We start from the raw sequence: 72,089 nt of genomic DNA on the forward strand, positions 1-72,089 counted from the left end.
TCAACTGTCAGTCAATAGTCAAGACATTTATTCTGACAAGTTAAGGGGAGGGGATAGCAGAGAAGGGGGAGGTATACTTCGGATGTGTCATTCCTCTAGGTTGTTTCCTTCATCTTGGTGACATCAAAGCTAGAACATATTTTAACATAAAACACTGTACTGAACAATATTTTAAACTTTGTACTATGCTACTAAACAGGCAATCAAGTATTATGTTAATAAGGTAGCATATAACACAGTGAACCACTGAACTGCTGGGTGCAGTGGAATAAAGTCATTAAGATAAAGTCTATATAAATTCTGTAAGTCTCATCCATCTTCATCTGTGGTCTTAGATCCCCTCCTCAGAAAGTTTGTGGGGTTTCCCCACAAATTGCGGAGAAGTTCAGTCAAGTTGCATTCTGTGAACTGTAAACTGTAAGCAGGTTCCCTACGTATCTTCAGATAGGGACACTTCTCTGAGAACTATGATATTATCAGTATAACTGAAACTTGGTGGGATAATTCACATGACTAGGCAGTTAACTTAGAGAGTTATACTTAATTTAGGAGGGCAGGAGTAATAAAAGGGTGGATGAATCTGCATGTATATTAAACCTAACCATAAACCTACAATAAGGGAAGGTATTTATGATGATACTGGTAATAATGTAGAGACCCTGTGGGTTGAAATAAGGTTGAAAATCCTGAAAAAATATTACTATGAACATGCTTACAAGCCCCCCAACATTAGTGACCCGGAGGAAACTCAACTACTAATGCAAATAGGAAAGGCTGCTATTAATAACAGTGTTGTAATTATAGGAGATTTTAACTACCCTGACATAAACTGGGTCCAATGAAACTGGTAATTCAGCTAAAGGAAATAGATTTTTAAATGTTCTCAGGGATAACTTCTTGTCACAATTAATAGAGCCAACTAGGATTAAAGCTATATTGGATTTAGACTATCAAACAAAACAGATTAAGGGGCCGATTTAACATGCTGCAAATGCAGCTGTTTCCGCATGAGCCTTCAGGCTCGCTAGAAACATAAGTTAAGAAGTAGCAGTCGTAAGACCGCTGCTCCTTAACTCATCAAACAGCAGTCATCCTAATCAGATAGGATCGGGATGATTAACACCCCCTGCTAGCGGTCGCAATTGGCCACAAATGTGCAGGGGGTGGCATTGCACAAGCATTTCACTAGAAATGCTTGTGCAATGTTAAAGGGACACTGTACCCAAATTTTTTCTTTTATAATTCAGAAAGAGCATGCAATTTTAAGCAACTTTCTAATTTACTCCTATTATCAAATTTTTTTCGTTCTCTTGCTATCATTATTTGAAAAAGAAGGCATCTAAGCTTTTTTTTGGTTTCAGTTCTCTGGACAGCACTTTTTTATTGGTGGATAAATTCATCCACCAATCAGCAAGGACAACCCAGGTTGTTCACCAAAAATGGGCCGTCATCTAAACTTACATTCTTGCATTTCAAATAAAGATACCAAGAGAATGAAGAAAATTTGATAATAGGAGTAAATTAGAAAGTTGCTTAAAATTTCATGCTCAATCTGAATCACAAAAGAAAATTTTTGTGTGCAGTATCCCTTTAAATACCAACTGCCTATGCTGTTGGCATTTAGCGATGTCGGGTGGACATGATCTGTTACAGCAGTCTGCCCCATACAATCTGCCCCATAATATCAAACATAAAAGTCAAAGAACATTTGGGTAACAGTGATCATAACATTTTCACATTTGAAATCACTTTACATAAGCAGTGTCTTAAAGGTTTAACTTGCGGCTAGATTTAGAGTTTGGCATTAGCCGTCAAAACCAGCGTTAGAGGCTCCTAACGCTGGTTTTGGGCTACAGCTGGTATTTAGAGTTGTGTAGGTAAGGGTCTAACGCTCACTTTCCAGCTGCGACTTTTCCATACCGTAGATCCACCTACGCCAATTGCGTATCCTATCTTTTCAATGGGATCTTTCTAACGCCGGTATTTAGAGTCTTGGCTGAAGTGAGCGGTAGAGCCTCTACCGACAAAACTCCATGAGCAGAAAAAAGTCAGGAGTTAAGAGCTTTATGGGCTAACGCCGGTTTATTAAGCTCTTAACTACTGTGCTCTAAAGTACACTAACACCCATAAACTACCTATGTACCCCTAAACCGAGGCCCCCCCACATCGCCGCCACTCTAATAAAAAAAATTAACCCCAAATCTGCCTTATCCCTATGTACCCCTAATCTGCTGCCCCTAACACCGCCGACCCCTATATTATATTTATTAACCCCTTATCTGCCGCCACCAACGTCGCTGCTACCTTACCTACAATGATTAACCCCTAATCTGCCGACCGGACCTCACCACTCCTAATCCGCCTCACTCCTGCCTATTAACCCCTAATCTGCCCTCCCTAACATCGCCGACACCTAACTTCAAGTAATAACCCCTAATCTGCCGACCGGACCTCACCGCTACTATAATAAATGTATTAACCCCTAAAGCTAAGTCTAACCCTAACACTAACACCCCCCTAAGTTAAATATAATTTTTATCTAACAAAATAAATCTTATTAAATAAATTATTCCTATTTAAAGCTAAATAATTACCTGTAAAATAAACCCTAATATAGCTACAATATAAATTATAATTATATTGTAGCTATTTTAGGATTTATATTTATTTTACAGGCAACTTTGTATTTATTTTAACCAGGTACAATAGCTATTAAATAGTTAAGAACTATTTAATAGCTACCTAGTTAAACTAATTACAAAATTACCTGTAAAATAAATCCTAACCTAAGTTACAATTAAACCTAACACTACACTATCAATAAATTAATTAAATAAAATACCTACAATTAAATCTAACACTACACTATCAATAAATTAATTACATGAAATACCTACAAATAAATACAATTAAATAAACTAACTAAAGTACAAAAAATATAAAAATTAATTACAAACATAATAAAAATATTACAATTTTAAGCTAATTACACCTACTCTAAGCCCCCTAATAAAATAACAAAGCCCCCCAAAATAAAAAAAATGCCCTACCCTATTCTAAAATTAAAATAGAAATTAAAATAGAAAAGCTCTTTTACCTTACCAGCCCTTAAAAGGGCCTTTTGCAGGGCATGCCCCAAAGAATTCAACCCCCCCAACATTACAACCCACCACCCACATACCCCTAATCTAACCCAAACCCCCCTTAAATAAACCTAACACTAAGCCCCTGAAGATCTTCCTACTTTATCTTCACCACACCGGGTATCTATCACCGATCCGTCCAGGCTCCGAAATCTTCATCCAAGCCCAAGCGGGGGCTGGAGATCCATCATCCGGCTGAAGTCTTCTATCAAGCGGCAAGAAGAAGTCCAGAAGAGGCTCCAAAGTCTTCATCCTATCCGGGCAGAAGAGGAGATCCGGACCGGCAACCATCTTCATCCAAGCGGCATCTTCTATCTTCATCCGATGACGAGCGGCTCCATCTTGAAGACCTCCGGCGCGGATCCATCCTCTTCTTCCGACGTCCAAAGGTTCCTTTAAATGACGATACCTACAATTAAATCTAACACTACACTATCAATAAATTAATTGCATGAAATACCTACAAATAAATACAATTAAATAAACTAACTAAAGTACAAAAAATAAAAAAAGCTAAGTTACAAAAAATAAAAAAATTAATTACAAACATAATAAAAATATTACAACAATTTTAAGCTAATTACACCTACTCTAAGCCCCCTAATAAAATAACAAAGCCCCCCAAAATAAAAAAATGCCCTACCCTATTCTAAAATTAAAATAGAAAAGCTCTTTTACTTTACCAGCCCTTAAAAGGGCCTTTTGCAGGGCATGCCCCAAAGAATTCAGCTCTTTTGCCTGTAAAAATAAACACAATACCCCCCCAACATTACAACCCACCACCCACATACCCCTAATCTAACCCAAACCCCCCTTAAATAAACCTTACACTAAGCCCCTGAAGATCTTCCTACTTTATCTTCATCACACCGGGTATCTATCACCGATCCGTCCAGGCTCCGAAATCTTCATCCAAGCCCAAGCAGGGGCTGTAGATCCATCATCCGGCTGAAGTCTTCTATCAAGCGGCAAGAAGAAGTCCAGAAGAGGCTCCAAAGTCTTCATCCTATCCGGGCAGAAGAGGAGATCCGGACCGGCAACCATCTTCATCCAAGCGGCATCTTCTATCTTCATCCGATGACGAGCGGCTCCATCTTGAAGACCTCCGGCGTGGATCCATCCTCTTCTTCCGACGTCCTAAGTCCGAATGAAGGTTCCTTTAAATGACGTCCTCCAAGATGGTGTCCCTCGAATTCCGATTGGCTGATAGGATTCTATCAGCCAATCGGAAATAAGGTAGGGAAAATCTGATTGGCTGGTTGTTCTGATCAGCCAATAGAATGCAAGCTCAATCTGATTGGCTGATTGGATCAGCCAATCGGATTGAACTTGAATCTGATTTAATAGCTATTGTACCTGGTTAAAATAATTACAAAGTTGCCTGTAAAATAAATATTATTCCTAAAATAGCTGCAATATAATTATAATTTATATTGTAGCTATATTAGGGTTTATTTTACAGGTAAGTATTTAGCTTTAAATAGGAATAATTTATTTAATAAGAGTTAATTTATTTTGTTAGATTTAAATTATATTTAACTTAGGGGGTTGTTAGTGTTAGGGTTAGACTTAGCTTTAGGGGTTAAAACATTTATTAGAGTAGCGGTGAGGTCCGGTCGGCAGATTAGGGGTTAATACTTGAAGTTAGGTGTCAGCGATGTTAGGGAGGGCAGATTAGGGGTTAATACTATTTATTATAGGGTTAGTGAGGCGGATTAGGGGTTAATACATTTATTATAGTAGCGGTGAGGTCCGGTCAGCAGATTAGGGGTTAATTATTGTAGGTAGCTGACGGCGATGTTGTGGGGGCAGATTAGGGGTTAATAAATATAATATAGCGGTCGGCGGTGTTAGGGGCAGCAGATTAGGGGTACATAGGTATAATGTAGGTTGCAGCGGTGTACGGAGCGGCAGATTAGGGGTTAAAAAAATATTCAGGGGTCAGCGATAGCAGGGGAGGCAGATTAGGGGTTAATAAGTGTAAGGTTAGGGGTGTTTAGACTCGGGGTACATGTTAGAGTGTTAGCTGCAGACTTAGAAAGTGTTTCCCCATAGGCAACAATGGGGCTGCGTTAGGAGCTGAACGCTGCTTTTTTGCAGGTGTTAGGTTTTTTTTCAGCTCAAACTGCCCCATTGTTTCCTATGGGGGAATCGTGCACGAGCACGAGCTGGCTGCGTCCGTAAGCACCGCTGGTATTGAGAGTTGCAGTGGCGGTAAATATGCTCTACGCTCCCTTTTTGGAGCCTAACGCAGCCCTTCTGTGAACTCTAAATACCAGCGGTATTTAAAAGGTGCGGGAGAAAAAAAGCCAGCGTTTGCTACGCGGGTCGTTACCGACAAAACTCTAAATCTAGCCGTTGGACTTTTAATTGTAAGAAAGAAAAATGTAATTATTTAAGGAAATCATTAAATAACATAAATTAAAACAAAGTATTCTGTAATAAAAATACAGAGGATAAATGGATAACATTTAAACATGTTTAAAATAAATATGCATATCAACACATACAATATGGTTATAAAAGTAAAATAAATCCAAGCCAATGTGGCTAAATAAAAATATGTTAAGAGAAATTAGGAAAAATGTAGGACATTTAAATTATTCAAAGAAAATTGTACTGACTCAACATACCAAATTTATAAGGAATGGAACAAAGCTTGTAAAAAAGCAATCAAATTAGCCAAAACAGAAAATGAAAGATTAATTGCAAATTAAGTCAAACCTCTAAAAGTTTTTTGAAGTACATAAATTGCAAAAAATCTAAGAAGGACAATATAGGTAAATTAAAACGCATGGAGGGTTGCATGATTAACAGTGACAGGGAGAGTTACTAAACCAATTATTTTCTTCAGTATACACAAGAATGAAACAAACTAGAATATTCAAGCCCATACCATTATCTGGGTTATGTCTAGAGGATATCAGGAAAAAAAATGGATAATATTAAGGTAAATAAAACTCCAGGCCCAGATTGTATATACCCAAGGGTTTTACGCAAATTTAGCGCTGTTATAAACAAACCCCTATTCTTAATTTTTCAAGACTCATTATCCTCAGGCATAGTACCCTAGGACTGGCGTAAAGCTGATGTGGTGCCACTATTCAAAAAGGGAAGCAGGGCTGATCCAGGAAGCTATAGACCAGTTAATCTGACATCAATAGTGGGGAAGATACTTAAAGGGATTAAAAGGGATTTCATTGATGAGTATATTAATATATACAAGATTTTGAGATCAAATCAGCATGGTTTTATGAGAAATAAATAATGTGAAACTATCATAATTAGATTCTACACGAAAGTAAAAATATAGATAAAGGGGAATCAGTTCATGTGAAATACTTTGATTTTGCAAAGGCGTTTGATACAGTGCCACATCAATGATTAATGTACAAAATTAAGGGACTGGGAATAGTTGAAAATGTTAGCTCATGGATAAAAGACAGGGAGCAATGAGTAGTAGTAAATGGATCATACTCAGATTGGACAAAGGTAATTAGTGAAGTCCCCCAGGGATCACTAGTGGGCCCTGTTCTTTTTAATATTTTTATTAATGACTTGGAGCAAGGCTTAAATAGCAACATCTCTATTTTTGCAGATGATACAGTTGTGTAAGGTCATTAGGTCAGAGCAGGAGGAACTTGCGTTACAAGTGAACCTGCAAAAATTAGACGTATGGGCAGTTAAATGGAAAATGAGATTTATTTATTTATTTTTTTTATATTTTATTGGAAAGAAAATTTCTTAACAATATAACATATTGAACAGTGTTGCGACATGATACAGATAGAGAAGTTTAAAAAAAATGACAATAATGATAAAGTCCATGTGGCTCCAATTGGAGAGAATTACATTTTGCTTGTCCTTTATGTAGCTGAGGTTCATGCTAGGAAGGTAAGATAGTTTGTTGAAGGACAAGTTGCATAGTAAATCATATGTTGCCAGATTGTGGTGGGCAAATACAGGGAGTTCTGATTTAATCTGGTTACACACATGTTGTAGAGAGTTTGTGCTTACATTTATTTAGTATGCATAGGGAAATAAAAATAAAAATTGGACCAGTGATCTACTATATACAAGGAAGACCTGTTTGATATGAATGAGGAGGTAATATCGGTAAGGGAATACAAGGAGAGGGCAGAGATGTGAAGGTGTAAGTATTATAATTGTAGGAGATTCGCTGTTCATTTAGGACTCTTTGGTAGAGTTCCATCTCATTAGCATAATCTCATGTGTGCCAATTGTGCCAGTGTTGAAGAAATTGTATCTCTCCAGAGCAAGCAGAATATCAACTTGACGTTTCCATAGAGTAAGTGTGGATATTGTCACGCCGCGCCACTCTAGCCGTTATTAGGGATGCGGTGCCTCCTTCCCTGCTCGTTGTCAGGGGCAGTGTCAGTTCCTGTTGCGTGCGGCGCTGATGTCATCGCCGCACGCTCCTCTCTCTGATGCCGGTTGGAATCCCCTGTGGTGCAAATCCTGCGCCTATGTAAGTTGCTCCCTAGTAATCTATCACTGCCCAAGTATAGGTGTTACTTTGCGTGCTCCTGGATGTGATAGATTACTGTATTCTGGATTGCTATATTTTGTTAACGAACTCTGCCTGTCTGACTACTCTGCTTGCTTAACCCCTGGATTGCATCACTGTTAATGAACTCTGCCTGACTACTTTGCTAGCATAACCCCTCAAGTACTGGATTGCCATACTGGTTGCTGAACATTGACTGTCCGACCCACTCTAGCTGTTTATCCCTTGAACCTTTGGACTGCCTTACTGTTGCCAACCCTGCCTGCCTGACCGATTCAAGTGGTTTACCTTTGGACTCCTTACTGTTGCCAAGTCCGGCCTGCCTGAAAAATTCTAGTAGTTTTACCCTTGAACTGCCTTACCACTGGTTTCTCTGCCTGTTGTTGCCAAAGGCTATCCTGTTGTCTTCAGTCCTTCAAGTGGACTACTCTTGAACTACATAACTGCTGATTCCCTGCCTGTTGCCACCAAAGATTATACTGCCTATAGTGAGTACCGCTTATCTCATCTTGCAAACTTTCTCTGCTCTGGGATATTCCCTATCATTCTGGCTTGATGCCGGGATATGAAGACTACTGGCCAAGTTCGGTTTGAAGTGGAATATCCCACAAGCATTACATTATACTTGGGCCATGGAGCCAGATGAGGTAGCAAGATCAGTTTATCTTCAAGGACAAATGTTTTGAACCCATACCGTACAGTTGCAGAGTGTGGATTCCAAACTAGAGGCTATGGCCCCAATTTATCAAGGTCTGTCAGACCTGATCCGACAGTGCGGATCAGGTCCGACAGACTTCGCTGAATACGGCTCACAAGAGCTGCTGGTGCAATGCCGCCCCCTGCAGACTTGTGGCCAAGGTTATGGAGTAGCGGTCTTTGTGAACTCTGCTTCATAACTGCTGTTTCTGGTGAGCCTGCATTCGGAGCTTGATAAATATGCCCCAATAACTGCTCAACTCTCTTCACTAGTTGCAGTAAGGAATACCACTCCTGTTGTACCACCAGTCTCTGCTCCTAGTACTGCGGCTTCTCCCCCTGCTTCTGGAAATATATCCAGATACCATTGCCTGACAAATATGAAGGTACTACTGATTGTTAGATTGTTTCTTAACCAGTGCAGGCTGCATTTCCGCAATGATCCTTACACCTTTCAGTATCACCAGTCAAGGATCACCTTTATTATTTCCTTACTGAGAGCCCTAGCCTGGGTCTCTCCCTTTCTGGAATAGAACACTCCACTCCTGAACGATGCTGACACTTTTATTTCTGCATTATCTTCTGTGTTCGGGACTTCTGACCGTACTTCTGCTGCAGACTTTTCCCTCCTGGATCTTCGCCAGGGCAATAGACCTGTGGCAAAATTTGCCATCGAATTTCACACCTTGGTACTTGAGACCACTTGGGATGGCAGTGATCTCAAGGAAGTCTTTAGGAGGGGTCTGCATGAATGCATCAAAGATTAATTTACTTATCGTGATGTTCCTTCTTCCTTGGATGACTTTATAACACTTTGTATCAGTCTAGACTCTTACTTCCAGGAGAGACAAGCAGAGAGAGACAGAACTCGGAGAATCCTTCCCTCCAGTCCTTTTATTCGTCTGGTCTCTGCAGTATTCTTTACCCCTTCAACATCTCCAGCTTCCCCAGTAGAGGAACCCATGGCTCTTACCTCTTTCAAACCCACAGAGTCTGAAAGACAGAAAAGAAGGAAATTGAGACTTTGCTTTTATTGTGGCTCTAAATCCCATCAACTACAGAATTGTGACATTTGCCCGGGGAAAGCTAATGCTTAGAGGATGACTCTGGGGTACCTGATCACTACTAAATCCCCTCACTCCTCTCGGATTCTGTTACCTGTAAGCCTTATCTTCCTTTAGAACTCTGTCCACACTCAAGCCTTCATTGATTCCGGGGCAGCTGTAATCTTTCTGGGTCACTGTTTTATAATTCAAGCAGGGTAGATTCTTCTGCAGAAAAGACATTGTCTCAAAACAACTACTCTGGATGGCACCCCCCTTGGTTCATGGTTGATCTATTTTGAGTCTGCACCCCTGACCTTGACTGTGGGAGTCCTTCATACCAAACAGCTGCAGTTGGAGGATATTCATTCCCCAGCATAGCCTGTCATCCTGGGTCTTCCTGGCTTCGTATACACAATCACAGTTCGACTGGTCTGAAAGACAACTGGTGTCCTGGGGTACCTCCTGTTTCCACTCCTGCCTTGCTAAAGTCACTCCTCAGCTCCACATTCCCATATACACTCTTCAGAATCTTTCAAGCCTTCCTTCATTATATGCAGACTTCTCAGATGTGTTTGAAAAGAAAGCAGCCGATGTGCTACCACCCCACCGTCCTTATGACTGCAAAATTTACCTCTTTTCCGGAGATCCACTTCCTAAGGGGAGGACCTTTCCGCTCTCCAAAGTTGAAACCAAGTCCATGGAGCAGTACATCCAAGAGAACCTAGCTAAAGGTCTCATTCGCCCTTCCTCCTCTTCTGCTGGGGCAGGCTTCTTTTTCGTCAGTAAGAAGTATGGTGAGCTCAGACCCTGTATCGACTACAGGGCCTTAAACAACATAACTAGCAAAAATCGCTATACCATTCCTTTGATCACTGAACTGTATGATTCACTCCAGAATGCTCGCTTCTTTCACCAAGCTGGACTTACGTTGGGCAAACAATCTGATTTGTATCTTCCCAGGCCACGAATGGAAGACCGCCTTTAACACAAGATCAGGGCATTATGAATACCTTGTAATGCCCTTTGGGCTGTATAACACCCCTGCAGTCTTCCAGGCATTTGTCTTCCGTGACCTCCTCAATTGCACTGTCATCGTCTACCTGTATGACATCCTTATTTTCTCTTCAACTCTGGAGGAGCATCATAAACATGCGAGACAGGTACTTCTATGTCTCAGAGATAATTCTCTGGTAGCCAAACTGGAAAATGTGAGTTTGATCAGGTTCAGATCCAGTTCCTTGGTTAAGTCATCTCGAAGGAGGGTTTTGCAATGGATCCTGCTAAACTCAGCGCAGTTTTAGAATGGCCTCAACCTACTTCATTAAAGGAATTACAGAGATTCTTGGGGTTCTCCAATAATTACCGCAAGTTTAAAAATAACTTTTCTCAAACAGTCGCTCCACTCACTGAATTGACAAAACGGAACAAAGACTGTAAACATTGGCCTCCTGAAGCCATAAATGGCTTCTCTCATCTAAAAAAGGCCTTCTGTTCTGCTCCTGTGCCCCGTCATCCTGATCCTAACCTACAGTTCACTTTAGAGGTTAATGCCTCCGAGATAGGGGCTGGAGCAGTTCTTACACATCCTTTAACCCCAAATTGCACCCTGTAGCCTTGTTCTTTAAATGGGTTTACTCCTGCAGAGAGGAATTATGACATGGGTAATCGTGAACTCTTAGCCATTAAGATAGCCTTGACTGAATAGCGTCATTGGTTAGAGAGCACCACCAATCCCATTCAGATTCTCACTGACCACAAGAATCTGACTTACCTAGAGACTGCTCACCAACTCAATCCTCGACAGGCCAGGTGGGCCTTGTTCTTTTCCCATTTTAACTTTGTGGTCTCTTATCTTCCTGGGACCAAAAAAAAGAAGGATGATGCCCTTTCCTGTCAGTTTCCTCACTCTAATGATTCTTCTGAAGCTCTAATGAACACATCATACATCCCTCATGTGTGGTAGCTCAACTGAATACCACCCTTCTTCAAAGACTGCAACATGCTCAGTCTATATAACCTCCTGAAGCCTTTGTGGCTTCCGATATCCTTTTTGTACCTCTAAACCTACGCAGTCCTGTGCTATCCTGGGCTCATGATAGAACACTCTCAGGACATCCTGTTTTGACAAGGACTTTTAAGCTTCTTTCCCAACACGTTTGGTGGCCTACTATGAAGTCTGATGCTCAGGATTATGTGAAAGCCTGCATGACTTGTGCTGCCAACAAAACTCCCTGATCCTTACCTCCTGGCTTGCTCCAACCATTGTCCATTCCCAAACAACCATGGACACATATAACAATGGACTTCATTGTGGACCTCCCTCCTTCTGACCATCATACAGTTATCTGGGTTGTGGTGGATCGGTTTTCCAGACTGGCTCATTTTGTACCCTTAAAGAAACTGCCATCTGCCCATTAATTATTGTCTCTTTTTCTGTTACATGTGGTACGACTTCATAGCATTCCTGTGAATATTGTTTCCAACAGAGGTCCACAATTCATCTCTATCTTTTGGACAGCTTCTTGTAAGTTGATTGGAACCACTGTTTCCTTGTCTTCTGGCTACCATCCTCAGACCAATGAACTTACTAAGAGAGTAAACCAGGATCTTGAGGCCTACCTTAGAGCCTTTTTCAATTCCCTCCATACAAACTGGTCTGATTTGTTAACCCTAGCTGAGCTGGCAAGAAACACTCATTGGCACTCTTCTCTATGATGTTCTCCATTTCAAGACACAGCAGGGTATCAACCTCATGTCTTCCCTCTTTCTGCTCAGTCCACTGAGGTTCCTGCTGCAGACCGACACGTTACTGAACTCACCATTAATTGGCAATGTATTCACTCTCAGCTATGTTCAGCTGTCTCTAGATACAAGAAGTTTGCTGATCATCATAGAGCTTCTGTACGTGCCATCTCGGTAGGTGAACGTGTTTGGGTCTCTACTCAACATATTCATCTACATCAACCCAGTCATAAATTATTGCCTAGGTTTATTGGTCCTTACAAAGTCCTGAAAAGACTGTCTCCTGTTGCCTTCAAGGTGGCCTTTCCCAAAACCCTTCACATACATCCAGTCTTCCACATCTCACTACTCAAGCCTTACATCAAGAATAGATATACCCGGCTCAGAGATCCTCCTCCTCCGCTCTTGGTAAATGGTGACCCTGAATATGAGGTTGCTAAAATCCTGGACTCCAGATACAGGCGCAGACAACTGCAGTATCTTGTATATTGAAAGGGTTACTCTGTGGCGGATCGTTCCTGGGTTCCTGTCAGTGATGTGCATGCTGCATCTTTGGTCTCCAGATTCCATGCTGCTTATCCATTGAAGCCGACTCTGGTTCCCAGAGGGAACCCTTGAGAGGGTGCTCTAGCCATTGCTAGGGAAGCAGTGCCTCCTTCCCTGCTCATTGTCAGGGGCTGTGTCTAGGGACACGGTGCCTCCTCTCTCTAATGCCAGTCAGAATCCCCTGTGTCAAAAATCCTGTGCCTATGTAAGTTGCTCTCTAGTAATCTATCACTGCCCAAGTATAGGTGTTATTTTGTGTGCTACTGGGTGTGATAGATAACTGTATTCTGGATTGCTAAAGTTTGTTAATGAACTCTAAAGTACTGGATTTCATCACTGTTTATAAACTCTGCCTGTCTGACTACTCTGCTTGCTTAACCCCTAAAGTACTGGATTGCCTCACTGTTAATGAACTCTGCCTCTCTGACTACTCTGCTTGCTTAACCCCTAAAGTACTGGATTGCCATACTGTTGCTGAACATTGCCTGTCTGACCACTCTACCTGTTTATCCCTTGAACCTTTGGACTGCCTTACTGTTGCCAAACCCTGCCTGCCTGACCATTCAAGTGGTTTACCTTTGGACTGCCTTACTGTTGCCAAACTCTGCCGGCCTGAACATTCTAGTGGTTTACCATTGAACTGCCATACCACTGGTTTCTCTGTCTGTGGTCACCAAATGCTATCCTGTTGTCTTCAGTCCTTCAAGTGGTCTACCCTTGAACTACCTAACCGCTGATTCCCTACCTTTTGCTGCAAAAGATTATCCTGCCTATAGTGAGTACCACTTACCTCATCTTGCAAACTTTCTCTGCTCTGGGATATTCACTATCATTCCGACTTGACGCTGGGATGAGAAGACTACTGGCCAAGTTTGGTTTGATAGTGGAATATCCCATGAGCATTACAGGTATTTCCTAAGATTTCCATCTCTGTGGAATCAGAATATTTGCACTTCTGATCATAATGTACAGTAGTGATTTGTTGGCCTCATCTTTAAGATTTGAGATGTTATGAAAAAGAATAATGCTCAGGTTCCCTCAGATTTAAGAGGAGAGTGTTTTATTCATGTGTTCTATTATGTCTGTCCAGTATGTCCTTAATCTGTCACAGGACCACCAAATATGTAGAAAATCGACTTGTTTGTTACATCCCCCCCAGCTGTTTCCCTGTTTCCGCTTGTATGTTTGTAAATGTTTTGTAGTCTCTGGGAGGTTAGATGCCACCTTGATAGGAACTTATAGTTCATCTCTTGAATTTTGAATGAAACCGAGACTTTTTTATGATGGAGGAAAATCTTTGTCCACTCTTTAAGAGTTATTTCAAGCCCTAAGTCTGAGTTCCATTTGTGGGTATAGGATGGAAGGGAACTCTCCCCTGTGTCAGGTACTAGCTTATAGGTAGAGGAGAATGTTGTAATGTGCATAGGGTTTCAAATGCTGTCAAAGGTCAATTTATTTTCATGTTTTGTTTATTTGTAGATAGATAATGTGATAACTGCATGTATGTGAGCCATGAGGTGGGCATCCCATCTTCTTTTTCTAATAATTCTTCTCTTTGGTATGAGTTTTCCCTCCGAAAGAATATTTTTCCAGCTATGGGTGGGTAGTTGAGTGAGGTATTGTATAGGTTTGGTGAAATGTGGGAGGACCTAGTGGATATATGTGAGCTGGTCGCCATTAGTTTGTCCCACTGGAGAAAAAACTCTGTGAGAAGGAGGACATTTTGGTCTTTGGGAGAAGTGTAGTCACCCCAACCAGCCAGCATTATGAATTTGGAGTAATTTTCTATCCAATTGTACCCATTGCTTATTATCTGAGTTTTTGCTCAAGTCTACTAATCTTTGTATTATGGTTGCTACTTTGTAACGTGTCAATTCGGGGAAACCTAGCCCTTCTCTATCTCTAGAAAGGTATAAGTTTTTTTTTGGAACTCTCGGTTTTATTTTGCCCCAGATGAACTGTTCTATGTGATTTTGTAAAGAAATCTCTGGGTAGAGGAATGGGAAGAGTTTGGAGAAAATATAATATGCATGGAAAGACATTCAGCTTGACCACATGGACCAATCCATGAGAGCGGCTTGTTCTTCCAGCAGGATAAGTCCTTTATAATGTTACTTTGCATTAGTTTATAATAGGCTGGGAACAGGTCTTGCAGATCTTTAGTTAAAGATATACCTAAGTATTTTAGTTGAGTGTATTGAAGTCGTAAGGGGCAGGAGTGTCTATAGTGGGTGTCATGGTATTTATATTTAGAATTTCAGATTTAGATATATTTAGATGGAAGTTAGATAGTTTGCCATATTTTGTTATGGTGTCAAGTAGAGGGGGAAGTGAAGTTTTGGGTGGTTGCGGAGATCCCTTTGATGAGAGGATTTGATCTAACTTTATGGGCCAGGATTTCTATAGACAAGGTGAAGAGGATAGGTGATAGAGGGCATCCTTGCTGAATGCCATTGTTTATTTCAAAGGGTTCTGATAAAATAGAATTGACTTAAATTTTTGCTGTAGGTTCTGAGTATAGTGAGAAGACGTTATTTATAAAAGAATGTCCTATATTCATTTTAGACAGAGTGGCCCTGAGAAAATCCCAGTCCAACCTGTCAAATGCTTTTCAGCATCGGTTGAAATAAGTGAATATTGTGTGTGTATATCATGAGTTGTAAGATTTTTAGGGTATTATTCTTAGCTTCCCTGCCAGGGATGAATCCCACCTGGTCTGGTGATACTAAATGTGTTAGTAGGAGATTTAGTTTGTCTGCTAATATTTTTGCAAACATTTTTATGTCCGCATTGTGCAGTGAAATGTGGTGAAAGTTTTGTGGGGCACTTTGGGTTTTTGTGGGGCATTTGCCGGGTTTTGGTATTATGGTGATGAAGGCTTTCAACATTGTTTTGGGGAAGAAGAGAAGAACACAGAGGAGCCCAATGCAGAGCAATCCAATGCAAACAACTAAAAAATAGGCATACATAATCTTAAAAATATTTCAGGAATAGTTAAAAGTGAAATCGCGGAAATATTTAGATCTTATTACTCCTCTCTTTTTAACCTTACAGAAAACCCTAAGTCTTACCCCACAGACGATGTTAAAAAAGCACTACAACTTATCCTGACAATCTAGACATACCCAGACTGACAAATAAACAATCACAAAAACTAGAATCCCCTGTTAATGTAGAGGAAACCATAAAAGGTATGTCGTGTCTGTGCAGTTATTTAATTGGAAATATTCTATCAATGATTTTTCTCTCTCAGGGGTGACGATTGGGTGTCATCTAATTTCCATTGGAATGGATTAATAGGTTTGCCTAGCCAATTAATGAGGCATGAGACTGGGACGTGATCTGACCAAGTGATGGATCGTATTTGTATTTTCTTGATTAGTGCCAAGAACACCGCATCTGTCATTATGTAATCAATATGAGAATATGTGTTGTGTGAGTGTGAATAGAATGTATAGTCAGATGAGGTGGGATGAAGAGTATGCCAGGCATCATGCAGGGCTAAGGAGTGCAGTTGGTTATTGATACTTTTAATGTCTCTTTTAGGGACAAAATAAGTACCTTCATTAGTGTCTAATACTGGGTTAAGTGGTATATTGAAGTCTCCTCCAACTAGTAGTATTCACTTCTGGCAGTCTAATTTTTTGTTTGACAATTTGAGCATGAAGATTTTTTGCGTTTTATTTATTTTACTATAGTTACCGGTCGTCTGTATAATAGTCCTATTAGTATGAGGAGTCTTCCGTCAGTGTCACATTCTATTTGTATCATCTAAAAAAGGATGTCATGTCTGAGAAGTATGCATACTCCATTCTTTTTGGTTGGTCCTGATGCGAAGTAGACTGTTGGATATTTACTATGTAGCCATTTAGGCTCTTTGCCTTTTTTTAAATGTGTCTCTTGTAGGAGTAAAATTGCTCCTTTTTGTTTGTGTAGTTCTGATAGTATAATGTTTCTTTTTTGAGGTATGTTAAAACCTTTAACATTTATTGTTGTGAGGTTAATGGGATGTGTATTATTTTGAAACCCACATGATTCGCTTATTCTCCCCTCTCTCTGTACGTGTTGCAGTCATATACCGACCCCCTGGTTCCTCAACTCCATTTCTAGATCACTTGGCTGCCTGGCTACTTCAGAAAAAACACGTTTAGATAGAACTAGGCATTCAATCTCCAAGCAGTTAGCTTCAGAGAATTGAGGTTTGGATGGAGGAAAGAACCCTGAATTAGAAGGTCCTTCCTCTGAGGTAACCTCAAAGGAGGTAGAGATGACATTCTTACCAGATCCGCAAACCAGATCCTGCGAGGCCATGCAGGAGTATTAAGATCACTGATGCTCTCTCCTGTTTGATATGAGCAATAACTCGTGGAAGGAGAGCAAATGGAGGAAAAAGATATGCCAGAGAAAACCTCCAATGAACCACTAGGGCATCTATCAGAACAGCCTAAGGATCTCTTGACCTTGAACCGTACTTTGGAACCTTGGCATTTTGGCGGGATGCCATCAGATCTAACTCTGGAACCCCCCACTTGAGGGTTAACTGAAAAAAAAAAACACTTCCAGATGGAGAGCCCACTCCCTGGGATGAAAGGTCTGTCTGCTTAGAAAATCTGCCTCCCAGTTTTCCACTCCTGGAATGTGGATGGCAGATAGAAGACAATTGTGGGCTACTGCCCACTGTAGAATGCGAGTCACCTCCCTCATGGCTAAGGAACACAGAGTCCCTTCCTGGTGGTTGATGTAAGCCACTGAGGAGATGTTGTCCGACTGGAATCTGATAAACCGGACTAACGATAGTTGACGCCACACCAATAGGGCATTGAAGATAGCTCTCAACTCCAAGATATTTATGGGAAGAGAGGACTCTTCCTAAGACCACAGGCCCTGAGCCTTCAGAGGACCCCAAACAGCTCCCCAGCCTGACATACTGGCGTCCATAGTCACAATCTCCCAGGAAGGTCTCAGAAAGCAAGTGCCCTTAGACAGATGTTCCTGTGACATTCACCATGATAGAGAGTCTCTTGTTAGAGGGTCCAGATTTATTCTCTGAGATAAATCTGAAAGGTCTCCATTCCATTGACGGAGCATACAAAGTTGTAGTGGTCACAGATGGAACTGAGCAAAAGGAAAAATGTCCATGGATGCCACCATCAGACCACTCACCTCCATGCATTAAGCCACGCAAGAATTTTGGATTTTCTGACCTCCGTCAGGAACATTTTCATGGAGAGGGAATCTATTATTGTCCCTAGGAAAAAAACACATTTTGGTAGATTGAATTAGAGAACTCTTTTCCAAAATCATCTCTGTATGGGATTTTGCATATTGAAAAGATGATGCCTGAACCAAGATACCATCTAGATAAGGCACCACTGCAATTCCCTGTGATAGCTGATCACTGACAAAAGTGCTCCCAGGACCTTTGTGAATATTCTGGGAGCTGTGGCAAGACCAAATGGAAGGGCAGTAAGCTGGAAATGCTTATCCAGAAAGAAATTGGTGATGATCCTGGTGAATGGGAACATGTAAGTATGCGTCCTTCAGGTCTATGGTCGTCATGAGCTGACCTATGGTCGTCATAGTTTCCATTTTGAAGGACGGAACCATGAGAAACTTGTTGAGACTCTTTAAATCTAGGATTGGACGAAAAGTTCCCTACTTTTTGGGAACTACAAATAGATGTGAATATAATCCTAGACCTTGTTCCTATAGAGGGGCATCCTTCTTTTCCTGGTTTGAGGATAATCTTGACAGGAGAAATCTGCCCCTTGGAGGGATACTATGTCCACAGCCCATGGATCTGGGACATTGTAAATCCAGGCTTGTTTGAAAAAGGAAAGCCTGCCCCCCACCTAATCCAAAATTGGATCTGGCCGACTCTTAATGCTGACTTTCAGTCAGTGGAAGGCTTTTTGTTTTATTTTCCCTTGTTCCAGGGCTGGTTGGATTTCCAAAAGTACCTAGATTGTTCTGGTTTAGAAGAGGATGATTTTTGTCCCTTAAAGTTCTGAAATAATTTCTGCTAGACCAGGTCCAAACAGAGTTTTACCTTTTTTAGGTAAAGCTAAAAGCTTGGCCTTTGACAAAACAACTGCTGACCAAGATTTCAAACACAGAGCTTTGCACATTGCAGCTAGATATCTTAGCTCCTTGTCTAATTATTTGCATGTTGGCATCAGAGATAAAGGTATTTGCCAATTTAAGAGCTTTGATCTTATTCTGGATGTCCTCTACCGTAGTCTACTCAGAAATAAGTCAGACAAGACATCGCATCAATAAGATGCTGCACCTGCAACCGTGGCAATACTCGCAACAGGTTGCCACTGTAATCCTTGATGGATGTACATCTTATTCAGGTAAGCCTCTAGCTTCTTATCCATTGGATCCTTAAAAGAGCAACTATCCTCAATAGGAATGGTAGTTCTCTTAGCAAGAATAGAAAATTTAGTAGGGTTAACAGAAACCAAAGGTTCAGAGTCGTCTAACATAGCTAGGACCTCCTTCAGTAGTAACCAGAGGTGTTCAAGTTTAAATCTAAAATTCACTTCTTCAGAGTCTGAGATTTCACCTTCAAAAGCTACTGAAGAATCTTCCTCATCAGACAATTGAGAAATATTGGCTAATGCTGACTTAGAGAGGTCAGAAAACTGAGTAGCAGGCAAATGTTTAGATTTCCTCTTACGTTTCCCCAAATAAGGGAAAGCAGATAAGGCACTGTATGAGATAAAACTGAGGCTTGGGAAGTTTGAGAAGAAAGCCGTGTCATGTCACGCACAGCAAAATCAAGAGAGACACTTAACTCAGAAGGAAGAATCTTTTCTTTAAATTTTAATGTTTTTGCTAAACACGAGGAACAAAATTGCATTGGTAGAGCAATCTGATTCTCTAAGCATAGCAAACATTAATCCAGAGAGATAGGATCCTGTTTAGAGTCCATAATGCAAGGACAGGTCCTACTAGCAATAAACAGAACTGTATCTAAATTGAAATATAAAAATAAAATAAAAAATACTTTACTTTCTTTGCTGAAAAAGATTAAATAATGAAGTGAAAAATAATTATGTAAATTAACTTCAGGCAAACATTCTTAAGTTCCTACCGGACCAGTGTTAAAATCCCACTAGCAAGCAGAATTCTGTGAACTGTCAGGAGAACGATCCAGAGCCACTGAAGATAGTCCGATCATCAAATAACAAAGCTGACACCTCTCTTCAAATTTCAGACCGGCTTTCTGAGCTCACAAAAGTCCACTCTGTAAAACCGGAAGTGCGGAGGACACGTGAGCGGCTGGGAATAGAAACTGCACCACACATACTGGTTTGAAAAAAACAAATAAACTGCTGCATAAGCTTTTAAAAGCCATTTGTTCCGATCAGCCAATAGAATGCAAGCTCAATCTGATTGGCTGATTGGATCAACCAATCGGATTGAACTTGAATCCTACCTAAATTCCGATTGGCTGATAGAATCCTATCAGCCAATCGGAATTTGAGGGACGCCATCTTGGATGACGTCCCTTAAAGGAACCTTCATTCTGTGTTAGGACGTCGGAAGAAGAGGATGGATCCGTGCCGGAGGTCTTGAAGATGGAGCCGCTCGTCGACGGATGGAAGAAGATAGAAGATGCCGCTTGGATGAAGATGTTTACCGGTCCGGATCTCCTCTTCTGCCCGGATAGGATGAAGACTTCAGCCCCGATGATGGACCTCTTCAGCCGCCGCTTGGATCAAGACTTCAGCCGGAGGGCTTAGAGTAGGTGTAATTAGCTTAAAATTGTTGTAATATTTTTATAATGTTTGTAAATATTTTTTTATTTTTTGTAACTTAGTTCTTTTTTTATTTTTTGTACTTTAGTTAGTTTATTTAATTGTATTTATTTGTAGGTATTGTATTTAATTAATTTATTGATAGTGTAGTGTTAGATAGGATACGCAATTGACGTAAGGGGATCTGCGGTATGGAAAAGTCGCGGCTGCAAAGTGAGCGTTAGACCCTTTCCTGGCTGGCTCTAAATACCAGCGGTAGCCCAAAACCAGCGTTAGGAGCCTCTAACGCTGGTTTTGACGGCTAACGCCAAACTCTAAATCTATCCGTATGTGTTTTACCATTTCCTGAAAATCCACTTTGGGGGGGACAAAGGGGTGGGCGATTTATGAGAATACCTATATATTGACAAACCAAAGATGTTACAGACGTGAAAATTGGTATTTAGATTCTACTATAAAAATAAAGAAATACGTGTTTTAGCATTTCCTTAAAATCCACTTGAAGGGGTTCAAAAGGGGGGCTGATTTATGAGGGTACCTATATCTCAAAAACCAAAGAAGTTACAGACGTGAAAATTGGTGTTTATATTCTCCTATAAAAATAAAGGAAATGTGTTTTACCATTTTCCAAACATTCCCTTAAGGGGGGTCAAAATGGAGGGTAATTTATGAGAATATCAATATCTCAAAAACCAAAGATGTTACAGACGTGAAAAATTATATTTAGATTCTCCTTTAAAAATAAACACGTTTTACTATTTCGTGAAAATCCACTTAAGGGTGGTCAAAAGGGGGAGAGGGGGAATTTATTAGGATACCTATACCTCAAAAATTCTTTTTAACATTTCCCAAAAATACAGTTAAGGGGGGTCAAAATGGTGGTGGTGATTTATGAGGATACCTATATCTAAAAAAAAAAAAAGATATTACAAAAAAGAAAATTGATATTTAGATTCTCCTTTGAAAATAGATTTTTACCATTTCCCGGAAATCCACTTTAGGGGGGTCAAAAGGGGGGGGTGATTTATGAGGATACCTATATCCCAAAAACCAAAGATGTTACAGAAGTGAAAATTGGTATTTACATTTTCCTTTAAAAATAAAGAAACTCTGACTTCCGGTTGGCGGCTCATCAAAATGGCCACTGCTTCACACTGTTCTGTGAAGGACAACTGCTCTTAAAATAATTGTGGCCGAATCTTAAGTCATCCAGACCTCCCTTGGCATCCAAACTTACAGGATCAGGAAGCTCCAACTCCTGGCTACCAAGAAGGCAAAAAAAGAAACTTCAGCCTATCGGCTTTTTGGCGTGCTCACTCCGACAGCAAACAAGATGGAGTGCACAATTTCTTCCCTCATTGATGTTTTTCAGCCTTTGTTTGACTCCCTGACAACTGCTATGGAGGGGCTACTCTATGAGGCGTGAGCACTTCATGCGACTGACCATCCAAAAATCTCTGCTGCCACTTTGATGGTGCCTCCGCAGATCTCATCAGTCAAGATGTATAGAGATGGGGCCTCCTTGACATCGGCCATTTTGGAGCCCGGCATGGCAACTTCAGCAAAAAATCGATGCTCTACCACTGCCCTAATACAGGCAAGTACCTGAGTCACACTGACAGCTTGGATAAGTAGCGTAAACAAAATGAAACATCCTGCTCACGCTTCTGTGGAAACTGATCATGCATTTGAAGCCTTATCACGCGAATTGAGTATGGAATCTGATGACTCCGTAAGCTTCGTCACATACTCTCCTCGGCTCCATGTCTATACAGCCACCATTTTACTGTGTCTCAGTACTACAGCTGGACACCACTTCAGACATGAAGCCAGATACGAACTACCAGATTGAGTGGACCCACTGAAAACAGGAGTGGGATGATAATGTGTGGCAGGAGTGTCACATAACTCAGATTAGTGCACCTCTATTTGGACAATATGGCACTCTCAAATCTGGTTTTGTGTAAATTAGTTATATAGTTTATACAGTTGCTTTTATTTGTTAACCTCAATATCTATTGATCCTATTGCAATCTGACATTATAAATTTCCTGTGTAACTGCCATAGATACTTTGTCTGAAATCGTTGCTCTATTGCCCATATGCAGTCAACAACTATGCAAACATAAATCGGAAGGGCAATCTTAGATCTTTACTGCAATGTCTCAGCCTACAATGGAACATTCTACATATAATGCCATATTATTTAAACCAGCTGTAGTCACTTTGATTGCTAGACCTATTAGCTGACCAGATCTGAATTTTACAGGGCACTTTTGCAAACTGGTTAGTACGTAGAAATGTCTTAATATGTTAGACTTAATAATTTGTCTATGTTATAATCAGGTCAAAAATTCAGCTCTGTGGAAAGTTTGCTATCTTTTTATATCATACAATATAGTGCAGACATGAGAAAACTGATACAGAATATTATAATAAAGCAGTTGTTGAGATAGCACTACTAACCGTTATGGGGTTTATATTTTGATCCCTTACCAGATTAGAAGGGTCTTATTGCTCTACCCTAAAGTACAAAGGAATGCTTTATATAAAATGCCATTATTCTGCTTAAATCAAGCCTCTGTGCAATAATTTATTGTGCAGCAAAATAGATCAATTGGCTTTGTCGCCATTGTGATTGTATTCACTTCTGATCTTACTTGAATTGGCCTTGCCTTGTCATTAGTCATGCTCAGAAATACTCCTTTGTACCCAGTATTATCATATACAATTCCCATGTTATTGCCTACTCAATGCTTTGAATTTATTGTATTTTGTTCATATCAATGCTCTATCACATCACAACCAGACTGATCCAGTACTCAGGAATGTTTAGTTTCATATGTACCATATTTACCAATAAAGGGCAAGCACACACTTTTATTATTATTGTAAGATAATATCCCATCAGGCGTAGTCATTTCTATTGTCCACTATACGTTACTTTTAGATTCCTTACAACCCCACGCTAAACTGAATTTTGCGAGGCATACCCCCATTGTACCTTTCTTCCTTGCCTATGTGCCTGGCTATTAGCCCTTTTTGGTGGAATCATTGTAATCAATAACCACGCTAATCCCATCACTCTAACCACAGAGCAAACTAAAAACATTTTTCTCTAATATCCGGATTTATACGGTGTTAGTCCAATCCGGCCACACTGTACACAATTGAACACGCAAAAGCAGCGCAATACTTATTGGGCCATCAGACATTTACCTATCCCTGTTTAACAGAATCAAATTTGGTTGTATAGGTGTTTAGTACTTATTTTGTTTTGATTTGTTTTGTATGGTTTATATGTTTAACCTAGTTAAAAGTTCGGGGGACAGACCATGAGAAAGCTTCGGTATATCTGTGCAGTAAACAGATATTCTATATGCAATGAATGTACCATTGTGTAATCTTGTTTCACATCCTATTTAATTATCTATTGTATAAATGTGCCACAGGATAATATGCTCATGGTAAGGTGTCTTTGTAATGAATGCCCTCTATTTTCATATTTGTTGCAAAAAGTGCTCTTTGATAATGTCTACTTGAAATATCTTTACTGATCTCTTGAATAGCACTGATCGATCTTTCTGTATTCACCTGCATGTTGTAAACCTGAACTTTTCTTAATAAAAAGAAGTTTAAAAAAAAGAAAAATAAAGAAACTCTTTATAACATTTCCCAAAAATACAGTTAAAGGGACATTAAACCCCAAAAAATGTCAGGAAATGGTAAATTTTCCCAAAAATCCCCTTAAGGGGGGTCAAAATGGGGGGTAATTTATGAGGATACCTATATTTTAAAAACCAAAGATATTACAGGCGTGAAAACTGGTATTTAGATTCTCCTTTAAAAATAAAGAAACACGTGTTTTATTATTTCCTGAAAAGGGAGGGGGATTTATGAGGATACCTGTATCTCAAAAACCAAAGATGTTACAAACGTGAAAATTGGTATTTACATTCTCCTTTAAAAATAAAGAAACTCTTTTTAACATTTCCCAAAAATATAGACTTAAGGGGGGTCAAAGGGGGGGGGCTGATTTATGAGGATACCTATATCTCAAAAAATAAAGATGTTACAGACATAAAAACTGGTATTTAAATTACAAAAAACACACACCTAGACTACAAGTTTTGCGCTATAGAGGGTGAGAAATTAACGCAACAAAAGTTGCATTATTTCACCCCCCATAGCGCTGCCATTGCAAGTTTTGAAAAAGCTGCCTTGTGCGTGCGATATGGTTGCGTTGAGCTCCATATTGCACAAAATACAAGGGCTGCTTTGATGTGCTCGTGCACGCTTTCCCCATAGACATCAATGGGTAAAGAGTGTTAGAAAAAAACCTAACACCTGTGATTGCGGAATGAAAAGCTCTGTAACGCAACCCCATTGATGTCTATTGGGGGAAAAAAGTTAAATTTAAACCTAACACCCTAACATAAACCCCAAGTCTAAACACCCCTAATCTGCTGCCCCCGACATCGCCGACACCTAAATAAACGTATTCACCCTTAATCTGCCGCCCCTGACATCGCCACCACCAAAATAAATCTATTAACCCCTAATCTGCCGCTCCCAATATCGCTGCCACTATAATAAAGTAATTAATCCCTATTCCCCCGCACCCCAACATCGCCCACACTATAATAAAGATATTAACCCCTATTCAGCCGCTCCTCGACATTGCTACCACTAAATAAAGTTATTAACCCCTAAACCTCTGGCCTCCCACATCACTACCACTAAATAAACCTATTAACCCCCAAACCACCAGCCCCCCACATTGCAACAACCTAAATTAAACTATATTAACCCCTAAACCTAACCCTAACTGTAACCCTAACCCTAAACCTAACACCCCCTAACTTTAACATAAATAAAATAGACCTAAATTAAAGTTACAATTATTAACTAAATAATACCTATTTAAAACTAAAAACAAGTTTACCTGTGAAATAAAAATAAAACCTAAGTTAGCTACAATATAACTAGACTAGATTACGAGTTTTGCGTTATGAGTGAAAAAAGCCTCATAACGCTGCTTTTTCACTACCGCTGCTATTACGAGTCTTGTAGGTATAGCTGTACCGCACACTTTTTTGGCCATCACGCAACGTAACTACCGCACCTTTTAAAAAGTCCTTTTTCAATAGGACTTCCATAGCGCCGGTATTACGAGTTTGCCTGTCCGGCCAAAAAGTGAGCGGTACAGCCTATAACTACAAGATCCGTGCCGTAAACTGAAAGTCAGTAGTTTTGGGTTTTGCGCTACAAAGCTGTAGCATAAAACTCATAACTAAAGTGTTACAAAGTACACTAACACCCATAAACTACCTATTAACTCCTAAACCGAGGCCCTCCGCATCGCAAACACTATAATAAACCGCCACACTCCCGCATCGCAAACACTAATTAAATATTACTAACCCCTAATCTGCCGCCCCAACATCACCGCTGCCACTATACTAAAGTTATTAACCCCTAAACCTAACCTAACCCTAAGTCTAACCCTAACACCCCTAACTTTAATATAATTAAAATAAATCTAAATAAAAATTCCTATAATTAACTAAATAATTCCAATATAAAACTAAATACTTACCTATAAAATAAACCCTAAGCTTGCTACAATATAACTAATAGTTACATTGTAGCTAGCTTAGCTTTTATTTTTATTTCATAGCTTTGTATTTATTTTTTTTCATAGCTTTGTATTTTATTTTTATTCAAGTTTGTATTTATTTTAACTAGGTAGACTAATTAGTAAATAGTAATTAACTATTTACTAGCTACCTAGTTAAAATAAATTTAAAAATTAACTGTAAAATAAAACTTAACCTGCCTCACACTAACACCTAACATTACACTAAAATAAATGAGATTAATTAAATACAATTAACTAAATTACAAAACAAAATAAACACTAAATAACACAAAATAAAAAAGAAATTATCAAATATGTAAACTAATTACACCTAATCTAATAGCCCTATCAAAATAAAAAAGCCCCAACAAAATAAAAAAAAAAACTTAGCCTAAACTAAACTGCCAATAGCCCTTAAAAGGGCCTTTTGCGGGGCATTGCCCCAAAGAAATCAGCTCTTTTACCTGTAAAAAAATACAAACAACTCCCAACAGTAAAACCCACCACCCACACAAACAAACCCCCAAATAAAATCATATCTAAAAACCTAAGCTCCCCATTGCCGTGAAAAGGGCATTTGGATGGGCATTGCCCTTAAAAGGGCATTTGTATCTTTTTCTGTGCCCAAACCCTAATCTAAAAATAAAACCCACCCAATAAACCCTAAATAAAACTTAACACTAACCCCCGAAGATCCACTTACAGTTTTTGAAGACCGGACATCCATCCTCATCAAGCCGGGAGAAGTCTTCATCCAAGCAGGCAGAAGTCCTCAATGAGGCCGGGAGAAGTCTTCATTCTTGTGGCAGAAGTCTTCATCCAGACGGCATCTTCTATCTTCGTCCTTCAGATGCGGAGCGGCTCCATCTTAAAGACTCCGGCGCGGAGTATCCTCTTCTTTCGATTCCTCTTGAAGAATGAAGGTTCCTTTAAATGATGTCATCCAAGATGGCGTCCCTCTAATTCTGATTGGCTGATAGAATCCCCTTCATCCCAGTGGCTCCATCTTCATCCAGGCGGCTCCATCTTCATCCAGACGGCTCCATCTTCATCCATCGAGGGACCGGCATCTTCTTCATCCCTGCAGAGGTATGCGGGGAGGAGGAGGTCCAAGGCGGACGTCCAGGCGGAGGTCAATCGATCCAACGTGGAGGTCATCTTCATGCAATCATCTTCCGCACACTGAGGATTCAAATGCAAGGGCTTCAGCAACTGTGAGTACCTAAAGAGAGGTTAGTGTTAGGCTTTTTAAGGTTTTTTGGGGTGTTTTTTTTAAGAATAGGGCTATTGAGCAATTCTAAAAGAACTGAATGCCCTTTTAAGGGCAACGCCCATACAAATGCCCTTTTCAGGGGGTGTTTTTATTTTGGGGGTCTTTTTATTTTTATAGGGCTATTAGATTAGGTGTAATTGTTTTGATTTTGGATAATTTAGTTTGTTATTTTTTGTAATTTAGTGTTTGTTAGTCTTTGTACTTTAGTATTTTAAAAATGTTTGTAATTTAGTATTTTTTATTTTTTGTAATTTAATTTTTTTAGTAGTGTTATGTTTTTTAATGAGTAATTTAATATATTTATTTTGTAGTTATTTTAATCTAATAGTTATGTTAGGTTAATTTATAGTTTAAACTTAGTTTTTTTTAATTTCCCAGGTAAGTTTTTATTTATTTTAGGATAGGGATCTTGTAATTTTAATTTAAAGTTAGGGGGTTGTTAGGTTTAGGTGTTAAAAGTTTAATTTCACTTTTGGCGATGTGGGGGGCTGACGGTTTAGGGGATAATAGGTTTATTTAGTGGTAGTGATGTGGGAGGCCAGAGGTTTAGGGGTTAATAACTTTATTTAGTGGTGGCAATGTAGGGGAGCGGCAGAATAGGGGTTAATATCTTTATTATAGTGTGGGCGATATTGGGAGAGGCAGATTAGGAGTTAATAGATTTATTTTGGTGGCGGCGATGTCAGGGGCAGCAGATTAAGGGTTAATAAATTTATTTAGGTGTCGGCGATGTCAGGGGCAGTAGATTAGGGGTGTTTAGATGTGGGGTTTGTGTTAGGTTTAAACGTAACTTTTTTTCCCAATAGACATCAATGGGGTTGCGTTACAGAGCTTTTCGGGGATGCGGCAGAATAGGGGTTAATATCTTTATTATATTGTGGGCAATGTTGGGGTGCAGGGGAATAGGGGTTAATAACTTTAGTATAGTGATGACGATGTCGGTGAGCGGCGGAATAGGGCTTAATACATTTTATTAGTTGGGCCGGCGATGTCGGGAGCAGCAGATTAGGGGTTAATAAGTTTATTATAGTGTTTGCAATGCGGGAGGGCCTCAGTTTAGGGGTTAATAGGTAGTTTATGGGTGTTAGTGTACTTTGTAACACTTAAGTGATGAGTTTTGTGTAACAGTTTTGTGGTACAAAACTCATAACTACTGCTCTCAGATGGCGGTATGAATCGCGTTGGTATAGGCTGTAGCGCAAGCTTTTTAGCCTCACCACAAAACTTGTAATGGCAGCGCTATGGGAATCCCATGCAAAAACGTCATTTTTTCGAGTGCGGGATTGACGTTGCGTTACAGGCTAAAAGGCTTGTGGTACAGCTATAACTCGTAATGGCTGCGTTGCTGTTTTAACACTGACTATTTTGTTAGCATTAAAACCGTAGCGCAAAACTCGTAATCTAGGTGACAGAGAATTAATGAAAACTCAAGAAGTTCATGTCCGCAAGTGTGCAACCCGAACGGGCACACACGTGAGGGCACACGTCATTGCGAGTGGTCGCGTTTTTTGCTATTTTTTTTACAAATAATAATACCCATGCGAGCGAAGCCTTGGGCAACAGCTAGTATATATATATATATCTTCTGGTTTATTATACCAGGCTTCTTTTAGCACTTCCCAGAGTTCTTCTTTAGATTTATGTTGTCTTTTATTTATTTCTCTGTCCAGGTGATCCCATACTGCTTCTATAATATTCAGGCCTGGATTCTGTGGAGCCCAGTCCATAACTGTCAGTAGTTGATCAGCTGTTTTTCTCTACAAATATGATTTCACTGCATTAGCAGTGTGTGCTTGGTATCATTATCATGTTGAAAAATAAAACCATTCCCAATCAGGCACTTTCTAGAAGGAATGTCATGATGAATTAAAACCTGTCTGTTTTTTTCAGCATTCTTGATCCCATCAATTCGGACAATATTGCCAACACCACTGGCAGAAATGCAGCCCCAAACCAGGACAGACCCTCTACCATGTTTCACTGAAGGCCACAAGCACTCATTCTTCCATCTCTCGCTAAAACTTCTTCTCACATATTGTTGACGATTGGACTAAAAAATTTCACACTTGGAATCATCACTCCATAATACTCTTTTCCAATGAACTTCATTCCAATCTTTGACATAAATTACAAGTTGTGCACTATACCCGGTGCTTAAAATTTAGCGGTACCGCACTTTACATAGCGCTGTCATTACAAGTTACAAAAAAAACTTTCTTGTGTTGTGCGATATGGTGCATTAAGCTTCATATCGCACAAAAGCAAAGTCCTGACTTGACGTGCTCGTGCACATATTCCCCCATAGACATCAATGGGGAAAAAGTGTTAGAAAAAAACACCTGCTATTGCAGAATGGCAATCTCTATAAAGCAATCCCCATTGATGTCTATGGAGACAAGAAGGTTTTGTTTAAATCTAACACCCTAACACAAACCCCTAGTCTGAATACCCCTAATCGCGACTACTAAAATAAACCTAATAACCCCTAAACCGCCAACCCCCACATCTCCAACACTACAATAAACCTATTAACACCTAATCCACCACCCCCCCACATTGCAAATACTAAACTAAACATATTAACCCCTTAACCGCGGCCTCCCACATTGCAACACACAAAATTAAACAATTAACCCCTAAACCTAACACCCCCTAACTTTGAATTAAAGTTACAATATAACTACCTTAAAATAAATAAAAACTTACCCGTGAAATAAAACAATCTAAGCTTAAACTATAAATTAACCTAACATTACTATTTTAAAAAACTAAAATAAAATAAAAATAAAAAACCCTAAATTAAAAAATCCTAGCACTACGAAAAAACAAACTAAAATTGCAAAAAATAAAAAAGTCTATGATTACAAAAAATAATAAACAAAATTATCCAAAATAATAAAAATTAAACCTAATCTAATACCCCTATAAAAAACGAAAAAGCCACCCCAAAATAAAAAAAAACCCTAATCTAACAATAAACTACCAATAGCCCTTAAAAGGGCCTTTTGTATGGAATTACCCTGAAGCAATCAGCTCTTTTACATTAAAATATTACAAAGTACCGCCTAACAATAAAAACTCCCATCCACACAACCCCACAAAATAAAAAGAACTAACTCTAAAAAAACCTACGCTACCCATTCTTTTACATTAAAATATTACAAAGTACCCCCTAACAATAAAAAACCCCACCCACCCAACCCCACAAAATAAAAAAAAATAACTCTAAAAAAACCTAAGCTACCCATTGCCCCTAAAGGGGCATTTGTATTGGCATTGCCCTTAAAAGGGCAATTAGCTCTTTTATTGCCCTTTAAAAAATTAAAACAGCCCTAACCTAAAAAAAAAACCACACAAAAAAATAAAAAAATAAACCTAACACTAACCCCAAACAATTTACTCACCATTTCTAAAGTCCGGACATCATCATCTTCAAGGCGGAGTAAAGTCTTCATCCAGGCGGCTACATCTTCATCCAGCACAGGGCAATCTTCTTTCTTCATCCCGGTGGCGCGGATGAGAATGGGTATTCCAATAAAGAGACTGAGAAATGATTATATATGGTCATTATACCATTGCTAAAACAACAAATCTAATAATGGCCTAAGACTTTTACTTAGTACTGTATGTATTTATGAATAAATCGAGCATATTCTGCTATGTGAAGAACATTGGAATGTGACATTTTAATATTTAATCTTGGGTTAGCGCATTTGAGAAAATATGATCAGGTTTGTGCGCTAGTATGAGTGTTATATTTTTTTCCACTTTTCGCACTACATTGAAATTTAAGGCGGTCATGATATTTGGACTTCGGCTTTTTGCACAAGTTGGGTTAGTGCACGAGTGACTACTTTGTGTTTTTATCTTCCATAATTCATTATAAACAGCAACTTCAATGAGGATTAAGTGCTCGTGTAGACAGGGAATCTGCCTGTTCCCCAAAGTCCATATGTAACATCAACATTGTCCACAGCACTTATAATAATAATATCTTTATTGCAAAACTACTATACAAGCGACGTTTCGAGTCAGCAGACTCTTACTCATGCTATAATACAACTTATGAAATGCACACTTTTAAAATCATCATTTCGCGCCAGCCACTAATTATTGTGGCTCTGCTGCCATCTATTGGTGAATTATACACCTTACACTTAAAAACAAAATATAGAATACATTTTTGCCTACTTTGCACTGTTGCAACTTTTACAAACATATTACATGGATACAATTTCCTTTTAATTTACATCACTTCTCCAATATTAACCATGTATTACAATGTATTTCAATGTATTAGAAAAACACAGACCAGTCATACTCCCTATTAAGGCCTTTAGGTGCCAAACTCTCTAATTCATATATCCAATACATTTCCCTCTGTTTGAGGATTTTCTCTCTATTTAGGTCACTTCTTAGTGGTTTAACACTATCAATTATTTGCCACCTTAGTTGGCTAATGTGGTGGCCACATTTTAAGAAGTGGTTTGATACAGGAGCTTCATTTTTTTTCCACCTAATATTAGACCTATGTTGAGTAAGCCTATCTCGTATCTTACGGGTCGTTTCCCCTAAGTAAATAAGTGAACAGGGGCATTTAATGAGGTATATTACGTGCATGGATTCACAAGTATAGAATTCCTTGATTTCATACCCTTTACCCTTTCTGGCGTGGAAGAAGTATTTACCTTTAATCATTGAGTGACAGCTTAAACAGCCTAAACAGGGATAGCATCCTAAGTGTTATTTATTTAAGAAGGTCTGTGTATCTTTCTTTTTAGACCCTATATCGGTACAGGTTAATTGGTCTCTAAGATTTTTCACCCTCCTATAGGCCATTAGGGGAGGATTCGTAAAGATTTCCATGTCTTTATTACACTCTTTGAGGATATGCCAATGATTTTTAATAATGCGTGACACTTGTTCACTGTTTGGATTATATTGGGTCACTACTACCATTCTCCCATCGTTCTTATTTTTATTTTTAGTGCCACTTATATCTGTAAGGTTATTAAGATGTTCCTTGATAAGTGTTTTGGGTACCCTCTATTCACAAATGTTTCTTGCATTTTTCTTGTGTTTTTATCTTGTTTTTAATATGCACGCTACCCATAGCGTGCAAAAAGCCGAAGTCTAGCACAGTTAATACACGAGGAGGAGCAATAAATAGCGCTCCACTCATAATCTAGCCCTAAATAAGATACAGTATATATCTATGGAAAAAGGGAAAATCAAATATTATAAATATAGGCATTTCTCAGTTACCTTTGTATAGCTGCTGAAGCATGCAACATGTCAAAAATAATGAGCACATATCCAGAATAATTTACTCTGCAACTGTACATTTTGGAAAATTTAGCTATACAATGGGCTTAATAAAATAAAATAACCAAAAACACAGACACTCTAGGCTTCTAATATCATCTAATCAAAATAAAACAGCATGTGGCTAAATGTTAATTTAAAGAGTGCATTAAGTTAATCATAATTCTTATACACAAGCTCAAGAAAAGCATGAAATAAAACCACATTAAGCTGCACATAATTAGCTATATTAAATTAATACCAAAGAGTAACATGGCTATACGATTTAAGGGGTTATACAATATTAATGTGAGTAGTGTAGCTTTTATTTAAAATTCTGATTTAATCTATATTAGAAGAAAAAACATCTAAAAAAATATTTTCTTGCATGCTATTCCTAAGCACAATGTTAGTCCAAGACATTTGCACAAGATTATAGCCTCTAAAGGCATTCAAATTAAAATTTCAAATAAAAAAAACATAAGGATAAAGCATTATATAAAGAAAGAAAACATGAATTATTTTATTTGGGAATATTAACTTCATAATCTGTTTCAGTTTAGCAAGAAGAGTCTTTTTTATGATAAGGACATCTAAGGCGATATCTAGGACTGCCACCCAGTCGGTAAAAAATATTGAATAGATATTGAAACAAAGCCCCTGTCATAGTGAAACTACTTCTGGGCGTGTTGGAGTCTATATATCAACTATGATTTAAAATCAGTCCTAGCAGTTTTAGCTTCTGAGTTCTGCAGTATAATTAGTTATGCAAATGAATGCTAATGAACACAGTCAGTATTTTTATCCAAGAATGGTAGCAACCCTATTGATAGCAGGTATATGGATAAGCAGTCTTGCTTATGGACCTGATTTGCAAAATGTGTCTGGTCTGGCAAGATTATCTAAGTATTACTGTCAGCATTTTAAGGAACCTTGAAGAAATTAAGATGCAAACCTAGCTTTAGAGCTGTTTATATTGTTATGTAGGGTTTTGGATAGGGTAGGTTTGAGTATTCAACCGGACAGGTCAGTAATTTATCTGTCCGTTTACTAAAATTTGTATAAAAATACTGGACACTATTTTTTTTAAAGTCACAAGAGTGGCTGCTCTGTGTGTGTTACTAGTAATCAGTGAAAGAAAGGGGATGTCTTGTAAGGGCGCTAATAGCTGAAGATACTTAAGATTATCTGTGATAAATATTTATAAAAAAATGAAATCAAAATAGGAGCAGTATCTAAAAAAACAAGTGATTTATTTGGTTACAGTATGATTTGAAAAAATATAGAGACGTCTCTAGTACAATTCAATTAAAAATAATAATGAAATATAGCATAAAAAATGATAAAAAGTGGTACTGATTAGTACTTCATGAGAAATTTAGATTACTGTTTAATAGTGTAGTCACAAAGAAAATTCTGTTGGGGTGTGACTAAACAGTTAGCCAAGATTTCTCGTGAGTTATTAAGTTTGTATACAGTTATACATAAAAATATATATAAAAATACCAATATCGGCTTGATAAAACTTCTGCAAAGGCTATATATTGCACAACAAATTATAATGGAGCTTAAAGAGGAGCTGTGCATAGGAGGAAAATTATATAGGGTTATGCTCTAGCTCGGATTAGGTCAATCCTTATATCTGTATTCTCAGCGAACTAATTGACATGTCCATACGTATGAACCAAGAGAAATGTCCAGTAATATTATACTGCTAGTAGTTTAGGATTACAGTTTGCAATCTTTAATGCAGATGGTACCTTAATAGTAAGCTTGAATATCAGCAGGGAATCCTGTGCGTCCTGCGGCTCAGTTCTTCTGACAGTGTCCTCGTGTTGTTGGCGTCTGACGTCACACCCGATGTGCGGGGGCTTGTCTTGCGTCTGACAATCACTGCTTAGACAGTTGTGAGTATCCGAAATGCCTTTTTACGTCCGATATTGTGTATTCACAATTCTTCTTGTATCTGATACCTGTACTTATTTAGGCACCGATCAGTAAAAAAGTATCCGTTGTGAGTAAGTTCACCTGCACTTAGTGCTGTTAGCACGCAGGTTCCGATGAAATTTCTCCTTAGTGTCCTTTGTTGACAGTCAACCCGGGTTGGTTCAAACAGCTGATAGGATAGTGGAGTCAAGAAAACAGTCTTTAGCTTCTACGCGTTTCACTCCCTCCAGGAGCTTTATCAAGAATGATTTGGACTGTTAGACTCCTCTCTTTAATAGGTGTATCCTGAATCCCATTGGTTCATGGTAATCCCATAGTTAAGGTGGTATAATTTCTTTGCACTTGCTCCTAATACATTGCTCCATTCTATTGTTGATCATGGATCAGCTAATCATATATACCAAACATATTTAAGATCCTGAAAGAGCCATAAACCATTTTTCTATAAGACCGATAAAAGAAATATAGTTAAAATAGACCAAATGTCTTTAAATTGAATCTGAATGCCTAAAGGGTACAGGTTATGGGGAAATTGGATTAATTATGTTTGTCATGCATAAAAATATATATATATATTCCCTAATCGAGAAGAAATGGTGAGATGTCCAGTTCTGAATTTAGACCTTTGGGGAATAGCGTGTCAAATTTAAAGATGTACTCTGCCTCTTTTAGAAGCAGTTTTTTCTGTATGTCCCCACCTCTCCAGTGTTTTTCTACTTTGTATATACCCCAATAAGATAGATCTTTTGTATTGCCCTTATGCATGGTTTTGAAATGTTTATACAGATGTGTGTCCTCTATTCCATTCTCTATATTATTGAGATGTTCCCTGATTCTATCTCTCAGAGTTCTCTTAGTTTCTCCGAAATAAAAAAGGTTGCAGGTGCATTTTAAGACATAAATAATTCCTTTATGTGAGCATCTTATGAGTTCTTTAATTAGTATGGTGCTATTTGGACCTATCTGAATCATATTGGATTTATTGCTGTGCTTACATGACTTACATGTGTGACATGGAAAGAAACCTGTTAGCTTCTGTCCATGAAGATCTTTTTGTACTAATTTATTATTTTTGTTTTTTTTTAGTTCACTGGGTGCAAGGGCTGATTTTAAATTACTTGCTTTTTTGAAAACAAAACTGGGGTTGTCTGTTACTTTTTCTCCCAAAATATTATCTTCCTTAATGAGATGCCAGTGTTTTTTTATAAAAAATTTTCCCACTACATTATGATCAACGTGGTAATCAGTTATGAAAGGAATTTTTATTATATTTTCGTCTGTATTTGTTTTTTCTTTGTATATTAGCAATGATTCTCTATTGGTATTTTTTGCCCTTTCTAATGCTTTTTTGGTATGCATTGTGTTATAGCCTCTTGAGTTAAATCTTTCAATTAGTGTTCCTGCCTGGTCTTCAAAATCTGCCAACCTAGAGCAGTTTTTTCGGACTCTTAGACACTGTCCTAATGGTATGTTGTCTTTCCAGGCATCCAGGTGACAACTTTTGGCATGCAGATAATTGTTACAATCAACTTGTTTGAAATATGTTTTTGTCTCTAACTTGTTGCCCAGTGCCATAATTTCCAAATCCAGGAAAGTGATTGTCTCTTTGCTTTGGTTATGTGTAAAATGCAAACCTAGATTATTTTGATTCATTTTTTCAAACATTTGGATTAGATCGGTTTCTTGCCCTTTCCAAATTATTATAAGGTCATCAATGTACCTTTTGTAGAGTACAAGGTTTGCACCATAGCCGCTGGGTCCAAAGAAATTTTCTTCCCATAGACCCATAAAAAGATTGGCGTAGCTAGGTGCAAACCTTGTACCCATGGCAGTTCCTTCTATTTGGAGATAAAACTTGTTATTAAAAGAGAAATAATTGTTTTCTAGAATGAATTTAATGCTACTCAAAATGAATTCCTTATGTATTTCTGGCATGTCTGTGTCTTTTGTTAGATAGTGGTTGATTGCCTCCATACCTTTTTTGTGGTCTATCACTGTGTACAGTGACGTTACGTCACAGGTGGCTAAATACATATCAACTTCCCATTGGAAAGTATTTAAGATGTTAAGTACTTGGGTAGAGTCCCTCAAATAGGAACCTAAGTTAGTTACATATTTTTGCAGATAGCCATCTACATATCTTGAAAGATTGGAGGAGATAGAGTCAATCCCTGATATGATGGGCCTACCAGGGGGATCAGTTAGGCTCTTGTGAATTTTTGGTAGAAAGTAAAAGATCGGTATTCGTGGATTTTGAGGGGTTAGAAATTGGAATTCTTTTTCATTTAATATACCTGATCTTTTACCCTCTACCAACAATTTATTCAGTGTTTGTACATATTTATTTGTGGGATTGAGATCCAATTTTTTATATGTTGTAGTATTATCTAAGATTCTATGTGCTTCAATGAGATATTTTGTGGTGTCCATCACGACTATACCACCGCCCTTATCTGCAGATTTTATAGTTATATCTTTATTGTTCTGTAGGTTATTTATGATGGCTTTTTCTTTCAGGCTTAGATTAAACTTTTTTGGTTGTTGGGGATTACATCTTTTGATGTCTTTAAGAACTAGTTTTTCGAAGGTATCTAGATAATTCCCTTTTGATTGTATAGGATTAAATTTAGATTTAGGTTTCAGATTAGAGTGATTGATTTTGACGGGTGTTTGTGTATTTAACTGTCTTTCTATGGGATTTTTTAGGAAATGTCTTTTCAAGGTGAGATTTCTCACAAATTTCTTTACATGTATAAAAGTGTTAAATTTGTTGATTCTAGCTGTGGGTGCATATGTTAGACCTAGGTTCAGAACTTTTTCTTCCTCTTTGTTTAAGGGAGTACTACTTAAGTTGTATATTCCTTGCTGGTGATTAGTTATCTCCCTCTTTTTGCTACTTTTTCTGGATAGTCCCCTTCCTCTCTTTCCTCTAATCCCCTTTTTCTTCTGGGATTTATTGCTGTTTCTAGCTGAAAAAGGTCTCTTGAGGTGCCCTCTTTCAGAGGGCTTTTCTCTAAAAAAAAGTGGGGAATCATTGTGTATTTGGTTTTCTCTTCTTTGCTCTAAGTCTCTTAGAGGTTCAAACCTATTGTATGTCGGAGTTCTCCAAGAGTCCCATTGTCTGTTTTCCCTCCTATATGTTCTTGGATACTCCCACTCATTGGGTTTTTCATTATGTGACCTAAAATGGGTGTTATTGGTCCTGTTGTGTGGATAATATTGTTCTCTAGTTCTATCCCATGATTGTTGATTATAATAATGATCTCTATTATAGTTTGATGGTCTTTCATTTTGATATGCATTCCTATTATATGTATTTTGATACCTATTATTCTCATAATGGTGATACGTGTTATGTTGTCTTTTGTTTCTGTAGGTATTTGAGTGTGAATGATAATTAGTATGGGTCTTAGATGTGTCAGGATTATATTCAATAGTTTCTTCGATTTGTTGAATTTGACTATTGTTTATGTCTCTTTCCATTTTTCCCCATTTTGTTCTTAGCAAATCTTTATTCAAGTTATTTAGTTTATCCATTATTACTTTTTGTCTTTCTTTATATTCATTTTCGTTTTTCCTGTCCTTTAATTTCTCTTTAATTTCTAAGATATTTTTCTCAATCACTGAAAGTGTTTCTTTTCTAGATCTTTTCAGAATCTCAATTAGTGTGTTGGAGGCTTTAGTTAGTGTGTCTTTCCATTCTGTTTGTAGGGTGTCGCTTAAAGTGAAAGTGCAATTTTTCTTTAAGAGTAATCCTTTAGGTATAATGCCTTTTTTTGTGTATCTATTTAGGAAAACTAATTCCATTTGTTGCTTTAATTCTTTTGTGAGTTCATGTTCTAGACTTTGCATTAGGTCAGATATTTTATCTGGACTAATTGGATTTAGGGGGATATTTTCCTCTCTCATGTCTAGAAAGATTTTATCCCTAAAGTCAAAAATATCCTCCATATTTAGTTAGGTGGTGTGAAACGAAAAACCTGCTGCAACTATTTATGTGAAGGAAAATCGTGATGTGAAAGATTGTGGGAAAATAGTGCTCTGGTATATAGAGTATCAGACCGCTTACAGTGTTTTAGATCCTTCAATCTAAAAATAGTGTATAGTGAAAGAAAGGGGAGGTCTTGTAAGGGCGCTAATAGCTGAAGATACTTAAGTGAAATTATTAATATTATCTGTGATAAATATTTATAAAAAAATGAAATCAAAATAGGAACAGTATCTAAAAAAACAAGTGATTTATTTGGTTACAGTATGATTTGAAAAAATATAGAGACGTCTCTAGTACAATTCAATTAAAAATAATAATGAAATATAGCATAAAAAATGATAAAAAGTGGTACTGATTAGTACTTCATGAGAAATTTAGATTACTGTTTAATAGTGTAGTCACAAAGAAAATTCTGTTGGGGTGTGACTAAACAGTTAGCCAAGATTTCTCGTGAGTTATTAAGTTTGTATACAGTTATACATAAAAATATATATAAAAATACCAATATCGGCTTGATAAAACTTCTGCAAAGGCTATATATTGCACAACAAATTATAATGGAGCTTAAAGAGGAGCTGTGCATAGGAGGAAAATTATATAGGGTTATGCTCTAGCTCGGATTAGGTCAATCCTTATATCTGTATTCTCAGCGAACTAATTGACATGTCCATACGTATGAACCAAGAGAAATGTCCAGTAATATTATACTGCTAGTAGTTTAGGATTACAGTTTGCAATCTTTAATGCAGATGGTACCTTAATAGTAAGCTTGAATATCAGCAGGGAATCCTGTGCGTCCTGCGGCTCAGTTCTTCTGACAGTGTCCTCGTGTTGTTGGCGTCTGACGTCACACCCGATGTGCGGGGGCTTGTCTTGCGTCTGCCAATCACTGCTTAGACAGTTGTGAGTATCCGAAATGCCTTTTTACGTCCGATATTGTGTATTCACAATTCTTCTTGTATCTGATACCTGTACTTATTTAGGCACCGATCAGTAAAAAAGTATCCGTTGTGAGTAAGTTCACCTGCACTTAGTGCTGTTAGCACGCAGGTTCCGATGAAATTTCTCCTTAGTGTCCTTTGTTGACAGTCAACCCAGGTTGGTTCAAACAGCTGATAGGATAGTGGAGTCAAGAAAACAGTCTTTAGCTTCTACGCATTTCACTCCCTCCAGGAGCTTTATCAAGAATGATTTGGACTGTTAGACTCCTCTCTTTAATAGGTGTATCCTGAATCCCATTGGTTCATGGTAATCCCATAGTTAAGGTGGTATAATTTCTTTGCACTTGCTCCTAATACATTGCTCCATTCTATTGTTGATCATGGATCAGCTAATCATATATACCAAACATATTTAAGATCCTGAAAGAGCCATAAACCATTTTTCTATAAGACCGATAAAAGAAATATAGTTAAAATAGACCAAATGTCTTTAAATTGAATCTGAATGCCTAAAGGGTACAGGTTATGGGGACATTAGATTAATTATGTTTGTCATGCATAAAAATATATATATATATTCCCTAATCGAGAAGAAATGGTGAGATGTCCAGTTCTGAATTTAGACCTTTGGGGAATAGCGTGTCAAATTTAAAGATGTACTCTGCCTCTTTTAGAAGCAGTTTTTTCTGTATGTCCCCACCTCTCCAGTGTTTTTCTACTTTGTATATACCCCGATAAGATAGATCTTTTGTATTGCCCTTATGCATGGTTTTGAAATGTTTATACAGATGTGTGTCCTCTATTCCATTCTCTATATTATTGAGATGTTCCCTGATTCTATCTCTCAGAGTTCTCTTAGTTTCTCCGAAATAAAAAAGGTTGCAGGTGCATTTTAAGACATAAATAATTCCTTTATGTGAGCATCTTATGAGTTCTTTAATTAGTATGGTGCTATTTGGACCTATCTGAATCATATTGGATTTATTGCTGTGCTTACATGACTTACATGTGTGACATGGAAAGAAACCTGTTAGCTTCTGTCCATGAAGATCTTTTTGTACTAATTTATTATTTTTGTTTTTTTTTAGTTCACTGGGTGCAAGGGCTGATTTTAAATTACTTGCTTTTTTGAAAACAAAACTGGGGTTGTCTGTTACTTTTTCTCCCAAAATATTATCTTCCTTAATGAGATGCCAGTGTTTTTTTATAATTTTTTTTCCCACCACATTATGATCAACGTGGTAATCAGTTATGAAAGGAATTTTTATTATATTTTCGTCTGTATTTGTTTTTTCTTTGTATATTAGCAATGATTCTCTATTGGTATTTTTTGCCCTTTCTAATGCTTTTTTGGTATGCATTGTGTTATAGCCTCTTGAGTTAAATCTTTCAATTAGTGTTCCTGCCTGGTCTTCAAAATCTGCCAACCTAGAGCAGTTTTTTCGGACTCTTAGACACTGTCCTAATGGTATGTTGTCTTTCCAGGCATCCAGGTGACAACTTTTGGCATGCAGATAATTGTTACAATCAACTTGTTTGAAATATGTTTTTGTCTCTAACTTGTTGCCCAGTGCCATAATTTCCAAATCCAGGAAAGTGATTGTCTCTTTGCTTTGGTTATGTGTAAAATGCAAACCTAGATTATTTTGATTCATTTTTTCAAACATTTGGATTAGATCGGTTTCTTGCCCTTTCCAAATTATTATAAGGTCATCAATGTACCTTTTGTAGAGTACAAGGTTTGCACCATAGCCGCCGGGTCCAAAGAAATTTTCTTCCCATAGACCCATAAAAAGATTGGCGTCCAGTGAACTAAAAAAACCCAAAAATAATAAATTAGTACAAAAAGATCTTCATGGACAGAAGCTAACAGGTTTCTTTCCATGTCACACATGTAAGTCATGTAAGCACAGCAATAAATCCAATATGATTCAGATAGGTCCAAATAGCACCAAACTAATTAAAGAACTCATAAGATGCTCACATAAAGGAATTATTTATGTCTTAAAATGCACCTGCAACCTTTTTTATTTCGGAGAAACTAAGAGAACTCTGAGAGATAGAATCAGGGAACATCTCAATAATATAGAGAATGGAATAGAGGACACACATCTGTATAAACATTTCAAAACCATGCATAAGGGCAATACAAAAGATCTATCTTATTGGGGTATATACAAAGTAGAAAAACACTGGAGAGGTGGGGACATACAGAAAAAACTGCTTCTAAAAGAGGCAGAGTACATCTTTAAATTTGACACGCTATTCCCCAAAGGTCTAAATTCAGAACTGGACATCTCACCATTTCTTCTCGATTAGGGAATATATATATATATTTTTATGCATGACAAACATAATTAATCTAATTTCCCCATAACCTGTACCCTTTAGGCATTCAGATTCAATTTAAAGACATTTGGTCTATTTTAACTATATTTCTTTTATCGGTCTTATAGAAAAATGGTTTATGGCTCTTTCAGGATCTTAAATATGTTTGGTATATATGATTAGCTGATCCATGATCAACAATAGAATGGAGCAATGTATTAGGAGCAAGTGCAAAGAAATTATACCACCTTAACTATGGGATTACCATGAACCAATGGGATTCAGGATACACCTATTAAAGAGAGGAGTCTAACAGTCCAAATCATTCTTGATAAAGCTCCTGGAGGGAGTGAAACGCGTAGAAGCTAAAGACTGTTTTCTTGACTCCACTATCCTATCAGCTGTTTGAACCAACCCGGGTTGACTGTCAACAAAGGACACTAAGGAGAAATTTCATCGGAACCTGCGTGCTAACAGCACTAAGTGCAGGTGAACTTACTCACAACGGATACTTTTTTACTGATCGGTGCCTAAATAAGTACAGGTATCAGATACAAGAAGAATTGTGAATACACAATATCGGACGTAAAAAGGCATTTCGGATACTCACAACTGTCTAAGCAGTGATTGTCAGACGCAAGACAAGCCCCCGCACATCGGGTGTGACGTCAGACGCCAACAACACGAGGACACTGTCAGAAGAACTGAGCCGCAGGACGCACAGGATTCCCTGCTGCTATTCAAGCTTACTATTAAGGTACCATCTGCATTAAAGATTGCAAACTGTAATCCTAAACTACTAGCAGTATAATATTACTGGACATTTCTCTTGGTTCATACGTATGGACATGTCAATTAGTTCGCTGAGAATACAGATATAAGGATTGACCTAATCCGAGCTAGAGCATAACCCTATATAATTTTCCTCCTATGCACAGCTCCTCTTTAAGCTCCATTATAATTTGTTGTGCAATATATAGCCTTTGCAGAAGTTTTATCAAGCCGATATTGGTATTTTTATATATATTTTTATGTATAACTGTATACAAACTTAATAACTCACGAGAAATCTTGGCTAACTGTTTAGTCACACCCCAACAGAATTTTCTTTGTGACTACACTATTAAACAGTAATCTAAATTTCTCATGAAGCACTAATCAGTACCACTTTTAATCATTTTTTATGCTATATTTCATTATTATTTTTAATTGAATTGTACTAGAGACGTCTCTATATTTTTTCAAATCATACTGTAACCAAATAAATCACTTGTTTTTTTAGATACTGTTCCTATTTTGATTTCATTTTTTTATAAATATTTATCACAGATAATATTAATAATTTCACTTAAGTATCTTCAGCTATTAGCGCCCTTACAAGACCTCCCCTTTCTTTCACTATACACTATTTTTAGATTGAAGGATCTAAAACACTGTAAGCGGTCTGATACTCTATATACCAGCGCACTATTTTCCCACAATCTTTCACATCACGATTTTCCTTCACATAAATAGTTGCAGCAGGTTTCTCGTTTCACACCACCTAACTAAATATGGAGGATATTTTTGACTTTAGGGATAAAATCTTTCTAGACATGAGAGAGGAAAATATCCCCCTAAATCCAATTAGTCCAGATAAAATATCTGACCTAATGCAAAGTCTAGAACATGAACTCACAAAAGAATTAAAACAACAAATGGAATTAGTTTTCCTAAATAGATACACAAAAAAAGGCATTATACCTAAAGGATTACTCTTAAAGAAAAATTGCACTTTCACTTTAAGCGACACCCTACAAACAGAATGGAAAGACACACTAACTAAAGCCTCCAACACACTAATTGAGATTCTGAAAAGATCTAGAAAAGAAACACTTTCACTGATTGAGAAAAATATCTTAGAAATTAAAGAGAAATTAAAGGACAGGAAAAACGAAAATGAATATAAAGAAAGACAAAAAGTAATAATGGATAAACTAAATAACTTGAATAAAGATTTGCTAAGAACAAAATGGGGAAAAATGGAAAGAGACATAAACAATAGTCAAATTCAACAAATCGAAGAAACTATTGAAGATAATCCTGACACATCTAAGACCCATACGAATTATCATTCACACTCAAATACCTACAGAAACAAAAGACAACATAACACGTATCACCATTATGAGAATAATAGGTATCAAAATACATATAATAGGAATTCATATCAAAATGAAAGACCATCAAACTATAATAGAGATCATTATTATAATCAACAATCATGGGATAGAACTAGAGAACAATATTATCCACACAACAGGACCAATAACACCCATTTTAGGTCACATAATGAAAAACCCAATGAGTGGGAGTATCCAAGAACATATAGGAGGGAAAACAGACAATGGGACTCTTGGAGAACTCCGACATACAATAGGTTTGAACCTCTAAGAGACTTAGAGCAAAGAAGAGAAAACCAAATACACAATGATTCCCCACTTTTTTTAGAGAAAAGCCCTCTGAAAGAGGGCACCTCAAGAGACCTTTTTCAGCTAGAAACAGCAATAAATCCCAGAAGAAAAAAGGGGATTAGAGGAAAGAGAGGAAGGGGACTATCCAGAAAAAGTAGCAAAAAGAGGGAGATAACTAATCACCAGCAAGGAATATACAACTTAAGTAGTACTCCCTTAAACAAAGAGGAAGAAAAAGTTCTGAACCTAGGTCTAACATATGCACCCACAGCTAGAATCAACAAATTTAATACTTTTATACATGTAAAGAAATTTGTGAGAAATCTCACCTTGAAAAGACATTTCCTAAAAAATCCCATAGAAAGACAGTTAAATACACAAACACCCGTCAAAATCAATCACTCTAATCTGAAACCTAAATCTAAATTTAATCCTATACAATCAAAAGGGAATTATCTAGATACCTTCGAAAAACTAGTTCTTAAAGACATCAAAAGATGTAATCCCCAACAACCAAAAAAGTTTAATCTAAGCCTGAAAGAAAAAGCCATCATAAATAACCTACAGAACGGCGGCCGGATAGGGAGGAGCTAGCAGCAACGTGGGACGCTAGCACCGAGCTCAGGGAATTTTGAGCTCTAGAGACCTAACCTACCTGCGTTATTCCTTGGCCGGGTGACTCACACTGGCCCGGATATCTACCAGCAGAGCCCGGCTGCCGGATGGCAGATTGACTCAGGCGCAGAGTCGCGACGCCAAGGGGCGTTCAATTTCAAGTGCAAGCAGGATAACAACCGATCTGACTACCTGTTCGGAGACACGCGAGTGGGGCAGTGTTTGGTGGCGGAGCGGAACCGGCAGAGCTGATTTCACAGATTTGTACCCCTGGAGGTGCTTAAGCTCGACAAGTTCCCCACTTACTCGGAACCTAAGGATAACATCTGGTCCGGTGCTGATTCGTTTGGTCCTGACAGGGGAGCGAAGGTGAAGGAGCAGGCTGAGGGCAGGGCTGCAGCCGCAGAGGTGTCTGTATTCGGCGGCCTTAACCTACAGTGCTCCTGGTCGATCCCCCCTCCACTGAATAGAAGCACAAAGGTCCCGGCGGCATCAAACAGGACCTGGTTGCTGGAGACCGGCTTGTCTCAACAAGGTATTGTGCTTACAGTCAGACGGAGTGCCGGAAGAAGCAGGTACTACGGGCAAGGCTTGTTTGTCTCTGGCTATTCTCCCCTTCTGTGGTGCTAAGTGCCCCCAATCCTTAATGACACTCAAGCTAGGTCCCCCTGGAATTTAGAGCTGGACTGCAAGTTTGGCCAGGGATAAAGGGGAAGTCTGAGTGTTGTTAGCTAGTAGAAGGCTGCAGGTTAAATCTCCCTCATAAGATTGCCCCAATGCTTCCTACATTATAGTTGGTTAATTGGACTTTAAGTGGGCAAGAGCTGAGGGTATGGATCAAACAAAGCCATTAATAGCTGCCAAATGGTTAAATGAGTAAGCTAGTAGCCTAAATCTGTGAATTCCTCTCTGGCACAAAACCCTAAAATCAAGGGACATTCTACAGGACCCTCTAAAGTAATAACAAGAGGACCACTACCTTGAGATGTGAAAAGGGGTGAGGTGGCAGGAAAGTGCGGTCCTCTGAAGGCAAAGTCCCCTTGGAAATAAGTTGTAGCTGATCACAGAGAGGATATAGTATCAGAATAAGACCTGTGACATTAAACCAATCCAGTGACTTTAAAACTCCAAAATAAAGACTGCATTAGAGTGATCTCTAAATATCAGAACTTTATAAGCTGATTGTGATGTGTTTAGAGTAACAGAGAACTAGCCTAACAGAGTTCATTTGGGCTTGTATACCCTAAATATAAACAGAAAAGAGTGGTCACACTCTTTTATGTAGCTCTTCTCATAACAACTCTGCTGCAGCTCTCGCTAAGGCTATATAAGGTTTTTCCTCAAGTGTATCTGTCTATACAGACAAGAAATAGTTTATTGGTTAAGTTTTATGTATATAAAAGGTCTGGTCTGTTTCTGTTTTTTTTTCTTTCCTCTCTTCTCTCTCTCTTCTATTTTGTTTCTTATTTTTTCTCCTTCTCCAGAAGTATAAAGCTGACTGCGTGCTAAAAACGTTTGTTTTCTGATACTGTGGCAGAATACAGAATAATTACTGGGAAGTGTAACAAGGTTTTTTAAAGCGGCAGATACACTGTTCCTTTTTTTTTCTCTTTTGCCTTTTTCTTCTTCTTTTTTCTCTTATTTGCACTCCTTTTTTCCTCACTCTCACTTTGCTGTGTTTTTTCTTTTTTTTTTTTTTTTTTTTTTTTTTTTTTCTTTTGTTTACACATAGAGAGAAAAAAAAAAGAAAAATCTTTTTTCACTATAATAAGAAAGTCTATATTGAAAAATAGTTTTTGCTGACTCTTACTACTAATTAAGAGGTTGGAACATATGTAATTAAGTTTTGCACAGAATATCACAATTGTGTTCCGGCTGGTATTGCTTTTAACCAGCAGGAAAGGGGAAGGGAATCTTAAGAGTTTGTTTTTTCTCCTCTTCTAATCTCCCTCTCTTGGGACACGCTTACACGATATTTGTTGTTGACACCACGATATACACTCATAAAGTAGCGAGGGAATAAAAATCCTAGTTGATAAAATATCTGCACTATAAACCTAAATTTGAAAATTGGTCCCTCTATTTGATAGATTTATCTACCTATATGGAAAGATATATTTCACATTCCAAAACACTCTCACCTAACATGCCGCCTAAACCGAAGGAGAAAAAACTTAAGCCCAATGAAAGTAGTACAGAAATACACGTACAAAATGAAATAGCTTCAAGCTGTATAGATAATCCATTCCTACTACAGCAAATTTCAGAATTAATTATGCCACAATTTGAGTCCTTAAGACAAGAAGTGGCCGCAGCTACAAATGAAATTAAACAATTTACAGCACGGATGAATGAGTTAGAAACCAGAGTGTCGGACATGGAAGATAGATCAGTAGCTCAAGATCAGACAATCAATTCACATGATAGTAAACTTAACCTTATACAATCTAAAATTGATGAACTTGAAGACAGGTCCAGGCGCAACAACCTGAGGGTTGTTGGCCTACCAGAAACGGCAGAATATCATGACCTGATAAACTTTGCATCTAGTCAGCTTCCTAAGTTGGTAGGGAGTACTGCTGAGAACGTAAGGTTACCCATAGAGAGAGCCATAGAATAGGAGCACCCAGAAGGAACTCAGATGGTCCTATTAAACCTAGGGTTGTAATTATTAAATTTTTAAATTTCCAGGACAAGTTCCATATACTTAGATTGTACCGTAAAAATAATAATATCATGGTGGGGTCCAGTAAATTACTACTGTTTCAAGACTTCTCATACGAGACTCAAAATAAACGTAGGGAAATGGCCCCATTTTGTTCTCAACTAATTAGAGCTAATCTAAGAGCAAGACTCGTATATCCAGCAAAGATTGTAATAGATAAGGATGGAGAAATACATACTTTTACAAAAGTTGAACAGATTAAATTATATTGCCAGAGCCTAGGGATAGTATAAAAATGGAAGGACAGGGAAATATACTGTTTAAATACACATGAGATCAATAGGATGAATTTCTGGATGTTTACTTTTTTGTTTTGTTTTTTCTCTGGCTGGAGTAAGAAAGAGATAAAGAGCGGTGGCGGGGTGGAGTGGTCATGGGGCGGGGCTGAGCTGGGAGGGGGGATCTGTATAGGGGGTCTTTTTTTGTTTGTTCTTTATATTGTTAAGTTATCTGTTCTGTACCCTTCCATAATATTTTAAATGGTTACTCTTAATTTTCTTTCTTGGAATATTGGAGGGATCTCCTCTCCAAGTAAAAGGAAATTGCTGATTAGACACCTTGGGAGACAGAAACCTGATCTAGTTTTTATACAGGAGACCCATCTTCGGCCTAAAGAGGCCATGAAACTTAAAAGTAAGTGGGTGGGGGAGGTGGTGTACACCCCCTATGATAAGACCAAAAGAGGCTTGGCTATTCTAATAAATAAACAGCTGACTTACAACATCATTTCAGTCCTCAATGATATTAACGGGAGATTTCAAATCCTTGAGATAGAAATTAATAACTGTATCTTTGTCCTATGCAATGTATATGGACCTAATATGATAGACAGAGATTTTTGGGAAGATATTAGTCTAAAGTTGTTTTTACATATTGGGAAGAATATAGTGGTTGCTGGCGATTTTAATATGGCTTTCTCACATAGTTTGGACAGATCAAAGCCCAGATTCACTCCGAGAAAAGCTAGGGAAGCGGTAATCTTACAAAAATTTTGTCAAAAATTGGCTCTGCAAGATATATGGCGGACACAAAATCCAGATCAACGAGAATATACGTGTGCGTCAGGCGCACATTCTTCCTTTTCTCGAATTGACTATTTTTTAATTGCGAAACATATGCTAAAAATGAAAATTGGGTCTGCAATTCAGGACATTGTGATCTCTGATCACGCTATTATCTCATTGAAGATAAATTTGATTGATAGATCTTCAGCTGGTAATAATAGGTTATTTTTTCCGCAGTATTTGGTGAATAATGCCAGCTTTAGAAAATGGATGCAGAATAGATGGAATCTATTTCAGGCTGATAATGTAAATTACTTAGATAGGCCAGAAATATTCTGGGAAACAGCAAAGGCGGTCTTCAGAGGCGAGATTAAAGCGTACCTAGTAAGAACTAAGGCGATTCGGGCTAAGAGAGAGGAGCAACTTTCCAACACATTGAGAAATAGTTACCGTAAATATCTTAGCAACCCATCTATTGATCTTTGGACTAAGTATAAAAATAATAAGTTACTATACGACCTCTTTTTAAAACAACAATCAAATGCAGAAGAACAAAAATTGAAGGCTTTTTATTTAGGGGTACAGGGTGTCTCGGCTAAGTACATTGCGAGAATTATCAAGATCAGGCAACAAAAGAATTTTATTTCGGCACTGAAAATTGGGAACAATAGAGTGACCGATCCTGTAGAAATAAGGGAAGCTTTTTTTCAAACCTTTCAACAGCTTTATGCAACTAAACAGGTTAATACGGTAAATAAGGAGCAGTTTTGGCAAAGAGTTAATTTACCTCAAATTGAATTAGAAGATCTCCAGTGTCTCAACGAACCCATATCCGGGGAAGAAATAAGTAGCACTATAAAAAAGTTAAAACTGGGAAAAGCCCCCGGGCCAGATGATTTGCCGGCCGAATTCTACAAAATACTATCGGAACATATATCCCCTGTTTTGGGTAAACTATTTAATAAATACTTTGTAGATAACAACCCACAATCCCCCTTTTTTGCGGCATCTAATATAGTCTTGATATTAAAGAAAGGTAAGGACCCAGAACTTACATCTTCTTATAGGCCAATCTCACTCCTCAACCAGGACTATAAAATTCTTACGTACATCTTAGCCAATAGATTAAAATCTCCCCTAGGTTCCATGATACACCCCGACCAGACCGGTTTTATGATGGGCAGAAACCCAGTTAAGAATCTACGGAAAGTCCAGCTAGTATTGGACTATTACTGGAACAAGGCGGAGAAGAAAAGACAGTATACTAAGCCTGACCAAGCTATTCTCAGAATTGATGCTGAAAAAGCATTTGATGCTATCATATGGGACCATCTTTTCACTTCTTTGGAGAAGTTTGGTATAACAGGTATCTTCCAACAATTTATTAGACAACTCTATAGAGAACCATATTCTTCAATAATAGTGAATGGGCAACCCACTAATAGGATTGTTCTTAGATGTGGAACCCGGCAAGGCTGCCCTTTATCCCCATTCTTATTCAATCTTTCTATTGAACCATTGGCAGTTTACTTGCGGAATGTAATACAGGGCATTCAGATTGGAGGGCATAGATTGGTCCTTTCATTATTTGCAGACGATCTATTACTCTTCCTTAGTAACACAACTATTTCTATTCCCCAGCTTATTTTGATATTTAATATATTTAGTTCCTTTTCAGGTTATAAAATTAACTATGGGAAATCTGAGATTATGTGGATTCATAAACCCCGCAACTCTGGGAACTATCCTTTCAAGGAAACAACACAGATTACTTACCTAGGTATTACACTGAGCAAAGACCCTAACCTATGGTATGAGCTTAATTTTAAGCCATGTATCAGAGGGCTTGATAGGAGTCTCAAGAATTGGGGTAATTTACCAATATCAATCTCAGCCCGAATTATACTGATCAAGGTGATTTTGTTTCCAAAGCTTCTATATTTCTTACAGAACCTACCTTTGTTACTATATAACAGAGACTTGATCGGGCTCCAGAGGAGCTTTAACCACTTCATTTGGCAAGGTAAGAAACCACGCATCTCCTTCTTTAAACTATCATTACCTAAAGCCTATGGCGGTATGGCATGTCCCAACGTTAAATTTTACAATTATGCCGCCTTAGCTAAATTTGCGCTAGATTGGATCTCTGAAAGAGAATCGGTTTCCTTCTTTGAAATTGAATCATCAATAATTAAGCCTTTTAGTTTAAAGGCAGTCTTGCATCACCCTGTAAGTAGATTGCCTGGAATAATCCATCAAATGACTATATTCAAATCCATAGTACAGGCCTGGCAAAAAATATGTAGTGAACTAAGAATTGACTTTCGCAAATCAGAGTTTTTGCCTTTACGAGGTAATCCGGGCTTTTTGCCGGGATTAGACCCCTCTATATTTCAGACATGGTTGGAGAGAGGAGTGCACGATGTAATTCAGGTATGTGAAGGCAATAATTTAAGGCTTCAGTCGTTCGAGCAAATATCTCTTCAATTTAACCTCCCGAGGTCCAGTTTCTTTGCCTACTTACAGCTTAGGCATTGGATAGAGACATTAAGGCAGGACACAGGACCAGAAATCGATAGCCAAGAATTAAAAATAATTTTAAGAGAATATCAGGGGGGGGTGTGCACTATCTCCCGCATCTATAACACTATTCTGAAAATTGGGGGGAAGCGCAATATTCTGGAAATAACGAATAAATGGGCTAAGGACAAGGTTACTTTAGATATCACTACAACTTTACAGAGTATAACATTGGTTTCTTGTGCTACGATTATGCACAGCTGGAAAGAATCACACCTCAAACTATTAAATAGGGTGTATTATACACCAGCCCGATTGGCAAAATGGAATCCTGAAAGGCAAAATTGCCCCAAATGCTGTTATGAGAGTGCAGATTTGCTACACTGTTTCTGGACTTGTCCAAAAATATATCAATTCTGGCAGAAAATAAACTTTTGGAGTAATAAGATTACAGGGATAAGTTTGAAATTGACCCCATTACAAATTTTTTTTCTGTGTAAATACAATCCTGCTATTCCCAACAATAGATTTGTTAATCTACTTATTCTGATAGGGAGGAATCTAATTCTTAAAAGTTGGAGAGGTAAAAAATCCCCTAATTTCAAAGACTTCTTAAAAGAAGTACAACATCAGATGGTATTCGAGCAATATAATATTAGAAATAACAATCCTAAACAGTTATCCAGGTTCTTCAATAAATGGAAGAGATTTATTGGCTCCCTCCCCACGGGAACACAGAGTCAGCTCTTATCTTACTGGAAAGGGTCCACGTGGATACAACAACAAATTGACAGGGGAAATCTCCCAAGGCTCTGGTTTTTAGAGCCATAGTTTGGCGATGTGACATATAAGCTGGAAAGGGGGGCAATACAATTTTTTCCTCTCTCCCCTCTCCCTTTTTCCCCTCTTCCCCCCCTTTTTTTTTTTTTTTCTCTTCCTCTTCCCTTCTCCCCCTCTATCCCCTCCCCTTTCTCCTCCCCTCCGCCTACCGCTCGCTGCCCTCTTCTGGGGTTAAACCTCAGAAGGCTGGATGGCTGAAGTTCTCTAGAGATCTAACATATTAGGATTGAGTTTTGTTGAGAACCATTAAATAGACTTTATGCAGGCAAAGGTACCCCCCAATAAGTACGGTTATCGGTCATGGGAAATGGACATATATAGAGTCAAGCCCTTAGAAAGCTGAGTAATTTAGATTTATTTAGATTAGTAATTCGGTCCAAGGACCGAATGATCATTTATAGCTAGAGGATGCTAATTATTAAACCCAAATCAAATAGGGCTTGAGCGACAATACTGAGGAAGGGACTAAAGAAGAACCCCCTTTCATTTCCCTCTTTTCTTATCTTTGCTTTTTTGTTCTTCCACTGCTAAACTTAGAGGTATATGATAACGATTTATATTATCTGAATTATACTAGTGTTTTTCTCTGAAATGTTATTTTACTTTCTCTACGTGATAGATGCTTGATATCTGATATTTGCAATGTTTTATCTTTCCTTTTGTTATATTAGTTGGACCCTGTTTAGACATGATGTGGATATTTTTCATATCTATGTGCTTCAAATGAATGTAATATTTTTCTTTTCTGTAACTATAAAACTTTGAAAAATAAAATATAAAAAAAAAAAAAAAAAATAACCTACAGAACAATAAAGATATAACTATAAAATCTGCAGATAAGGGCGGTGGTATAGTCGTGATGGACACCACAAAATATCTCATTGAAGCACATAGAATCTTAGATAATACTACAACATATAAAAAATTGGATCTCAATCCCACAAATAAATATGTACAAACACTGAATAAATTGTTGGTAGAGGGTAAAAGATCAGGTATATTAAATGAAAAAGAATTCCAATTTCTAACCCCTCAAAATCCACGAATACCGATCTTTTACTTTCTACCAAAAATTCACAAGAGCCTAACTGATCCCCCTGGTAGGCCCATCATATCAGGGATTGACTCTATCTCCTCCAATCTTTCAAGATATGTAGATGGCTATCTGCAAAAATATGTAACTAACTTAGGTTCCTATTTGAGGGACTCTACCCAAGTACTTAACATCTTAAATACTTTCCAATGGGAAGTTGATATGTATTTAGCCACCTGTGACGTAACGTCACTGTACACAGTGATAGACCACAAAAAAGGTATGGAGGCAATCAACCACTATCTAACAAAAGACACAGACATGCCAGAAATACATAAGGAATTCATTTTGAGTAGCATTAAATTCATTCTAGAAAACAATTATTTCTCTTTTAATAACAAGTTTTATCTCCAAATAGAAGGAACTGCCATGGGTACAAGGTTTGCACCTAGCTACGCCAATCTTTTTATGGGTCTATGGGAAGAAAATTTCTTTGGACCCGGCGGCTATGGTGCAAACCTTGTACTCTACAAAAGGTACATTGATGACCTTATAATAATTTGGAAAGGGCAAGAAACCGATCTAATCCAAATGTTTGAAAAAATGAATCAAAATAATCTAGGTTTGCATTTTACACATAACCAAAGCAAAGAGACAATCACTTTCCTGGATTTGGAAATTATGGCACTGGGCAACAAGTTAGAGACAAAAACATATTTCAAACAAGTTGATTGTAACAATTATCTGCATGCCAAAAGTTGTCACCTGGATGCCTGGAAAGACAACATACCATTAGGACAGTGTCTAAGAGTCCGAAAAAACTGCTCTAGGTTGGCAGATTTTGAAGACCAGGCAGGAACACTAATTGAAAGATTTAACTCAAGAGGCTATAACACAATGCATACCAAAAAAGCATTAGAAAGGGCAAAAAATACCAATAGAGAATCATTGCTAATATACAAAGAAAAAACAAATACAGACGAAAATATAATAAAAATTCCTTTCATAACTGATTACCACGTTGATCATAATGTGGTGGGAAAAAAAATTATAAAAAAACACTGGCATCTCATTAAGGAAGATAATATTTTGGGAGAAAAAGTAACAGACAACCCCAGTTTTGTTTTCAAAAAAGCAAGTAATTTAAAATCAGCCCTTGCACCCAGTGAACTAAAAAAAAACAAAAATAATAAATTAGTACAAAAAGATCTTCATGGACAGAAGCTAACAGGTTTCTTTCCATGTCACACATGTAAGTCATGTAAGCACAGCAATAAATCCAATATGATTCAGATAGGTCCAAATAGCACCATACTAATTAAAGAACTCATAAGATGCTCACATAAAGGAATTATTTATGTCTTAAAATGCACCTGCAACCTTTTTTATTTCGGAGAAACTAAGAGAACTCTGAGAGATAGAATCAGGGAACATCTCAATAATATAGAGAATGGAATAGAGGACACACATCTGTATAAACATTTCAAAACCATGCATAAGGGCAATACAAAAGATCTATCTTATTGGGGTATATACAAAGTAGAAAAACACTGGAGAGGTGGGGACATACAGAAAAAACTGCTTCTAAAAGAGGCAGAGTACATCTTTAAATTTGACACGCTATTCCCCAAAGGTCTAAATTCAGAACTGGACATCTCACCATTTCTTCTCGATTAGGGAATATATATATATATTTTTATGCATGACAAACATAATTAATCTAATTTCCCCATAACCTGTACCCTTTAGGCATTCAGATTCAATTTAAAGACATTTGGTCTATTTTAACTATATTTCTTTTATCGGTCTTATAGAAAAATGGTTTATGGCTCTTTCAGGATCTTAAATATGTTTGGTATATATGATTAGCTGATCCATGATCAACAATAGAATGGAGCAATGTATTAGGAGCAAGTGCAAAGAAATTATACCACCTTAACTATGGGATTACCATGAACCAATGGGATTCAGGATACACCTATTAAAGAGAGGAGTCTAACAGTCCAAATCATTCTTGATAAAGCTCCTGGAGGGAGTGAAACGCGTAGAAGCTAAAGACTGTTTTCTTGACTCCACTATCCTATCAGCTGTTTGAACCAACCCGGGTTGACTGTCAACAAAGGACACTAAGGAGAAATTTCATCGGAACCTGCGTGCTAACAGCACTAAGTGCAGGTGAACTTACTCACAACGGATACTTTTTTACTGATCGGTGCCTAAATAAGTACAGGTATCAGATACAAGAAGAATTGTGAATACACAATATCGGACGTAAAAAGGCATTTCGGATACTCACAACTGTCTAAGCAGTGATTGGCAGACGCAAGACAAGCCCCCGCACATCGGGTGTGACGTCAGATGCCAACAACACGAGGACACTGTCAGAAGAACTGAGCCGCAGGACGCACAGGATTCCCTGCTGCTATTCAAGCTTACCATTAAGGTACCATCTGCATTAAAGATTGCAAACTGTAATCCTAAACTACTAGCAGTATAATATTACTGGACATTTCTCTTGGTTCATACGTATGGACATGTCAATTAGTTTGCTGAGAATACAGATATAAGGATTGACCTAATCCGAGCTAGAGCATAACCCTATATAATTTTCCTCCTATGCACAGCTCCTCTTTAAGCTCCATTATAATTTGTTGTGCAATATATAGCCTTTGCAGAAGTTTTATCAAGCCGATATTGGTATTTTTATATATATTTTTATGTATAACTGTATACAAACTTAATAACTCACGAGAAATCTTGGCTAACTGTTTAGTCACACCCCAACAGAATTTTCTTTGTGACTACACTATTAAACAGTAATCTAAATTTCTCATGAAGTACTAATCAGTACCACTTTTTATCATTTTTTATGCTATATTTCATTATTATTTTTAATTGAATTGTACTAGAGACGTCTCTATATTTTTTCAAATCATACTGTAACCAAATAAATCACTTGTTTTTTTAGATACTGTTCCTATTTTGATTTCATTTTTTTATAAATATTTATCACAGATAATATTAATAATTTCACTTAAGTATCTTCAGCTATTAGCGCCCTTACAAGACCTCCCCTTTCTTTCACTATACACTATTTTTAGATTGAAGGATCTAAAACACTGTAAGCGGTCTGATACTCTATATACCAGCACACTATTTTCCCACAATCTTTCACTTCATGTTACTAGTAATCACCAAGTGCAAGTAAGTCCTGTATTAGCGCTCAAAATAGCCAAACATTAACTTGTAGTTTTAAAGCCTGCAGTGGAATTATCGCAACATAAACATTCATCATAATGCAGGAACAAAGTACCTTAGGGGCTCCGGTCGCCAACCGCAACTGCTCAGTGAACCTCCCTGGTCTCGATCAGTTCCTTAGTGTGCATGAGAATCTCCTCCCCTTGGCTTCTTCGTCACTACCCGGAGTGACCAATAGAACGGCTCCTAAACACAGCAACCACAGAGGCGCTCCCCGCAAACCGCCTGCAGACCTCTGTAAGTCTGCAAAATCAACAGCAGCCACAAGAAAAAAAGGCGAGTCGGGGCCACAGGTTTAAGAAATTAATACTTAACTTTTATTGCCATACATAGTGGTAAAAAAACACTCTCAGTGTATTAAAAACAAAAAGAGCTAGGACAGCAGCTGTCTACTAGTAATCAAACTGTACTTTTTTTTAAAAAAAACATATGTATTGCATTATTTCTCTGCATGCTGGTGACCTTTTGATAATCAGACCCTATGTGACAGAGAAACCAACAGAGACATCGTTTTTAGGATTTCTCAAAAGGAAAGCAAACACCTTACTTCTATTAGTTAGGATAAAAAAATACTTTATTCAGTATAATTAATAGTGGAAAAAGTGATACAACTATCTCCAGTGTAAAGTAGAACAAGGAGCCCTGGAAGTTATTTTTTTTTTTTTAAAAAACAAGCTTTATTAGTAAACATTTATCGGTCCATTACATAAGTGCAACATAGTAACATAGCAGGGTTACATTTCACATAGCATTATATATAGCTTATGTTTAGATCATAATGACAAAGGCCCAGCTTAAGGCTAACAGTATATTACTAAATCATATAGTATTTGCTAGTTTCGACATAGGTTGTACCGCATTTAAAATGCTGCCTAAACAATATTTTCTAAGAACCAATTCAATAAGCAAATAACTGAAATGTTCACATGTGTTATACTTTAGTGCTTCACATGAAGAAAAAAGGGCAAAGAGGAGAAAGAGAAGCTAGAGGGTGAACAACACAAGGTTATAGAGAAAGGAGATGGGGGAGGAGAGAGAAAAAAAAAAGGGGGAGAAAACATATCAGTGCATCTTCCAAATCACCTCCAAATCAAATCTTCAGTCTGAATCAGTGCTTCATATCTCTTTACCTTCCCATAATAATACCATGTATTCATGTGTTTCGATTTTACCTGACCTTATGTAATGGTATCTCTCCAAGCTCAGCAGATCCCCAACCCCAGCCCTCCATTCGCCCAAAGTCAGCACCTGCTGGGATTTCCAATGCCTCGGAACAAGGCACTTTGCGCAATTTAGGAGCAAGAGGAACAGATTTCGTTTATGCTCTTCAATAATTCTGGGAATTTCATGATAGATAAGGTATTTGGGATCTGGGGGCACGATCATTTTCAAGATCCTGCCTGCTTCCCCCGAACACCTCCTCCCAAAAGGGCCTTATAAGGGGGCACCTCCACCATAGGTGCAACATCGTGCCCTCCTCTCCACAGCCTCTCCAACACTCCCCACTCAGATGGTGATATATCTTCCGCAACCGTTGTGGTGTCATGTACCACCTACTTAGGAATTTGAAATGCATTTCCTGCAGTCGTATTGACACCGACGCTTTTCTCGCTTTGCTGAAAATAGCTCGCCAGGTCTGTGTATCAATCTCCAGTCCCAGCTCTCTATGCCAGGCATCTACATAAGTAGGTCTAGTCTCTCCATCTCCCTCCATTAGCAGTGTGTATAATAAAGAAACCAGGTGACGCGGAATAGTGGATGAGGTACAAAGCTCCTCAAATGGGGTTTTCTGCCGTATTAGTTGGTCTCTATTACGCGCTTTAGTGAAGAAATGTGTTAGTTGTGATGTTCTAAACCATGAAGAGAACAGCGCTGGATTCCAAGCAGCTGATTCCTCCTGTGGCTTAAGTTTGGCATGTTCAATCACATTAGAAATAGCGGCCTCTGAGAGAGAGTAATGGGCTCCCGAAGAGTATCTCTTATTTGCTATTCCATTATCTGGGTTTTCCAGTATAGGAGTAACCGGAGCTGTGGCTGAGGAAATGAAATTTGTAGTTTTAATGAGCTTATCCCAGACATGGAATACGTCTTGTAAGAGAGGATAGAGCGAGATACATTGTGGACGGTGCTCAGCCCTTATCCACGCCAACGAACCAACGTTACCCCTTTGAAGGATTTCCCTATCCAATCCAATCCAGGCCTTATCTGAGGAACCGTGACACCATTGAACAATTCATTGTAAGATCATTGCTCTATGGTATTCAATGAGCAATGGCACTCCCGCCCCCCCTCTGTCTCTAGGAAGATACATTGTCTTTTTGCTAATCCTTGGCCTCAGGTCATTCCATATATAGGATTCCATTAGCATTTGTACTTGATGTATCAAGTGTTCAGCCGCTGCCAATGGGATCGTCTGCATTATATAAAGCATTCTAGGTAGCACATTCATTTTGGCTACATTTATCCTCCCCATCCAAGAGATGGTTTTATTTTTCCAAGATTTCAAATCTCCTGCAATAGTGTCTCTGATGTTTTTATAGTTGACATTCACTATCTCCCCCAATGAGGGAGCAAGCAGAATGCCAAGATATTTCAAATGCTTTGTAGCGATTTTTAGAGGACACTCCAGGTTCTGAGCATCATATTATTTGCAAGGCATAGAAATTTTCAGTATTTCCGACTTGGAAAGATTGAGCAGGAAGTCCGAGACCCGTCCGAAATCCTTAAACTCCGCAAGTGCCGCTTGCAACGAGGCACCATTGTTCGCGAGAGTCAGCAGAACGTCGTCCGCGTACATTATCAATTTATGTTCTATGTTGCCGACCTGAAATCCACGAACAGCATTGTTAGCTCTTATTCTGCAAGCCAGAGCCTCCATAACCAGGGTGAACAACAGGGGGGGGAGCGGGCACCCCTGCCTCATTCCATTGGAAATCGAAAAAGGTGCAGAGAGCATACCATTCGCCCTGACACGTGCACTTGGGCCGGAGTACAAAGAGAACACCCCATTGATCAAGCGTGGGCCAAGACCCACTTTCACCAAAGTGTGGCGCATAAACGACCAGTTAACCTGGTCGAAGGCCTTTTCCACAAGGACCAATGGCGCGGAGTTGGCCTGGGCTGCAGAAATCAGTTGGAGGACCCGGAGAGTGTTATCTCGTGCCTCTCTTGCCGGGATAAAGCCTGCCTGATCCGTTGAAATTAATTTAGGCAGGAATTTCTTAAGCTGATTCGCTATAACTTTCGCCAGTATCTTAACATCTGCGTTAAGAAGAGAGATTGGTCTATAGCTACCTGTTTGTATTACTGGCTTGTCTGGCTTAGGAATAACTGCGATAAAGGCCTCTAGCATCGGTCTAGGCAAGCCTGAATCGCAAGCCAGCCGGTTAAACAATTGGAGTAGTCGAGGCACCAGGATAGTTGCAAAGGATTTGTAGTATCGAGCCCCAATCCCATCAGGGCCCGGGCTTTTACCAACCTGAAGGCCTTTAATGGCCTCTGTGATTTCCTCCGCAACAAACAGAGCTTCCAATTGTTCCGTTTCATCTTCCGACAATCGCGGTAGGTCGATTCCTTCTAAATAGTCTGTGACCTCCTGTTCAGGAATCTGGTCAACACATTGCTCTCCCCATGCTGAGTTGCTTGAATGAATGTTATAGAGAGATTCATAAAATTTCCCAAAAGTGTTAGCGATTGCTTGCCCATCTTTGTGTATATTCCCTTGATCGTTTACAATTTCGAAGACATGAGTTTAGTCTTTTTCGTGCCAAGGCATGAGCCAGGAGCCTCCCCGCTTTATTTCCCTGCTCAAAGAACTTCTGCCTCAAAATGAGTGCCTTTTTGTTTTGTTCCTCTTGCAAGTGCCTCAGCAGGGCAGCTCTGGCCACAGCCAGTTCCTCCTGTAGTGCCCTATCCGTGGGGCTAAGTTTATGCGCTGCTTCTTTCTGAGTCACCTGTGTTAACAGGGCTGAGTATAGCTCTCTTTTAGTTCGGCGCAACTTAGCACTGTGCCTCATTAAAATGTCCCGAAGCACACATTTGTGAGCCTCCCAGACAGTAAAACTGTCTATTTGATCATTTGCGTTTAGACGAAAATATTCCTCTAAGCGAATATGTAGTTCCTGAGTCAGTAGTTGGTCATTTAAGAGAAACTCGTCCAATCTCCAAATATAAGGGATTATTGGCGAGTCGGGCCAGTCTATGGTGCATCTAACCGGAGCATGATCCGACCACGTGATCGTATTGATATTACTGCCGGTTGTGACTGATAAACCCGCTGAGTCCGCAAATAGATAATCTATCCTCGTATATTTCCTATGAGGATGCGAATAAAATGTGAAGTTTTTAGTTAAAGGATGAAAAGTACGCCACACATCGTGTACCACTAGATCTGTGAGAGATTTAGTAAGATGTTTAACTATCTTGTGAGGAGCACTGGAGAGACCATCAGCAGTATCCAGAACTGGGTCCAATGACACATTAAAGTCACCGCCCAAAAAAAGAGTGCCTTTCTGTGTCTCCAAAATCTTGAGCATAAATTTTTTGAAGAATATGTCTTGGGCTTTGTTTGGAAGATAAAGGTTGGCCAGTGTCAGAGATCTGCCGTATAATGAGCCGGTCAAAATTATATACCTACCATCTAGGTCTCTAATTATTTGGTCTACCTGAAAAGGGACTGTAGGGTGAAAAAGTATTCCCACTCCATTTTTTTTTTGACGCACCCGAGGCAAAGTATTCTACTGGGTACTGTCTATCAAACCATTTTGGCTCTCTGAGCCTAGAGAAGTGAGTCTCCTGGATGAACACTATGTCACTCCCCATCCGCTGTAAGTCCCGGGTAATTATAAATCATTTCCCTGGGCTATCAAGGCCCTTGACGTTTATGGTAACTAGTTCAATAGTGTGTCGTCTGACCTGTGACTGTGATTTGGCCATCTTGATTTAAAAAAAAAAAAAAAAAGGGGGGGGGAGAGGAGAAGGAGGAGTAAGTAAAAGATTAATTAGATAGAATATCTAATGACAAAAGTAGAGCTTGTATTCACAGACAAAAGCGGGTTAGGGGCAGGATAGTTAGCGAGAATAGGGAAGAGGAGAAAGAGAAGAAACAGACCAAAACTAAAAAAGAAAAGAGTGTCTTTCCCAGAAAGAATGGAAAGACAAAATTATAAGATGAAAAGTGTAGTTTCCAAACCAGTAGGAAACTTTATATATTACTCAATAGGAGGTAGTAACCTCATTACTCTTACAAATACATTATCAACAGAAAAATAAACTTTGTAGGTAAGAAAGACCCAGAAATACAAAACATTAGAATGTAAATATTAGAACCATATATTTATACAATAACACCACAAAACCTCATGGCAGTCCCCCCACCCTCCCGAAAAACCACTAGCTTATGGGGAGTTCTCTACCCAACTATGTCTTCAATTGCAAGTAATGCAAGATAGATAGGTAACCAGATGGGCTAATGTATAAGTTGTTCTCTGACCTCCCAGCCCGAGAAAATCCCTCCCAGTCCATCATCTTATTCCCATATATGGTAGGCTGGGCTAGCATCTCTTATATACATATATATACGATTCAAGCTATTTCGGTAACTTCCAAATGACCCCCACCCTTCAACCGTCCCCTCCCTACGCCCACTGAAGGGAACAACAAGCATAGATATCTGCTTAGATATAGCTAACTATTATGCATTTTCTATGGTCTCATAATACATTTAGAAATTAGCTGTTACCATATTTTAAGGACATCCTGTTGAGAAAGTAGTTTATGAATACATCTAACAAACTTACAATTGATATATGAATCAGTTGCTATATAAACAAGTTAGTCTAGGTGTTTACCAATCTGCATATGAGTCTACTTCCACTCTGATGGACTGCAGGACGTCCTTTACAAGCTCCTTCTTCAAAGGTCTGATCGATGACGCTAATAAGAGGAGACAAATCAAAAGGCAGGGGACATCTTTCTCATCTAGAACAAGCATTAGATACTAAGTACTCTAAACTAAGACATTACATTGATAAATGCAACAACATCTGAAAATTTGAATAAAAGAATTGTGTCCTTCGGGCCCAGCAGGGGGACCCCTATAGTGATATGTAAACCTTTCCCGTAAATCAATGAATTAAACTTCAGTCCCTGTCCCTCTCCGCTTCAGGCCTTTGCTGGACAACGGCTGCCGATATGTTTGGCGGGTTGATCTGGATGCCCAAGGCCTGATTGAAAGCGGGGAGGTCAGCTGGTGTTCTGAAGATGGCGGATGTTCCGTTTTTAGATGCTATTAGGCATGTGGGGAACCCCCACCTGTATGGGATCTGCTGCTCCTTTAGCCTTAAAGTTATATAACGAAGATCTCTCCGTTTTTGAAGAGTAGCCGGGCATAAATCATTAAAGACCTGTATTTCCTCCCCCTCAAATCGCAGTGGGTGTTTGTTCCTTGCGTGTCTCAAGATTTCTTCTTTGTCCCTGTACGATAGGAGTTTTATGATAATGTCTCTGGGAGGTGCTCTGGCTGGAGGCCTAGGTCTGAGCGCCCGATGTGCCCTTTCAACCTGAATTTCTTCCGCTTCTGGTGCGTTTTTAAGATATTTGAAGAATTCTTGTATATATTGGTTAATGTCAGGCGGGCCTACTGCTTCAGGCACACCACAGAGTCGCAGGTTATTCCGCCTGCTCCTATTCTCCAGGTCTTCGATTCTGTCAGTTAGTGATTGCACTGTAGCTTCTTGGGATTGTATGCAGCTATCCTGTTGCTGCAGATCTGAGCGCATAATTTCCTGTGCTTCCTCTACCTGCGCTACTTTGCGATCTACCCTTATAATGTCTTTTTTAAGCTCACCAAACATCAGCTTAACATCTACCATTGCTTCCTTGATGTCATTCTTAGATGACAAATGACTGATATCTTCCTTAGTAAGATAATTAGATTGTTCAGAGTCGCACCATGTTTGCACAGCTGTTGTTTGTTTGCTGCCTGTGAGCCCTTCCCTGCTTGCACCTGGGGCTGTCTCTGAGGAAATCAAATAATGCTCCATGTTAGATGATTGGGAACCTTTGGGAGGCTTTGGGCCTTTCCTAGCAGCCATTTCTAGTGGTGGAGTGATAAGGGGTCAGTGACCACTTCTATTCTAGCTTCCTTGTTGTTTATTACAGCAAACTTAAAATGCTATGTGCAGTAGGTTCTGTCTCAGGATTTAGAACTTTTGCAATTGCACATGCAGATCAGAGCAATGTCCCAGTCTTGTGAGTCCCACACCAATCAGTTTATTACGGTCAGTGGTACAGAAAAGTATTTCCCCCTGAACACTTATAATGCCAGTTTGTAAGTGCCACCCGGTTATATCAGCACATGCAGCTCAAGACTTTTCTTTCTGCTGGGACCAACCGTTGCTACGTGCAGGCTGTGTATGCCCAAATCCTCAGCCCCCCAAACATTCAATGAAGGAATATATATAGCAGTTCACTCACCAGGACCGTGAGCCGGAGAGCCCCTTCAAATCATGCAATGTTCGTTAGCGCCGTTTCGCGCCACTAGGCCAAATCAGCAGCTGCGTCCCAAATTGTGTGAGGCCCTGAGTTAAGGCCCACTCTGGTGCCGCTGTTCCGGTTAGTGTCTTTAGTGTGCGCAGCACTTCGGACAGGACAGGCAAGTAGCAGCAACACAGCCCGATCTCTCAGGCCAGTCCGGTGTCTCCTGCTCCTTCCACCAGTGCAGTCTCACTCCCCAGAGTCTAGTGCAGCAAGATGGCACCTCTGACTTCTCCGGTCCCCTCCGGTTCACAATTGAGGGTTTGAAGGATCAGTTATGAGAGCCACCACCTTCAGAGATATGTAGTATGCTTTTTAAGTGGTACTTATACGCTATGGGTCATTCTATTCCTTATGCAAGAGCTTTGAGGCTTCAGAGCTCAACTAGTGTGCGGCCATCAGCAAGCGTGGCCAGGCTCCGCCCCCCCCCCTGGAAGTTATTATATGGCCCCCACAGAACTCTGATCTTAAAGGGACACTGAACCCAATTTTTTTCTTTTGTGATTCAGATAGAGCATGACATTTTAAGCAACTTTCTAATTTACTCCTATTATTATTTTTTTTTTCATTCTCTTGGTATCTATATTTTAAATGCAAGAATGTAAGTTTAGATACCGGCCCATTTTTGGTGAACAACCTGGGTTGACCTTGCTGATTGGGGGATACATTCATCCACCAATAAAAAGTGCTGTCCAGAGTCTGAACCAAAAAAATTTATATGCCTTCTTTTTTAAATAAAGATAGCAAGAGAATGAAGAAAAATTGATAATAGGAGTAAATTAGAAAGTTGCTTAAAATTGTATGCTCTATCTGAATCACAATAGAAAAAATTTGGGTTCAGTGTCCCTTTAACATTATAATCTGGCTAGGATTACTTGAAGAGACAGAAGCAAATGAGGATGCCTAAATCCAAAGAAAAATTGTGTTTTTTGAAGGCAGGCACCTTATTACAAGATATGCTGCCTGAAGGACTTTCCTACTAAACACATCAAAATGGTAAAATGTATGGTGTCTTGCAAATTCATTGAATATAAGCCTCATTCTTGAAAATCTAAATCTAAAAAATGAGCAATAATGCATTTTGAAGAAAAAAATGATCCCCCCCTCCAAGAAAACTTTGGTAATAATGAGATTTTGCCAAAAAGCTAAAGAAATGGATGTAGCCCTCTGACCTTTACGTGGCACAAGGGACAAAGAAATTAAAGGATTGTCTAAAAACCTTTGTAATGTAAAGTTGAGTTCTAATGCTCTTACAATATCTAAATTAGATAAGAAGCCATCAAATAAAATATTTGGATCAGGGGTTGTGTCTAAGGCGGGATGGCAAGTCACACTTACTAGAGTTTCCTGAATCAATCTCAATAATCTGATGGTTATTCGTTACACAATCTAGCATTCTTTGATGCCAAATCTAGTGGAAAGTGCCACAGATTACTTCTTAATAGTTGGCAAACGTTTTTTTTTTTGTAAAAAACTCTCACTATGGAGCTCTAAATCGGACAGAAGGAAAGCTAGGCCGCGGCCTACATTTAAGTTTTTCATTATCATCCCCCGGGCAAACCAGTTCTAACTGTATAACTCTCTCTGTCAATCACATAAAATATGGAGGAATCACATACAAAGATATGTTTATTGCTAGCTGAGCTTGAGAGGAGAATGCACATTGGATATAGAAGCCTTCTAACGTTCCTGATAGATCCACTTATGGAAGACATTTGCTATGGTGCTGCGACAGAAGAAGAAGAATTCGTTGATGTGCGTAACACCCTTCCACTCCCAAATGGGAGAAATATCCACACCGAGGCATCTCACACGAGAAACCTGGCGGTACCCCGGGTAACTGAGAGGAGCTCACTCCTAGTGCTTGCCTCAGCTGAGAGGGATGCGGCCGACCCTTCAATGCGACTCGCGAGTAGACTATGGCAGCATGGGTTAGCTTCGTTACTAAGAGATAAAGGTGGAAATCTAACAAAATAATGTGAACAGTACATACCAGAAGGGTGGATGGCTCAGTTGTGTGATTTGTGCACCAAGATGTCCGTTGCTCTAGGATGGTGTGGGGCTCTGTCTCGTGCCAGCTGTATGGAATACAGCAAAGATGGAGATGCTTCTAACCCTAGCACTGCCATGTCTCTCGCAGCTCACCGGAACACTGTGCAGCTTGTGAAGCCCGAGTGGCTAGAACTGATCAGGGCCCCTAGGAGAACCGAAGTAGGTTAAACCACTTGGAACCTACGTGTGTGGTGGGAGGCCCTCTATATCGGGACACACACTGTGAAATTGGCCTGTCTGTGGAACCTGGTGATGAGATTGTCAACCAGGGTATCTGGCTCCTATCACACCCCAAATATGTGACTCTCCACAGCTGTTACGTATTGTACGCTCTTGCTTGCTCGGACATACAGAAGAGCGTGGTTATATTTGTGTGTAAGTTATTTGTTAAAGTTAATACTCTTTAATTTTACATTACATACTCTGCTATGCTGTATGCCTTATAAAGCCATCATACTGTATTTGGGAACTTTGTTACTTTGATACCCTGCTCATTCGACATCTCTTTAAATCAGTTCCCTAACAGCTATCAGACATAGTTTTACTATTTGCTACCTTAGAGCGTTACAGTAAACTACGTTGTTTAATGAAGATATGAGCTTGGAATATGGACTAGTCTGTCATTTCTGTCATAAAATATTTAGTGTATGTCTCTTATGTGCAAAACCTCAATAAAATACTATTAAAAAGAAAATATTTGGATTAGGACAAGGAAATGGGCTATAATCTCCTGATTGATGTTATCTAACAAATCGCTTTAGATAAAAATCATATTGAGTCCTTAAAAACTGTCTTACCTTAATTAAAATAAGTCAAGAAGTTCGCAAGAAAGATCAAAAAAATTCAGAAAGTCTTTCGACAGAAAATATTGTTAAAAGCAACAAAAACTTCCAAAACAGAAGCTAAATGTCCAAAGCATACAAGTTCTAAAAGAGAAGTCTATAAAGCTTGTCAAAAAAATAAAGAATGTTTCAAAGAGGAGAAATTGGTTTAGCCACTGGATATATCCTGGTTAAGCCTGAACAAAGCCAAGACATTTAGCAATTATCCTGTAGTATGAAACAAAAAAAGATTAAATATGACTCTCTAAACAGTTAGCAGATACATTCTTATCCAAGCCAACTTGCAAAAAGACATTTTAAAAGAATGCCAGTTTAAACCCTGGTTTTCATATCAGGAGAGAAACAACATCCCAAATCATTTGAGATATTTTACTTGTAACAGTTTTTATGGTCTGAAATAAGGAGTTCAATACAACATCAAAGAAATCTAAAATAGATATTAAATCTCTAATCCATCAAGAAGAGAGATTTGAGATATTGATGATAAAGTTCTGCATGTCCTGACTGCAGCAGTCAGATTAATTTACAATGCTCTATTCCATTCAAACTATGACTCTTGGATACAGAAGTTATCAGGTTTATTTCTGGGAGACCCCATTGTTCACAATCTAGTAGAAAACTTCTTAAAGAAGAAAACATTCCTAAGAAAGGGATTACCTACTAAGAAAATCTACTTCCCAGATTTCCTTCCTGGGATGCAAAATATAGAAACATTTTCTTTGACCAATAAAAAATCTTTAGACTTCCTGCAAGTTCCCCCTTGATAGTAAATACAAGCTACAGTTGTAATATTGTATGAAAGTAAACAGGGATAAGTTTCTACTTTTAGAGGATTACAGCTCGAAATCAACCTAAATAGTGCCCGTCCAAGATAATTAATGGTAACCTCACCTTATGAGGAAACCAAAATCCCTATTCTCTCCTGGACCACCAGACTGAACCCCAATCCAAGAGAATGGAGTCTGCAGACATTATTTTCCAAGTTGATGGAATAAAGGACTTGCCAAGTAAAATAGTTTGGAAAACAATGCAATGGGACAGGGATTGCCTCATTGATGGATCACATAGGATTCTATAAATGTTTTGCTCTATTTTCATAATATGTAAAGTTGAAGAGGTCTCATATGAAACCATGCAAAATGAAGAACATTTCAAGCTGCAGTCATCAGACCTAACATTTCCATATATTGAGTTACAGATTGGTTGCAAATTGACTTTAACTTTTATCCTTGATCCTTTAGAGAAAGCTGCATAGTTACTGTGTCTATAATGACTCATAGAAAAGAGACTCTTGATTAATTCTCCAAACATGTCTGAAAATAAAAATACAGTAAAATGTTGGTATGAAATACAGCTGAAGGAAAAAATGGAGTCTGAACCAATATGTTTTCCAGGTATAGAGCCACTGAACTATATAAGCAATTATTACAAGTGAATTCCTAAAACCTTTGTACAAATTATGGGAGCGGTAGACAGACCAAACAAAAGAGCCAAAAACTGAAAATTTTTGTCTTGAAGTAAAATCTTAGAAGCTGGAATTAGTCTAAGAATAGGAAGGGAGGCATCCTTCAAATTAAATATTGACATAAATTGATCCTGTTAAATAGGAGGTAGAAATATCCAGATTGTGAGAAATTTGATTACAGTCATTAAAGTGATGATCAACACTTTTTTTTTATTCAATAACGACTCTTCATCCGGCCAATTGATTTTCTGACCTTTAGGTAGCAGAGTCAGGGATCTGTAGAAAAAAAAGACGCACATGGGCAATTGATATAAGGGGCGTGCTGTGTTAAGAGATGGGTGCCTAAAGGTCAGAAAATCAATTAGCCGGATGAAGAAACATCACCCAAAAAAAAAGTGTAGAACGGTGCAGAGAGGAGGAGCGGTAGGAGTAAATCTGAGCGATTAGCAGTAAGAACACTTTTATTTAGATTTAAATAAAACATGAATGAAAGTGGACTTGTATTTAGATTATATTTACACTGATATGCAACGTAACGATCAAGTTTACTATCACTTTATGTCCAGAATTGGTACAAAAATTCCCTTTTTTCTTGGGAACAATGGAAAAGGATGGAGTAAAATATTTAGCTGTGTTCAAAAGCCTAAAAAGCAGCTAATAAACTACAAAAAATATTTTAGAACTTGAGACAGAAGACATCTTCTTTGATTTAAAACCAGAAATCCTAGGAAACTATGTTTAGAGCCCACAAGTCTTGGACAGATAGCGATAGGCCTTTAAAATAAAAAGTCATAAACTACCCCCACCAGAAAAGAATCTGGATTTGGGCAATATATTCATGCTGATTTGGAAGAGAAAGAAGGCTCATAGAATGCTTGGCCTTGTTCCAACTGGATTAAATGTCCAAGAAGATCTAGAATATTAAGGTCATTGTAAGAAGGAGGAAGATTTTTTTGTTCCTAAATTGGCAAAAGGACTATTTGGTCTACTTTTTCCCTTAGACTTCTTGTTCTGAGGGAGAAAAATTCATTTTCCTCCAGACACAGTTGAAATGATAACGTCAAGACCAGGTCCAAATACATTATTTATGGAAAAGGAGAGATAAAAGTCTAAGGCCTAGATTTGGAGTTTGGCGGTAAAAGGGCTGTTAACGCTCTGCGGGCTTTTTTCTGGCCGCACCATAAATTTAACTCTGGTATCGAGAGTTTAAACAAATGCTGCGTTAGACTCCAAAAAAGGAGCGTAGAGCATTTTTACCGCAAATGCAACTCTCGATACCAGAGTTGCTTACGGACGCGGCCGGCCTCAAAAACGTGCTCGTGCACGATTCTCCCATAGGAAACAATGGGGCTGTTTGAGCTGAAAAAAAACCTAACACCTGCAAAAAAGCAGCGTTCAGCTCCTAACGCAGCCCCATTGTTTCCTATGGGGAAACACTTCCTACGTCTGCACCTAACACTCTAACATGTACCCCGAGTCTAAACACCCCTAACCTTACACTTATTAACCCCTAATCTGCCGCCCCCGCTATCGCTGACACCTGCATATTTTTTTAACCCCTAATCTGCCGCTCCGTAAACCGCCGCAACCTACGTTATCCCTATGTACCCCTAATCTGCTGCCCTAACATCGCCGACCCCTATATTATATTTATTAACCCCTAATCTGCCCCCCTCAACGTCGCCGACACCTGCCTACACTTATTAACTCCTAATCTGCCGAGCGGACCTGAGCGCTACTATAATAAAGTTATTAACCCCTAATCCGCCTCACTAACCCTATCATAAATAGTATTAACCCCTAATCTGCCCTCCCTAACATCGCCGACACCTACCTTCAATTATTAACCCCTAATCTGCCGAGCGGACCTCACCGCTACTATAATAAATGTATTAACCCCTAAAGCTAAGTCTAACCCTAATACTAACACCCCCCTAAGTTAAATATAATTTACATCTAACGAAATAAATTAACTCTTATTAAATAACTTATTCCTATTTAAAGCTAAATACTTACCTGTAAAATAAATCCTAATATAGCTACAATATAAATTATAATTATATTATAGCTATTTTAGGATTAATATTTATTTTACAGGCAACTTTTTAATTATTTTAACCATGTACAATAGCTATTAAATAGTTAAGAACTATTTAATAGTTACCTAGTTAAAATAATAACAAATTTACCTGTAAAATAAATCCTAACCTAAGATATAATTAAACCTAACACTACCCTATCAATAAATTAATTAAATAAACTACCTACAATTACCTACAATTAACCTAACACTACACTATCAATAAATTAATTAAACACAATTCCTACAAATAAATACAATTAAATAAACTAGCTAAAGTACAAAAAATAAAAAAGAACTAAGTTACAAAAAATAATAAAATATTTACAAACATAAGAAAAATATTACAACAATTTTAAACTAATAACACCTACTCTAAGCCCCCTAATAAAATAACAAAGCCCCCCAAAATAAAAAATTCCCTACCCTATTCTAAATTAAAAAAGTTACAAGCTCTTTTACCTTACCAGCCCTGAACAGGGCCCTTTGCGGGGCATGCCCCAAGGATTTCAGCTCTTTTGCCTGTAAAAAAAAACATACCATACCCCCCCCCCAACATTACAACCCACCACCCACATACCCCTAATCTAACCCAAACCCCCCTTAAATAAACCTAACACTAAGCCCCTGACGATCTTCCTACCTTGTCTTCACCATACCAGGTTCACCGATCCGTCCTGGCTCCAACATCTTCATCCAACCCAAGCGGGGGTTGGCGATCCATCATCCGGTGCTGAAGAGGTCCAGAAGAGGCTCCAAAGTCTTCCTCCTATCCGGCAAGAAGAGGACATCCGGACCGGCAAACATCTTCTCCAAGCGGCATCTTCAATCTTCTTCCATCCGGTGCGGAGCGGGTCCATCTTGAAGCAGGCGACGCGGATCCATCCTCTTCTTCCGTTGTCTCCCGACGAATGACGGTTCCTTTAAGGGACGTCATCCAAGATGGCGTCCCTCGAATTCCGATTGGCTGATAGGATTCTATCAGCCAATCGGAATTAAGGTAGGAATTTTCTGATTGGCTGATGGAATCAGCCAATCAGAATCAAGTTCAATCCGATTGGCTGATCCAATCAGCCAATCAGATTGAGCTCGCATTCTATTGGCTGATCGGAACAGCCAATAGAATGCGAGCTCAATCTGATTGGCTGATTGGATCAGCCAATCGGATTGAACTTGATTCTGATTGGCTGATTCCATCAGCCAATCAGAAAATTCCTACCTTAATTCTGATTGGCTGATAGAATCCTATCAGCCAATCGGAATTCGAGGGACGCCATCTTGGATGACGTCCCTTAAAGGAACCGTCATTCGTCGGGAGACAACGGAAGAAGAGGATGGATCCGCGTCGCCTGCTTCAAGATGGACCCGCTCCGCACCGGATGGAAGAAGATTGAAGATGCCGCTTGGAGAAGATGTTTGCCGGTCCGGATGTCCTCTTCTTGCCGGATAGGAGGAAGACTTTGGAGCCTCTTCTGGACCTCTTCAGCACTGGATGATGGATCGCCAACCCCCGCTTGGGTTGGATGAAGATGTTGGAGCCAGGACGGATCGGTGAACCTGGTATGGTGAAGACAAGGTAGGAAGATCTTCAGGGGCTTAGTGTTAGGTTTATTTAAGGGGGGTTTGGGTTAGATTAGGGGTATGTGGGTGGTGGGTTGTAATGTTGGGGGGGGGGTATTGTATTTATTCTTTTACAGGCAAAAGAGCTGAAATTCTTGGGGCATGCCCCGCAAAGGGCCCTGTTCAGGGCTGGTAAGGTAAAAGAGCTTGTAAC

This window comes from Bombina bombina, chromosome 1, assembly GCF_027579735.1.
Source record: "Bombina bombina isolate aBomBom1 chromosome 1, aBomBom1.pri, whole genome shotgun sequence".
In the NCBI taxonomy this organism is placed as follows: Eukaryota; Metazoa; Chordata; class Amphibia; order Anura; family Bombinatoridae; genus Bombina; species Bombina bombina.